General features: G+C 42.8%; 3 protein-coding genes across 9 annotated transcripts in view; 2 read left to right on the top strand and 1 right to left on the bottom strand.

The window, feature by feature from the left end:
* Positions 1-293: 293 nt before the first annotated feature.
* On the top strand, positions 294-38,931 carry LOC134532125 (ATP-binding cassette sub-family C member 4-like). Its single transcript, XM_063368445.1, has 26 exons — positions 294-714; positions 3,696-3,824; positions 3,947-4,057; positions 6,512-6,634; positions 7,960-8,164; positions 9,906-10,128; positions 10,623-10,779; positions 11,229-11,367; positions 11,482-11,592; positions 12,362-12,628; positions 13,579-13,865; positions 15,021-15,204; positions 16,587-16,766; positions 17,303-17,511; positions 18,256-18,530; positions 19,272-19,351; positions 19,459-19,609; positions 20,149-20,255; positions 21,440-21,563; positions 22,980-23,150; positions 23,805-23,932; positions 25,577-25,822; positions 27,428-27,600; positions 28,181-28,310; positions 29,816-29,926; positions 37,878-38,931. The coding sequence occupies exons 2-26, from the start codon at positions 3,745-3,747 to the stop codon at positions 37,911-37,913; spliced, it is 4,008 nt and encodes a 1,335-aa protein (XP_063224515.1). The 5' UTR covers positions 294-714; positions 3,696-3,744; the 3' UTR covers positions 37,914-38,931.
* Positions 38,932-39,160: 229 nt separating this feature from the next.
* On the top strand, positions 39,161-48,600 carry LOC134532396 (uncharacterized). Its single transcript, XM_063368836.1, has 7 exons — positions 39,161-39,327; positions 40,401-40,706; positions 43,647-43,831; positions 45,201-45,467; positions 46,685-46,843; positions 47,634-47,798; positions 48,312-48,600. The coding sequence occupies exons 1-7, from the start codon at positions 39,317-39,319 to the stop codon at positions 48,458-48,460; spliced, it is 1,242 nt and encodes a 413-aa protein (XP_063224906.1). The 5' UTR covers positions 39,161-39,316; the 3' UTR covers positions 48,461-48,600.
* Positions 48,601-52,468: 3,868 nt separating this feature from the next.
* LOC134532126 (serine/arginine repetitive matrix protein 2) overlaps positions 52,469-60,948 on the bottom strand; it is a 279,404-nt gene continuing 270,924 nt past the window's right edge. For 5 of the 7 annotated variants that reach the window (XM_063368446.1, XM_063368450.1, XM_063368451.1 and 2 more), the window contains 2 exons: positions 56,447-56,535; positions 52,469-55,310 (listed from right to left, as the gene is read on the bottom strand). In XM_063368446.1, the coding sequence (XP_063224516.1) occupies positions 54,116-55,310; positions 56,447-56,535 (1,284 nt within the window). In that variant the 3' untranslated portion in view covers positions 52,469-54,115. The remainder of the gene's footprint in view (positions 55,311-56,446; positions 56,536-60,948) is intronic. The other 2 variants (XM_063368447.1, XM_063368453.1) reach the window with 1 other exon arrangement.

The raw sequence follows: 60,948 nt of genomic DNA, 5'->3' as shown, positions 1-60,948 counted from the left end.
AAAAATAATATACGAAATAGTTTGAAAAGCGACGGATGTTCAACGGATTGTGGGTTTACCTAAAATAATATCAAACGTATAGCATCTCGGATAGCATCTCGGCAGATTCCAGAGAGAGAAAGAGAGAAAAGGAAAGAAGCTGGTCTCTCTCTTTCTCTCTCTCCCCCCCCCCCCCCCACGGGTAAAAAACTTACCGCCACACACTCTTTCTCTCTCTCTCTCTCTCCCCCCCCCCCCCCCCCCCCCCGCGTGTAAAAAACTTACCGCCACACACTTTCGTCAACCATCGCAGTTTGCACGGCTCGAGGTCACAAACCAATTACTAACCAAAATGTGATTTACATGTGAAAATGTGGACTTATGGCGCGAACCATCACGCAGCACCATGAATCTTAAGTGCAACACGTAACGCTATTCATTGGAATAACTATTTTACAAATTACGGTACGTATGACGTGACGTTATCCACAGCACAATGAATGACGATAGCCTTCAGCAAATATGAAGATGTTTCCTTGATTCGAGTGTCGGTATCTTATTTTTGACGTACTTCGTACTGAGTTGATAGCAGGGCGCGTTGCGCAATGTTTGAACACTCACTCTGGAAAGCATTGTTCCGCGTGGCTGACGCAGGTCAGTCATCCAGCCGGTAGCGCTGGGCTGGGAGGCAGTGAAGCCGTCATCTGGAGCAGCCGCGCCGTTATCCAGTGGAAGGTAAACATCAGCGAAAGTGCATTACATCTTGAAAACCTTTCCCGATTGATCCTGTGAAGTATAACAAACGCATGGTTATAAATGTACTTGTTGCAAGAAGTCTACGCATAGCGCACAATGTTTGTCTGCAGCACAGACCATGCGTTGGCACGTTGTTATTGGTACCTAAGTTGTCCGCTTGGGTGCGGGCGAGTTGCGCCGTCTGGTTCCGAGCTTTCGCGACAGAATGCGCTGACTGCTCAATCACGAGCACAACTGGACGCTTGCCAAATAGTTAAACACTTGGAATTGCAATTCAGCTTTTTAAAGCCTTTTATGAAATAAATAAAGTGCTCACTCTCACTCTACGTTCTCTCTGGTGCACTCTGGTGCACTCTGCAGTGAATTTGGATGTCTACTATTTAACGCATTCTTGCGAAGAAAAAAATAAATAAACTCCATGCTACACGTGCTGCATTCTAACATACAATCTGGAAAAGTAATTAAAAATGTTAATGTAATAACCATTATAATCTTTGGACAGTGTCTGTAGTTCCATCTGAGTAATAAAAGAACTTTTTTTTTCCCTTGCAATTTCTTGAATGTTATTGAAGATTCGGTCACTGTTTTCCCACACACGTAAAAACTAGTATTTTTTTTTAACTATAGGATTTTTTTTGCAGTGATCCTGTATATATATATTTTCAAGTTAACAAAATAATTAAATGTGTATGATTTTTTTAAAAACCGAAAATAACTAATTGAAATCAAATCGTAACATTTTATGCCATAAGCACGAAACCGTTAAACAACCTTAGGTATCTAAAAAAAAAAAAAAAAAGATATTTCATGACGTTGAATGTTATTCAGTTTGCAAAACTAATGGGTAGCTTCATGCCAGACTCCGCCCAGTTAATGCATTATTTTGAACGTTTCGCGCTCAAACCACATTGACCTTGAACTCACGGGAGCACAACGCTCTTCAGACACAGGCCGGGCGGCAGCGAGCTATCTCTGGCGGCCACTGACTCTCACTTCTCACAACACTGAGCGTGCTCACAACGCTCGTTGTGATGGCAACCGGTAGCTGGCGGCAATCTTTAACACTGGGATGTGTTTAGTTGTGATCTCACTGAAATATATAATTGGCAAAGATTAAGAACAGTCACAGATTGTTGTAGCTGCAGTACATATGTAATAAATTAAAGAGGTTTAGTTGTGGTTTTGAGATAATTATGATCGGAACATGACTTAACTTTCTAACCGACGGCCTTGAGTGTTCAGATATAAATTAAAAAAAAAAAAATAGGTGTTTGTACTTAGGTACGCGCGTGAAAAGTTATACTTCTTTGGAATCATTAAAAAATAGCTTTTAATTGAATGAAAATAATTAATTACAATAAAATAATAAAAGGGCTGGAAAAAGATAGTCAACACAGTCAATAAAGTTCAGTTTAAATTTGAAAAATTAAATAAATAAAATTTAGAGAATAATAAATATATGAAATAATTTGTACTAAATATTATAAAATTCTTAAATATAAATATTATTGATTATTTAATATTTTAAAAGAAAGTAAATAAAAATAATAATAAATTCAAAAATTTAATTTAAGTATATTCATTTTTTTAAGTATTTATTATTTTCTTAATTTTATATTCCATTTTCATTTTTATCAAAAAATTTTTCATTAAATTTTTTCATTTAGTTTTATAAATATTTATTATTTTTTAAATTTAATAATAAATATTAAATATTAATATTTTAATTTGATGTTCGATTTTAATTGTTATCACAATTTTTTTATTAAATGTTTTATTAAATTTATTTATCTTGTAAATATTAAATAACCAATAATAAATATTTAACATAAATAATTTAATAATATTTAGTATTAATTATATTAAATAGGTAATAATATTTTAATTTATATCAATAAATAATACATACGGATAGTTAACATCAATTATATTGGAGCACTTAAAAAAGTATAAAGGCACAATTTGTTTACTAATATTTACGAATAGTAAATAATATTAATCAAAATATTCAATTTAAATCACTACTGAATATAATTTATTAGCACATATATAATTCGCACTTGTATGAAACTAAACACGTGTTGTGAATGTAGAAACTAGAAACATGTGGATAAATATTACAAATATGAAAACAGTGATCAGAGGCGACGAGCGTGCCAACATGCGCGACTAATAGAGGTTCCATTTCTATTTTGTTGGTAGCTTTTTTCGAGACTTAATGTGCGGTTTAGCGGGCAGCTTCAACCTGTTAATTTTGTGTTACAGTGATGCGCGCGCATCTTAAAATTTCTCTCTCATCCTTTTTTCATAACGCGCCTAAAGAAGTATAACTTAAAAAATATATATATATGCATATAATCGAAAAAATTTGTAACAAAATGGCAAAATGAATTCAAGTGTTGTTTATTATTTTATTTTTATTATTGTGTTCATATAATTGTTATTTTATTATTTGAGCTAAATTATGTTGTATAATCAAGGTTATTTCTGCGTCATTTGCAAATATCACGACATAATGTTTGTACTATAACTTTAAAAGTAAAAAAAAAAACACTATCTGGGCGACCTTATAATATTTTTTTTAAAATTAATAATTAAAGTATATTTATTTGCAACTGTACGCACCGGAAACCATCGCCCGAGATCCGCCAGGAGAGGTGTCCTCGGGTGTCGATGGACAGTCAGCTGCTTCGAGCGCCCTCTGTTCGCTTCTTTCGACTGTTCACAACAAAGTACAGGAATTCTAAAACAATAATAAGTAAATTGAATGAATGAGTAAATGATAATGTAATGAAAAATTAAATTTCCCACAAAGTTGACACAAAATGTAGAATATTTTATGCAGTCAGAATCCTGTTTTGTAATTTAATTTACCATTCAGTCATTATATATGTATATAATCTTTTATTTTTCACATAGGTACGAAACACAAGAGAATTATTATGTTCCTGTTGTTTCAGACTCGTTATTATCCGGTTGTTTCTTGGTGCGCGACGCACGGAATAAAACATGGACTCCGGCAAGAACAAGGCAGAGAGACCACCCCATCCGAGAGAAACTGCGAATCCTCTCTCGGCATTGTTTTTCGTGTAAGTGAAGCTCTTTGCTCGGCTAACCGCCGTGTCTGTCACAAAGACCGCCTTTGTACGTTGTGTGTGGTAGTAGCAACTTGAAACAGGCGGCTGCTGTGACTCAGCTGGTGTTGTTTCAGCTGGGTGCTGAAGATATTCAGAAAGGGCATGAAGAAGGAGTTGGAGGTCGAAGACTTGTTCCAGCCGCTGAAGGAGCACAGATCCGAGTCGCTGGGAGACCGTCTGGAGAGGTGAGACTTGTCTTTGAAAGATTAGTGCAATGTGAGTGCATGACTTGATGTAAGCTTTTGGACATACGCCATCGCTAAGCACATGTAGGCTATGTCTGTAGAAGAAAACTACAAAAAACAAAAACACAAATTAAGCAAAAAATTGCTGTTTTCAACAGGATATAAACATCACATAATATTCCATAACAGGAATATGGTCAACAAACAAAGAAAAACAAAGACAAATGGACTAACAGAACGAAAAAAAAACCCACAAATGATGACAGAACAAAAATATTGAACAAAAAAAAATTCAGCACAACAGTTGAAATGAGACAGAAACACAACAAAACGAAAAGACGAAACAAACACAATAGTTTTCTAAAACAGAAACAACAACAGACATACATGTGTTTAGCAATGGCGTATGTCCAAAAGCTTACATCAAGTCAGGTGAAACTTGGCGCAGACTTCAGCTCGGTGCTGAAGCCGCAGACAGCGCTGTTCCCTGCAGAGATCATGGCCTCGCATCCCGCCTGAAGCCTCGTTCACACGGGCGCGACATCGTCCAGAGACGGCGCTGGTGTGAAGCAGGCGGGAGACCGCCGCCAATAGTTCTGTTCTCACGGCCAGGGGCGACAGTTCATCCCGCGTCGCTCTGCTTACTTACATGATCCTTCACGGATCTTGTGTGGCGTGTTGTCTGTATCAGCGTGGCTCTACAGAGCTGTGCTTGTGTCATGGCGCTGCCGTGAGCTGATTGGTGCGATGGTGCGTCTGTATTGTCGTGGCACTACGTGTCACCGCCCTGGTGGGTTATTGAAATGGCTTTTTGACGTGATAACGTCTTATAAACGATGAACGCCGGCTGCACGCACGAACAAAGCATGACTCATTGTCACGTTCCGCCTGAGCCGAGCGTGCAAGAACCGGCCAACCACCGTGCGAGAAAATCTTCTATAATATCAAACAGCTTGAGGCGGGCTTTTTAAAAAATTTGATTTATTTATCCAATTTCGTCATTTCAAACTAACAATTTATTGACATTTATTTGATTTAAGTTTATTTCTAAAACTAATTGTTCGTGATTATATTTAAACAAATTATTTAAATTAAATTTGCAAAAACTGTAAATATATTTTGAAAATTAAAAACCTATGCAATTTTTCATCAATGTTTTCTTATGACGTTATCACGTAAAATTATCGTCCGTAAACCGACTTTACAGACAACCAACAATTTTTTTGTGTAGAAAACACATCAGAAACAGCGCAATAAAATACCAATTTTTAATGTTTTGGAAAGAATGATATGACTTACAAAGATTAGTTTATATTTCCAAGCATATTTCGGAACTGGTTGTACAGGTTTCGTACACCGTCTTTTCAAGCTGAAATCGCAACTGCTGTTATGAATACGCCGTACTGTTAGAGTGACCTTTGGAAAAAAAAGTATGGGCGAGTGTTTCAGTATTTGCCAGGATGTGTACCATCTAATACATATGTTCTCATGTTGCAAATACACTTATAATACGAAAATCGTACACGAAATTTAACGTAGAATTCTTAAAAATAATGCGAGCTTGTTAGCTATACGCAATTAGTGTTATAAACTACACTTCTGGACGTGAAGCACACGTAGTTTCCACACCCGCCACTAGACTTCGCTGCCGGAGCAGCTACGTCGACTATTGAATCATTCCATTGGCATAGCAAAATTTAAAACTATTTAATGAAACTGCTCTGATAAAAACGAAAAAGAATAGAAAAACACTAACACTACTATAAAACACCAAGAACGCTTAAACACTCTAAACATGCAAAGTCGAGCTCCTTACTTGGACTGTTAAATCTTTAAGTTGACAAATATATACACTGTCACACATAGTTGTTCTGTACAAGACTATCAATATTAATGTTACACTATTACTGTACCTATAATACGACTCGAACGTATTACAAATACCACCGAAACTTTTACAAGTGCTCTTATCTTCTAAAGTATTCGAGAAAAGATTTTTCCCTTTCTAAATCGAACTATATTTCTGTTTAACTATTGCACTGGAGTGATTCATTGGTTCGTTGACGTTAATATTCTTGAATGTACTTATACCCTTTTTTCTTTAGTGTCTACTTTAGATAAGGAGTTATTTTAAAATATTTAAATTGCTGTAACTTGTTAAGTATTAATTTTAGGAAAAAAAATGGCAAAACAATTTTTTTTTTTACTTTTTAAAACCAAACTGCAATTATGTTTAACAATGGTACTCTTGATTTCTCAAAGTAAAATTTAATGGCGCGCGGTTCTCCCTACTTCCTGTTACACATTTCCGTTCCTTAGACTTCCGCCGCATCCACGAAATCAGTCCAACCAAGTGCCGTGCACCGGTGTTGCACATCAGAAAGAAGCTGAGCAGTTTCAAAGCGAACAGCGCGTATCGCAGCTGTCGGTCGACACTGTTCTGTCGTGTTCCAGAACTTGGAAGCACGAGGTGAAGAACAACAGGAGTCCAAGTCTGCTGAGAACCATCTCGAAGAACTTCTTCTGGACGTATGTGTGGTTCAACATTCCCCTTGCTGTCGGCGAGCTGGTGACAAGGTAGGCATGGATCTTCTTCGGCTTTATTTTTTTGTCATATTTTAAGTGTGACCATAAATCAGGTGTAGTTATTTAACGTATTCGCGTCTTTAAAATGGTAGAATCTAAAACTGCAGACTCCTACTTGCGTGACTGTTGTGTCCTTCCCCAAACATGCGGCGATTGTGCAACATGCCTCGCGTGGGGGTGGGGGGGGGGGGGGGGCGAAAAGATGTATCACACTTACCTCAGTACTAGGCCTCCCCCGGAAAAATTTGGAATTTTAGATGCAAAATTGTGCTATTTAATGAGTTTCCGAGCCAAAATATTAAATATACTATTCCAAATATTTGATGACGTAGTATGTATTAAATATGGATTAAAATATCGTTGGTAGTGGGTGACAAATAACCTAACACATGTGATCTACCCCTTAGCTTCGGTCTTGGAATTTAATGTCAAGATATATGATTTTCTAATCAATGTGATCACCAACGCAACGTTTGTAACTACTGGTTGAGAAAAATACTACTAGGACCAAACGTTTATTCTGGGAAAAGGAGGGGGGCGAAATGCTACTCTCGCACCCCCCCTATGCCTAACAGCACGGGGGCTACTCGCCCCTGCTGCCCCCCTGTTCCGACGTCCCTGGGTGCCGTAACAGAATTTCAAACTGTAAGGGGTAAAATACAGGCGCAGTTCCATCAATGTGCCCTAAACTCAAATAGGAAAAAAGCTAGTAGAGGTGTGTTCAAAAAGAATACAGTGAACCATGTGTCGTAGCCATCAACAAACCACCTGTTACGCTGCAGGATAGCACAGCCCATGTCCCTGGTAACAGAATTTCAAACTGTAAGGGGTAAAATACAGTCGAATTTCCATCAATGTGTGACCTAAACTCAAATAGGAAAAAGCTAGTAGAGGTGTGTTCAAAAAGAATACAGTGAACCATGTGTCGTAGCCATTAACAAACCACCTGTTCTGCTACAGGATAGCACAGCCCATGTCCCTGGTAACAGAATTTCAAACTGTAAGGGGTAAAATACAGGCGAAGTTCCATCAATGTGTGCCCTAAACTCAAATAGGAAAAAGCTAGTATAGGTGTGTTCAAAAAGAATACAGTGAACCATGTGTCGTAGCAATTAACAAACCACCTGTTCCGCTGCAGGATAGCACAGCCCATGTTCCTGGTAACAGAATTTCAAACTGTAAGGGGTAAAATACAGGCGCAGTTCCATCAATGTGTGCCCTAAACTCAAATAGTAAAAAGCTAGTAGAGGTGTGTTCAAAAAGAATACAGTGAAACATGTGTCGTAGCAATTAACAAACCACCTGTTACGCTGCAGGATAGCACAGCCCATGTTCCTGGGGCTGTTCATCAGGTACTTCGAGCCAGGCAGCGGCCTGACCCTGGAAGACACGTGCCTGAGCGCTCTCGGGCTGATGGCCTGTATCGTGTTCTTCTCGCTGATTAAGCAGGTCAACCTCATGGCCTTGCTGCACATCGCCATGAAGATACGCGTCGGCACGTGCTCGCTCATCTACAGGAAGGTACGTGTTCGAGTCCTCGTGTCACTGAGTAGTCTTGCTTCCTCAGCTGCCCTCTGATTCGTCTTCCCAGGAACTCTGTGGTGAACACTATTATACTTCCACCTGCCGTAACGTTTGGCACTAACACTACCAATGCACGATGAAAAAAGTTGTTAAAACTAAAAACAATATATTACTGACACGTAGAAATAAATATCGACAGTCAAAAGTTTAAAAAGTGAAACATTATTCCAACGAATTCTTTTTTAAAAGTTTGATGGCACAGTAAGAGTTATTTACTGAACGGTAAAGAATATATGAAGTAATGTGAGAACAAATTCAGAGTTTAACTTGTTGGGTATGTTCCAAAAAAGAGAGAGAGCTACATCAGCAGAATGTGCATACCAGCACACCATGCCACTGATTAAACATATTTATTCAACAACAATTACAAGACTTAATCATCATCATACTGCACTCTCATGAGCGATGCATGACATACGAGTCCTGGAGCTCCAACTCACACCCCTGGTTACTGCCTTCTCGGCCTGCGACAGTTGCTCGACGCTGATGATGTCCCTGGGATCTCACCGCCCAGGTCTCTCTCTCTCTCCTCTTCCTGCTCGTCCGTTCGCCCGAGGGTTCCTCGCTTGGCAGACTCCAGACGGATCCGGTGCCCTGGGCCCTCCGGGGGCTCTGGCTAGATAGTCCATCTTCCCCTGCTATCTTGCACAAAATAAATTATAAATTATCTATAAAAAAATTTGCGACCTCCTTGGCGCGCAGGCACTCCTTCCTCGCACCCCATGCAACCAGAAACTGGCAACCACCCTCATTTTCCATAAAAACACGCCAAACCTGAACAGACTCAACTGAACACCAGAGGTTACGGGTAGCATTCCGCGGCCTGGGACTCTGGGCGAGCCCCCGGATCCGAGCCGCAACTGAGCTTCGGACACCTGGCTGGCTTGCATAGGCTGTGATGGTGTAATCAGTCCGCGGCACATGTGTCGTAGACTGTGTTGTCAGCGTAAGCACTGATCTGAGCAAGATGTGCAATGGTCAGCCATCCACTCGGCGCTACTCCCACGGTGGACAGTGACGGACTCATGCAGACTCTGGTGACTTGTTGAGAGCGCTGAGGCCAGCAGGGCCCTACCATGAGAAACTCTCTCGATCACAAGTCTGCTCGCTTTTGGTGGGCAGCCTGTATCTATACCAGTTTCACCTGGGTGATATCATAGCTATATTTCTTACTGCGCAGTTAGTGCATTTGACGCACTGGAACATGGTTTGTATTACACTAGGCGAGTTTTCAACCTCTTGTACTTGTCCTCATGATTATGGACTGATACAACCACAGGAATAGGCATTATGGACATACACTCGATTACAGACTGTTTGCTTCATAACGATTGAAGGTCAACCAAACATGAACAAATCTTTATTAATCATTGGCTTTATGCCCAGTCTTCAAAGAATATAATACTAATAATATTTAGAATATGAGATTAAGCTGTGCCTGTTTAAACAACAATCTGCAGCCAGTTCGTCACTATCTACACGGACAGAAATTTTCTCAACTTGTGATTTTTCTCGTAGTTTTCGACCATACATATTTTATGATAAAATAAATAAATATAAAGTTTGAAAAAATGTGAAATTCTCGTTACAATTCTATATGTATAGCTTGGCTTTCACACTTAGCTGTTGTGAAGTGAACTCTGGCAGTGAACCCTCTGCTTCCTTGTGGACCCTGCAGTCGCTGCGCCTGACGCAGACCTCGCTGGGGGAGACGACGGTAGGACAGGTGGTGAACCTGCTGTCCAACGACGTGAGCCGCTTCGACACGGGGCTCGGTCACATGCCGTACCTGGTGCTGGGGCCCCTCCAGGCCGTCGTAATCACCTTCTTCATGTGGCGCGCCATGGGCGTGTCGGCCGTAGTCGGCATGCTGGCCATTCTCAGCATGATCCCCCTGCAAGGTAGGATCCATCCTCCTGGTTCACTGTTCCGCCCATCTCGTGCTTCTCCGTGGCAACAATCGCGTTACTTTCCCATGGAATACCAGCTAAACCGTCTTAATCTCGGTCTTGCATTGTTCCCAAAATCATTCCAAGCAACAGTTGTGATGATCCCTCGCTATACGTGATGACCAATGTCTTGACCAGTTTAATTGTAGTGTGTTGCATGGGCCAGTCTCTTATGATAGCACTAGCGACAAAACATCTAACCCCAATAATTCATGTGTGTGTATGTCTGTTAAAACTATAAAGTTTACGACTAATTTCATTTTAATGTAAACCGACCTCGAATAGGGAAAATAATACCATTAACATGAGTATGATAAATGTGCTTGAAGTGAAGTTGCAGTATGTGCGAATGAATTTTCAAAGGATTTATTGGTGTCTAGTACTATGGAAGGTATTATAGATTATTGTGAAGTAGTCGACCTCGGTCATACAACATCTGTCAACAGCTTTGATCGGCAAGAAGATAGGCCCGCTGCGCCTGCGCAGTGCCATGCGGACGGATGAGAGAGTGCGCTTCATGAACGAGATCATCACGGGCATCCAGGTGATCAAGCTGTACACCTGGGAGATCCCCTTCTCCAAGCTGGTGGCCCGCGCCAGGCTGTGAGTACCAGCGTCGCCTCTGCTCATAGCGCTGACTTGTAGGAGGGTCCCAGCGGAGCGGTCTTCTGACCTGACACTGACCAGCACTATCAACTGAGCAGAGTTGTGGCCTTGAAGGTTTCTCGTAAAGAGTGTAAATAATTCTGCAATGTGCAGAGCCATAAATTCTCACCCAACAACGTTTTTAAGTCGCTATTCACATGCTTCTTTATGTTCCACTTGCTTGATTATAATTATATTTTGCTTGATAACCCAAAAATATAGATTCCATAATAAAATACCAAAAGAGTTTATGGCATTACTACTGTACATTGGTAAATTAAATTGGTAGATCGTCTGTCTTGCCACGGATAAATTCTGTTTGTGTTATCCAAAATAATTTTTTTCTCAAGTAACCAAGTAGTTCTCGCAATTGCAGTAGCAATATTTGTGGTTCTTTTTCCCCGCAGGAATGAGATCCGGCAGATCAAGCTGGTGTCATATCTGCGAGCGCTCATGACCACCTTCGAAGGCTTCACCACACGCATAACTCTCTTCATCACCATCTTGTGCTACGTCCTGCTGGGGAACACAGTGACGGCCGAGAAGGTACTCACTTACTGACGTCTCACCTCCAAGTGTTCACTGAATACTCCCAAAATACTTTTAGGAATAATCTTGCCAAGTGGCTCATGTTCATTTGAAAAAAAATTATGATTGCAGGTTTTTGTAGTGTCATCATACTTTAGCATCATGAGGATGTCAATGACGAAGAATTTCCCTCAGGCAATATCCGCGAGCGCAGAAATACTGGTCTCGATAAAACGCATCCAGGTAATGGAACAGCATCCACAAACAGTGTGTAGCAATAGGGGAGGTGAAAGACTTCTGAACATTGAATAAACATACAGATGACTAAGAATTTCCCAACAAAAACAAGTTATGATTTAAATGAATTGTTTAATAATCTAAGGTCAATTCAAATTATGTACAAATATGCTAATTATGCCCCTGAGGCCTAAATTTTGTTTGTTAAAATTAATGGAATTTACTGTTTCTCTTGTAGGTTAAATTTATTGGGCATTAGGAAAGCCCACAGTTTTATTTCTGATCATGATCTCTTTACATTAGTTCAAAAGTGTGCCATGTTTTCTTTTTTAGATTGTTGGTATCTTTATGGTCATGATCTTACAGTTTTGCTCCACATTGGTTGGGTTCCTCCTGTACACTACTACCCATTAACATTACTAGCCTTTTACCATAATTAAGACATCGTGGTCTGCCAGTGGGGCATTCAAGACACATTAAAGTGAAGGGCCCTCAATAATTGTGATTGTAGTTTTTTCTTCTCAACATTGATTGTGCTATTAAACTCACACAAAACTGCTCCAAATTACAGCATAGTGTTTTTGTAGTTTGCTGCAATATTTTCCCCATTAATTCGTTGCATGTTTGTCTATTTAACTACTCGTATAAAGTCCCAACCTGTTAGTAAATATGAAACTGTTAGAATACTAGTTTCCTTGTATTGGTTTGGTATGGTTTACTTGGGAAAGGGGGAGGGGTCCTTGAGGTCCACTGTATCGCCTCGCTGCTGTTGTAGACATTCCTGCTGTACGAGGAGCTGGCGACTGAGGGGGAGGTCTCGCGGCAGAACAGCAGGTACGGGTCGGTGACCTTGAACCAGACACCGCAGGCCAAGGTCGAGGGCAAGACGGCCAACTGCTCGGCCGAGGAGGTGGGGGTGCTGGTGACCGGCGCGACGGCCAGGTGGACGCCAGAGTCCAGCGACAACACCCTCACCGATGTCACCCTGAGGGCGTCCGCGGGCCAGCTGCTCGCCGTCATCGGCCCAGTCGGCTCCGGCAAGGTCAGCTGCTTCAGCGAGCCATGCCAGATCGATCTGCCGATGTCCATCTCACGGGGTAGAGGGGCTGAGGCGGTGACTATGCTGGGTTGGTGGCCCCAGCCGCTGGTCGGTGCCGAAGTTCTGATACCCTCCCGGTCAACAACAGGGAGCGATCCCTCACAGTTCTGTTTTCTTAAAAGCTCTGGAATGTTTATTAAAGCGAACTGGAATGTTATTCCACCCTACCCTATTAGGGCGCATATGTGGGAGGGGAACGTGAGAACGCTGGCCGTAAGGTCGGAATAATCTGTCCATCTCATGGCAACAATGCCACATGGGTGTATTTACACATGGCACTCCAACAGATCCAGGTCCCTTGAAAATTCCAGCAGTGATCGAGTGATTTGACGCCGAACATGTTCCAATCCACTATGCATGACTCATCGAACCCTTACTGCGTTTAAACTCTGCCATACAGACAGCTGTAACCTCAACTAAAAGCCCGTAGTTCTCGCCAAGACACACGGTCCAGTTGTGTTGGTAAACAAGTATTTCCATTGAGTTAGGAATTGTCAGGAGAAGGATGCTGTGATGTAGTTGAAGTCACTTTTTTTTTACCTCGCCATCGCCATATTGACATGCCCAAAACATTGCGGAGATGGTGCTTGACCACGTCTGATGATGGTTGGTAAGTATGAATAAAGACTCTTCGTCGTTAAATACGGTCACTAAAGTCATTTCAAACTTTTTCCACGATGCAAATATTACACTTCTGTCAGTGTTTTAGGCGTCTAACAAACATGGCGCAGCTGAACAAAAAATCTGCTTCACCCTGATACTATGTAATCATGCAGACGTGGCTACCCTACAAATATTCCAATGTTGGGCCTATTCCTTGCGCTGGTAAAGTATGTAAACTTGGAAAGCGAGTCTAGTGTGTTGCACTAGGCCACCTTGTGCACGTGTTGCAGACGTCGCTGCTGCAGATTCTCCTGGGTGAGCTGCCCCTCAGCGGTGGCGCTGTGGCCATCAAGGGCCGGGTGTCGTACGCCTCGCAGGAGCCCTGGCTGTTCTCCAGCTCGGTGCGGGACAACATCCTGTTCGGCGAGCCCTATGACAAGCAACGCTACCGCCTCGTGGTGCGCGCCTGCGCACTGACCCGCGACTTGGAGCTGCTGCCGTACGGTGACAAGACCATGGTGGGCGAGCGCGGCGTGTCCTTCAGCGGCGGCCAGAGAGCGCGCATCAGCCTGGCCAGGTCAGCACTAGTTCTACATGTTCACTGTTCACTGTTCACTGTTCACTGGTTAGTCAGGCTTATCTGAACACGGCCCACGACTTGGAGCTGCTACCGTACGGTGACAGGACCGTTGTGGGCGAGTGCGGCTTGTCCTTCAGCGGCGGCCAGAGAGCGCGCATCAGCCTGGCCTGGACAGTGCTAGTTCTACATATTTTACATGTTCAATGTTCACTGTTCACTGGTTAGTAGGGCTTATCTGAACACGGCCCACGACTTGGAGCTGCTGCCGATCGGCGACAGGACCGTGGTGGGCGAGCGCGGTGTGTTTTTCAGCGGCGGCCAGAGAGCGCGCATCATCCTGGCCGGGTCAGCGCTAGTCCCACATGTTCACTGGTCAGTCAGGCTTATCTGATCACGCCCCACGACGCAAAAGTTGCCAGGTTACACTGCGTCTAAGTTAGCAGCAATTTTAGAAAATATGTATATTGTATAAAGTTTTTTTGAAAGTGTTATGTTAAAAAGGTGTGGCCACTGATATGTTTATTTTTGTTTGTAGACAAGGAATAAGCAGCACATTCATGTTTAAGACAATTCCACAGTTTCATTGGAGCGAAGCATAGGCCTACATGTAAGTCACTAGGTTCATGACCACATTGAATTTGCGATGTACCTGAAGGATATGGAAAATATACTTTCCCGGGGCCGAAAGATAAAGATGAACCAACAGCAAGTGAGGCTTTCTACCCATAGGGGTTCGTTTAAAGCACTGAGCTTTATCTATTGTACATATCATTTTCTGTCCAGCCAGTGGCTTTGAGAGGACTCCTGTCTAGTGGACCAAGGTTCCTAGGTTTGATTCCCAGTCGGGGATATCTCACGTATGGAGAATTTTCTTTTCTACACCTCCGTGCTGCAAAAATGGAAAACTATTGCATAATCACCCACAAATGAGAAACTCAGATGCATTGCAACTTCCATCGCCACAATGTTTTTGTGAGTCTATGTACTTTAGAATTGAGCAATCAGGACAGTGCATTATTCGTTTTGTCCGCAGAATGTTTGCCATGCCATTCTTCAATATTGGTCAAACATTGTTTCATGTCTAGCTCGACCCATGATCACTGAAAGCACAGGACACACTTTGTGAGCCAAGTAGTTGTGTTGTTGCTTCAGGGCTGTGTACAAGCAGGCAGACGTGTACATCCTGGACGATCCGCTGTCCGCCGTGGACGCCCACGTGGGGAGACACTTGTTCGAGAGCTGCATCTGCGGCTTCCTGGCGGGCAAGGTCCGTGTCCTGGTCACTCACCAGCTGCAGTTCCTCAGCCACGTCGACCACATCGTCATCCTGAACGAGGTGCGTCCTGTAGTCCACGTGTGTTCGCTGGGTGATTGAGGAGTCCCAGTGTGAGGCAGGAGACCGGGGTAGGCGCCAGAAGTGATGACAACTCCAGAGGGCTCAGGGAGCATCCAACTTGCTGGTGAGCTGAGTGAAGTAGGGGGCCGGAGGTGGTACATAAGCTGGGATGGGTAGCCTCAGCCTCTTTGTATAGCCAAAAGCTCAAATGCTCCTCCTGGCTGCGTATGCGGCGTATCCGCATCCATGCTCATGGGGCCCCCAGGGCGGAAGGTCCACAAGGCTAGGAGCGCTGGGTTATGAAAGAAAAGGGGGGAAAACCCCTGTGACAGTCTATGTAGTCCGCGTGTCCTCACTCTGTCATGTTTGTAACAGATCGGGAAAATAGTTCTTCGGCTTGAAAAAACCGTGTAAATAGCTCTGATGTTTTATTTTTATTTATGTACATCATTACGTACAAGAATCAGCATGATATTTCCAACAGTGTGAAAGTCCAACCTTCCTTGACGCGTACCTGCAAGTCACTAGACTAGTGTAAGTGCTGTTCAAAAAATTTTGGACGGATACTACTGATTTTTAGTAAGGGATCCTGAAAATGTTTTGCATGGCCCAGCTGTGCGTACTTCCGCTGACGAGGACAGGTACACCCAGAGACCCCACTGGGACCTGGCTGGTGTTCTTGATGACAGTACAAGGTATGACTGCTCACTTCCCGGAGTCATGCAAGTCTATTGGCCACTCGTATATCGTGGCTGGTGATGGAGTAAAATGTTCGCCTTGTAACTGGAAGTGGCCAACCTCTTCTTAGTCATGTATACTGAAAGAGCTGTAAAAAAAATTATCCACCATATCTGTATATTATTATCCCTCTCCTTACTTTGGTTTTAATGTTTATTCAAACCCTATTTCAACACTGTATTTTTATAAATTTAATGTTTCATGTTTTCATAAATTTTTGAGGAGTTTTTTGTACTTATTTAGCAGTTGTATGGTCATTCTCATACGTTTGTCCAAGCCAATGGCTTTAAGTGGGTTGTGGGTTGCTGACCAAAGCTTGATAGACCAATGTCAGCATCATAATGAACTGACATGAACACTTTGTATACATAGATATCATAGAATAGTTGTTATGTGCACTGAATTTTATTTTCTTCTTTAGATGGAGGTAACAGCATGATCAGTTGTGCATTCACTCTAGGAAACTAGAAACAGTTGGGTATTCTAGGTGGTTGAAGAGTACCAGGATATGGTCAGAGATTCATGGTGGGGGCTGCTTTGAGCCTGGGACAGCGGGGTGGTGGCGAGGCCCTGTCCTTCATGCTCGTTGGAGAGCAAGGGACGGCCTGGTCTCGGAGACACAGCATGGGCTGTCCTGTGTCCAGGGCCGTGTCGAGGCGCACGGCACGTACGGACAGCTGCAGGAGAGCGGACTGGACTTCGCCAAGCTGCTGGGGGACCAGGAGGGGGACGTGTCCGATGACGAGAGTGTCTGGGGCGAGAAGAGAGGCTCCCTCCGTCACTCACCGTTATCTCGCCGGCGACACGGAGACTCGTCCATCGGGGTGCGTGGCTTCTGCTACCTGGCGCGTCCATTCTTTGGGACGAGGGCCATGGTTGAGGTTTCAATCTGAGCAGATCACTTTTGGAAAAGTTTCCGACCAAGCAGAGACCGATTGATTCAGCATTAAAAAGATCATATTTCGTTTGTATTTCTAGAAAAAAAAAATGTTTAATCTGCCACTTCCTTAAATAACCCTAAACATCTTAATGCAGGAACAAATAGTCGATCCGTCGCTGAGATGAATAGCTAATGTGATGAGTCAAGGTCAATAAATAGACCTGAACCGTGGTTAAACTCATATTAATGAGCGACGATGCTCAAAGACCACTTAAATCTGAGACATCCTGTAGTCTGAAGCCATTGTTTGCATAATAATATGAGTGAAACCTTTCTTTCACCTTAATCCGACTTTTCTTTATTGAACATCGCTAGCAAACTTCCGCCCTCACAAAAGGTTGCAAGACGTTATGCTGTGTGGATGCTGTGTGGATGCTGCTCCTCTGAGGGAACTAACAGCAGGGGGTGGCGGTGTTGCAGAGCAGCATCTCCTCCATAGAGCTCGCCTCGGTGGAGGAGCAGTCCCCGGCAGATGTGCGGGAGATGCGCACCCGGGGCAAGATCTCCATGGCCACCTACGTGTCGTACTTGTTCGCGAGCGGCAGCTACGCCCTCGTGGCCGCCATGGTGTGCAGCGAGTTGGCCGCCCAACTGCTCTCCAGCTCCGCCGACTACTGGCTGTCCTTCTGGTCGGTGCCCCGTTGATGCGTTTATCTGAACTATTCTTGTGAACGTTCGTACAGAAAAAAAGGGAGTTATCTGTAAAGTCGGTTTACAGACGATAATTTTACGTGATAACATATAATTGTATACTTTTTAATTTTCAAATATTATTATACAGTTTTTGCAAATTCAATTTGAAATAATTGGTTTAAATACAATAACGAAAAATTAGTTAAAAAGCCTGCCTTAACCTGTTTGATATTATAGAAGATTTCTCGCACAGTAGTTGGCCGGTTCTTGCACACTCGCTCGGCTTAGGCGGAACGTGAAAATTTTTCGTGCGTGCAGTCGGCGTTCATCGATTTATAAGATGTTATCACGTCAATAACATTATATGCATTATGAACATATTTCATTGAAGGGAGTCACAAGAATAGACTGAAGTAAATATTTCTTCAACACTTAGGCTTGGTCTTCAGTACACCACATGCAAAAAAGTAAATAAGTATGGGCTTCAATGAAACGAGAACTAGTTCACAGTTTAAAATTCACACCTGTAGTATTGCTTGAATTGTGTTTTGACACAGAATTTCAAAAGGAGGTATACAAAATATCCCAAAACTTATTTGTTGGGGAGGTTTTTTTAAAATTTTAAATCCAAATTTCTCCCAGACGATTGTTGTAGAACTACGTACAGCTCTCTGGCAGGACCACAGGGAGCCTCTTGACGGCTCGTGTCTGCCCAGCAGTGCACTGTGGTGTGCTTGCAGGACAAACACGGAGAGCCAGAGGGCGACGGACAGCCCGGGTAACACCACGGCCTCCAACTACACGGACGTGGCTGCTCCAAGAAGCGACTCGCTCATGACCAGGGAGCTGTGCTCGTACATATTCGCCGGCCTCACGCTTGCGGCCATCGTCTTCCTCGTCTACAAGAGCTTCCTATTCTTCTTCCTCTGCATGAAGTCCTCGGTCACCCTCCACAACAGGATGTTCGCCAGCATCATCCGCCTGCCCATGAGGTTCTTCAACGTCAATCCCTCTGGTGGGCTGGTATTTTTTCCCCTAACCTAAGTTTAAAACAAAGTGTGTTTGGGAGTGGTCTATGTAGGGAAGACTAAATGGGTCTCAGACCGAAGCCTATAAACTCTAATCACACATGGTTTAAGCAATTCAGGAGGAGTAACATATACCATGTACTGGGAGGGGTTTGGCGAGCCATGACTATTTCCTTTCACTCTTAACTCTAGACTAAATCTAGATAAGTTGTTCCAAGGTAAAACCTGCATAGACAGAGGGAAAATCCTGGGCTCTTTTATGCAGGGTGCAAAAATCATGCATTTAGCAAACAGGTTGGTTATAGGAAACAGAAGGATGGTTAAGGAAGAAGAGTTGGACAGAGTAGTAAAGAGTCTACCATGCGAAGGTTTGGGCATGCCCGCTTTGTAGATGCATAAAAAGATATAGAATTGATTAATTATGGTTTTACACTGCAAGGTGCTAAGGATTTTATAACAACCAGGGTCATCCAGTCTGCAAGCTACACTAATACAGTGGCATGTAAATCTACCCATCGATAGTTTTCCAAGGTATTAAAAGGGACATTTTCTTGGCGAAAGTTGAATAACAATGCATGAACAGGATTGAAATAATTGGGTAAATAATACTAAGAAATGTATTGTCAGTGTTTATTTATATATGCTGAGATTTTACTTTGTTGTGTTTAAGTTTTATTGTAAAACGTGCTGATGATGCATGTACCCATTTTGGAATATTTGTTTTGCAGGTCAAATTCTGAACAGGTTCTCGAAAGACATGGGAGCAATCGATGAACAACTTCCTCTCGTGTTGCTAGACTGTCTTTCAGTAAGTTGACATATTTATTAATTATTAAGGACATGACTTATAAAATACTTCAATTACTTAGGCTAGAATGTAGTACGAGCTGACGTGACGATTGCGCGTGTGCTCAGATCGGCATCATGCTGGTGGGCATCGTGACTCTGATTGCGAGCGTCAACTACTGGATCCTCATACCCACGGCATTCGTGGGCGTCATCTTCTACCTGAGCCGGTCCGTCTACGTGCGCACGTCCCGCTGCGTCAAGAGACTGGAGGGCATCAGTAAGTTTAATGTCCGAAATATCTCTCTGATGAACGCAACTATAGTCAGCTCTTCCCAATTGTGGGACCTGATATCTGATATTTCACTATGTCGAACCAGCAGGCTAAAAAATACAGACTTGTTCATATTCTAAGCATTGTCGGCTCTTAATCACCTGGAACTTTCGCAAGAAAACCAATTTCCCTTTTGGTGTCGGTTAGGTGATGTGCAGCATCTCAACTGCTTGGTGTTTTCAATTGGTGTAGAGTCTTTCGGTAATTTGATGATAAGCCAACCACACATGCAGGGGAAATTTAAAAGTTGTTCATGCCCAATCTGCTGGCTAAATACGGGGAAGAGGAACCGGATATACCCGGCTCATAGGCACGTGAGTGAGTGTCTGAAACCTTCGAACACATTGGTATGTTGCTGGATTTTTAATCGTCCTGAATAGTTGCCGGTACTGTCTGTACACATGTTTGTCAGCGATCAGCCACTTGTTTGCTTCTAACTTTGCAGCACTGGACACTCTACTAACGGGCATTGCTGTGTTTTCCAGCTCGCAGCCCTGTATTCTCCCACCTGAACGCTTCGCTCCAAGGACTGTCCACCATACGAGCCTTCAAGGCGCAGAAAATTCTACAAAAGGAGTTCGACCACCATCAGGTACTTACCTTCTGTTAATGTGGCTATGATATACTTGGCTGTCCACCTCAGTGAAGCTGATGAGCACTCATAGAGAGCTTTCCATGATAAGATCTGGAATCCTTAGTAATGCATAGTCGTTCGTTGGGAGATACAGTTTTTTTAAGAAATAATATTACAGTTGAGAATTACATATGAGAAGAATTCCAGATCACATTTACCATTGTAAAATTTATAAAAATTCGAATTTAAATTTTTCATTTTTGTAAATAGGATTGTGTCCAGTTCACGATGTTCTTGTCACAGTTAATATCTAAGTATTAGCAGATTTATTCCTGTTGGCAACATTTTATTTTTTACCTAGGGTATTTGACGTGAATACTCTTTACTGTATTTTAAAATTCGAAAGTACCTATATTCAAAATCCAAACAGATGCATCCGAAAAAGCGAAATCACTTTTAAAAACAGTGTGCGTGCAACTCAGTACACATGATAGAAGTGAAACTTCTTTGGCAATTCATAATTCGACTAGTAAGTATATCGTAAGGTGTAAAACAGCAGAGAGGGAAAAAGACAAAGAAGGCTATTTTCTAATAACGATTAACTAACAATAAATATTACTCAGTGTTGAAATACTCACACCTTAAAGAAAACCTGTTAGTGTTACTGTTTCTTCAAATAATCCTGCAATTTGGAACATGCCAAATCTCTGAACGAAGTATTAAATTAATAACCCTATCTAGGCGGTAAATGTAGAGACTGTTCATAGCACTCTCTACGCTGCTGGTCGAACAAGGAGGAAAGTGAGCATGCTAGTAGAAAATATGAAATTCAATGCATTCACAGAAGGCTGTGTAGGATATCTATATCTATTTTTGAAACAAGCATATGCGCATCCTCTCTGTCTTATTCTTTCATCCTCTATATCTCTCGGTTCTACTTTTTTTTTGGTCGGGGGACGATTCATGGCACATATAGGAGAACGTAAATGAGCCCAGAAACGTATATAGCTTAGTGCTCTTTTTATATCTCTTTGGCCAAGTAACTATTGTCTGTCCTTTTCACTTCAGAATCGTTTCACAACAATGATTCACGAAAATGCATAAAAATTCGGCCTTGTAATTGTACTCTCATTGTTGCGCCCAAAGAAGTTTCACTTGTTTGTAGAATGGCAGGTAATAAACTGTAAGGAAACTGTTCCCAGGACCTGCACTCGTCGGCCTTCTTCCTGTTCCTGGCGTCCAGCCGAGCCTTCGGCCTGTACCTGGACTTCGTGTGCCACGTGTTCATCGCGTGCGTGGTCGTCAGTCTGCTGATCCTGGGCCGAGGTAGTGGACTGCTCTGGAGCACACTGCTTCGTGCCAACATGCGCGCGGAGTTACTAGAGTTTTATAAAGAAATCTGCTTAATGTTTCCAACAGCACTAATTTCGATCGCTTACTTTGTTTTGAACATATAGTCCATTGTAAATGATGAACTATGGTGTTCCAAAGCGATTGGCCATCTTGGTTTCTAGCAGCAGACAAATACCTTCCAGTAGCTTATGTACACAATCCCACACAGAGTTTTTTTTCCCCTTTTGCAAAAAAAAAAAAAACCTTCAAACAACTGACATCGTACCTTCTGGCAGACCTGGAAGCTCAGTCTCGATGCCAGCAGTAGCCGGCCTCGATGGCGGAAAGCACCCGCCGTCCGCTCGCGGTAGACAAATCAGCAACCACCAAAATATGAGAAACAGTCGCTGGCCCGACGCATTTATTTTCAAACAATGTATTAATAACTATTGAAATAAATTGTAAAAGAACCTTGAGTCATAACATTAATTAACTGTTTTATAAGGCAAATGTGCCACATAATATTACTTATATTAAATATAATTTAAGATGATTGTATTTACCGTTATTCTGGCATGAGTCTGGCGAGAAGGGCATTCCAATTCCGGCAGTCTTCTTCGGACCGCGATCAGGGCGGGCACCGTCAACTTTAGTATCCATTTATTCTTCATTATGGCAATCATATTTCATCGACCCTAAACATTTTTATTAACAACTCCCCACGCTTCCCTGGGTCATTTTGCGGTGCAGGGCTTAACCCGGCCGCTATAGCTTCACTCCGCTACGCCGGGAAGTGTATTCATGTACGGGATTGGCCGACTCAAGGAAAACGATTTTGTTGATAGCATCACTAGGCCCACCCCGGGGTCTGACACCCAAACCACCATAGTTTGTGCAAGTACTGAAAAGGGAGAAAGAAGTGCGTGTCCTCAGTAGTGTCTTTGAATATATATACTGTATAGAAGTCACCAGCCCAGGTTAAAATTTCTAATACGGTTTTGAGGTAGTTGGTTAATTCACCGCCGCAATCGCCACCATCTCTAGGGCATCAACTTGTGGTGGTCCCTAGCGGACAAGTGTCGAACTTTCAAACACCCCTTCCCCCTCCCGTTGAACGAACTTGAGCTGCAGTGAATGATGAGTGGGGGGTGCGGGAATGACAGCGGGCGACAGTGCTGCGCTCTAACGTGTAAATAACAACTAAGACGATACAGGGCGTTACGGCAGCGCACTGCAGCGGTGAAGTTCCCAAGCTGCTTATCATACACTTCTGAAAAACGTAGAGTAAATCCTATCCACTCGCGACTTCTATACAGTATATATATTCAAAGGTAGTGTTCAGTTCCTGACCGCCGTGAACGAGGCCCTAACACGGATGACTACGGCACAGACTCCCCCCGTATCTCGCAGGCACCCTGGGAGGCAGCGTGGGGCTGGCCATCTCGCAGTCGCTGGGGCTGACAGGGATGTTCCAGTGGTTCATGCGGCAGTCCGCCGAGCTGGAGAACCAGATGACGTCAGTGGAGCGAGTCATGGAGTACGGCGGTCTGGAGGACGAGGGCCCACTGGAGTCGGCACCAGGTACGTGCCATGTGTAGTTCTGGACCCGTCCGCTAGATAGTAGCTTTCATAATGTGTTACTAGCACAGCTACATAGATTGTGCATAGCTGTTATCAGGCAAACAAACCAGTTTAAATTTATTCACCTAAAAATGTAGGTAATTGTGCCAATTTTCTAAAGTTAATGCAATAAATACATTCTTAGAGAAGTAATAGATATAATCCAGTTGCATTTGATTGCTTATTTTTTTTTAGTTCACATTTAGGCGTGCAGTATCATGATCTTTGTGGAAACTATCCTGTTTGGTTTCCAAGCCAGAGATTAAATTAATTTACAACTAATAGCTTGTTAAGTACCGGTACTTTAATTCGTACACTTTGAGTTAGTTATCGTCGGGTGGTCACCAAATTCATACACACAAAAACCGATCACTCGTTGTTCCGGAGACCTGGCTTCGCTCGGTCTATGGATCGATAAAATAACTGTTATGGCATAACAACTATTGAAACCAGTATGGTGGTTTTCGTTTCCTGGCTCTCCAATATTTATCTATTGTTGACAGTTACGGTTGTCAGAAGTGAATTATAAAATGTTTGTTTTTAGCTGGAATTTTATTTGTTCCGGCGAATCATTCTTCTGCAAAGGTTTGAAACGTTTTTTTTTCTCCCTCGCAGACAAGAAACCGCCGACGGAATGGCCGTCGCGAGGCAGGATAGAGTTCAGGAACGTCTGTTTGTCCTACGCTGCCGAGGAACCGCCGGTGCTGAAGAACCTGAACTTCGTAGTCAATGCGTCAGAGAAGGTGCGTGGCGAGATGCTCGGCGTGACAGAGGAAACCGAGTTTATGAGATCTGCAGTCCATTCCTAACCTCAATCCATCCAAACCCATGGAATACCGTTTTTTTTTTGGTTAGAAGACAGTTTTTACTCAACTGTTAAAGTTGCTAACACTTTGAAGTGAAGATGGCCAGATGAAAGAACGAAAACAATCTGATATATGCCCCTTATCTTATTTTTACGACAATTATTATTCGTTTTATAGCATTAAAACTTCTGCTCTTTAAATCTTTCAGTAGAATATTTAAGGGTTTTGCTATTTTTTTTTAAATATGGGAAGGTTCGGTAAAGTGGCCACCTTCGATTAGAATCAACCAAGAAGCGCCATCTGTCAACGGCTTAAGAAAATTATTCATTGGCAGATTTTATGACAAAACAAGGGTGGTTTTTGTGGTCTCTGATATAAGGTAAGTTGTTTAAACATTATAATAATTTACTGTTTTCAATACAAATAAAAAATCAATGTAATATTTTATCAGTAAATCCCTCTAATGAACTGTTTTTCACAGTAAAGGAGGGCAATATAACCTCATTTGACATTTGAGTATATTTTGTAGTGTTCTGTTTCAGGTAAAGTGGCATTATCTGTAGATAGGTAAAGTGACCTAGTAGGACACTTTACCTGCCTTAGTGCTAATTTTTCCTGAAAATATAAATAATATTTTGTATTGTTTAGATATGCCAAATATATATAAACAGACGTCACAGCAGCAGACATGGGATCCGGTTGCGATGGAAAAAAAACTATAAGAGCTGTAAGAAACAAATAAATAATCTTCCATAAGGCTAGCAAAGAAATCAAAGTTCTTCGATCGAAGCTCAACACAGCAACAAAAATACCTTGTATGACAGCCTTCGCCCGCATGTGTCCTTTTACTAGTTTCTCTTGAAAAACATAATTATTTTTAAAGCCGAAAAAGCACAAAGGTTAGTTTGGCGAAGACTTAACCTTCGTCCTTTTTTTTTAGGCGTCAACTAACAGGGATCGCCATAACTTCTGACCCTTTAGACATCCATATTGTCCCAAAAGGTCCAAGGAATAAGCTAAAAGAAAAGTGTTCCAAAGGAACACAATGTCCCCCAATAAGACAATACCAAACGTCTCCCCCAAAAATTACTAGGCGTTTGAAGGGAGAGATCCAAGTTATGCCACCACCAAAGGAAAAAAAAACACTTCCAAAGTTCGCTAGCTGTTCGGGTGTCATGACCCATTCCGGCAGTGCTGTCTCGTTCGACACTAACAGTGACAAATGATCCCTCGTGGTCGGCGCGCGCACCACAGCACTGCCACGTGGCGTTCCCTCGAAACAGTTCATCATCTTGCGTGGTACACTTGGCTACACTGATTTAACTTTTATCATTAAACCAAAGAACTGTAATAAATTCTTCGCCTTTAATTGTTTCGGACATTACTTAAAAAACTAACACAGTAAAAGTCGCTAGTAGGATCATCTGAACCAAAAATATACCCGAAAATTTTCAAAAGTTACCAAAACTGGCCTCTCATCAAATCTAGAGAAAAGCTAATACCTATATGCATATACTAACATGTGACCTGGAGGCCATATGAGCGAGCTACCATGCAGCAGGGGACGGAACTTGCGCACAGGTGGGCATCGTGGGCCGGACGGGCGCCGGCAAGTCCTCCCTCATCGCGGCGCTGTTCCGGCTGACTCGGGTGGAGGGCGAGGTGCTCATAGACGGCCTGGACACCGGCGTGATCGGCCTGCACGACCTGCGCAGCAAGCTGTCCATCATCCCCCAGGAGCCGGTGCTGTTCTCCGGGTCGCTGCGCAAGAACCTCGACCCCTTCGACCAGTTCTCCGACGACGTCATCTGGAACGCGCTGGAGGAGGTGCGTGCTGACTCCCCGCGGTTCCACCACCGCCACCACCGTACAATCATCACTATCACCACCATCATCATGCCATCTATGCCATCACCACTACCATACAATCATCACTATTACCACCATCATCATGTCATTTATGCCATCACCACTATAATCATGCCATCTATGCCGTTACCACTACCACAATAATCATCACAATCATCACCATATAAACATCACTATCACCATTATCATTACAATCACCACCATCATAATATCTATGCCCTCATCACCGCACCATCATACTATCATTGCCAATAACACTACTACAGTCATCATCACCATCATCACCACCATATAATCTTCACTATCGTCACAATCACCAACATCACCATACCATCTTTGCCACCATCATGACCACAATAATTACCATCATTATCATATTTAATTATCAATGTTTGTTCTATCTGTTGGGAAGTTTACTCACTGTATACATCCATACTTTGCCAAACTGGAAAGCTATATTTGGTTTCCTTATCTTTTCCCAGGGACTCCATTAAGTCAATGACAGTCCGTTTCTATTTTGCTGTAATTTGTATTTTTGACATACATTTTATTTAGTTCCATCATGATTTTTTCCTCATACAATGAATGAAGTTCAGATATATTTATTTTCAACTCTCTTGAAACTCACTGGAGTAAAGTAGTGGACCTTGTTTGGTTTGGCGACCACAAGGAGGTGCATTGGTCCGAGACTGGCCAATCCAGTGCCGCGTCTCTCCAGCCTTCTGTGGAGGCACTGCACTTCGCACCAAGTGCCGGGAGTCTTCACATGTGCAAACAGGCGAACAAGGTTATTTACCGAATCTTTGGAATTCCTTAAACAACTCCTTATCGCGCATGACACCGGATCAAAGATGTTATTCCAAATCGACTACCCACCTACTGCAGTGCTGCGGGTTGGCGTTAATGGGACATGTGTCCATAGCAGCCACAGCAAGCTGGTAGCCAAACTCGCTACCACAAATCAAAGTGCCCTTTTTCAAGTGTCACTGTCATGATCATCCCGACTATTTTACAGAAGAAACAAAAAGTTATTACAGATGAAAATTCACAAACTCTCCAAAAAGGTTAATGAATAACCCTGACCTCAGGAGGGAGCATGTTGGTGTCTCAGGTGGAGACTCACAACGAGGTGTGTGCTGGTGTCTCAGGTGGAGACACACCAGGAGGGAGCATGTTGGTGTCTCAGGTGGAGACACACCAGGAGGGAGCATGTTGGTGTCTCAGGTAGAGACATGCCAGGAGGGAGCATGTTGGTGTCTCAGGTGGAGACACACCAGGAGGGAGCATGTTGGTGTCTCAGGTAGAGACATGCCAGGAGGGAGCATGTTGGTGTCTCAGGTGGTGTCTCAGGTGGAGACTCACCAGGAGGGCGCATGCTGGTGTCTCATGTGGTGTCTCAGGTAGAGACACGCCAGGAGGGTGCATGCTGGTGTCTCATGTGGTGTCTCAGGTGGAGACTCACCAGGAGGGAGCATGTTGGTGTCTCAGGTGGAGACACGCCAGGAGGGAGCATGTTGGTGTCTCAGGTGGAGACTCACAACGAGGTGTGTGCTGGTGTCTCAGGTGGAGTTGAAGGGTGTAGTGGCTGAGCTGGCGGCTGGTCTCAGCCACAGGATGCTGGAGGGAGGCGCCAACTTCAGCGTGGGCCAGCGGCAGCTCGTGTGTTTGGCCCGGGCCATCATCAGGAACAACAAGATACTGGTCATGGACGAGGCAACCGCCAACATCGACCCTCGGTACGTAACCTGACTGGCTGGCCTTGTGTCTTAAGTGTGCCTGATAAATGATAATATGGGTTTACCGCTCATCAGAGAAGTGTGAGGGTTGAAACACTAAGGTGGATTAGTGTAGGATTCAAATGGCACTCGGCAACGTCCACCATGTTCCCAATTTAATAGAAATTTGGATGTGACTATTGTCAAAAAGCAGGGGCAAAGCGGGAGCATGCGTATAACTTAATTTTGAGGGTGGGAGGGGTTAGAAACATTTTCCTACTGTCTGCTTTTAAATAATTTTCATTTGTTTGAGATAATGATCTTTTTCACCCCTAAAGAAAAGTAAAGTTATTTATAAGAATACTTTTTTTTTCATGAAAATATCGTCTCCCAAAAAGTCCACAAAAGCAGTGGTTTCATGTAAATGTTCAAAATAAGCTGTTGAGGTGTCATCTTGAATGGATTTAAGCCACGACTAATCAAACACTTGCTGTATTCGAGCCGAGAGATGTACAGTGAAGTAATGGCATGAACACTGTGTCCACTGTCGGCCAGCGAGCCGGGAGCTGGGCGTGACAGAACTGTGAGAGTCTGTGTGCAGAACCGACGCGCTGATCCAGGAGACGGTGCGGCGCAAGTTCGCCGGCTGCACCGTGCTCACCATCGCCCATCGCCTGCTCACCGTCATGGACAGCCACCGCATCCTCGTCATGGATGCCGGCAGGGTCGTGGTGAGTCCTTGGACTTGTAAATATTGTGTGTTAATTTAGTGTAGAGTGTTAGATACGTTTGGATTTCGAACTTCCTGCGCTGCTTGCTAGCAGTGCCAAGTCTTTCAAGTTGGCTGCCTGCCAAGGTAGGTAGCCCTACAGCTTCCGGCAACGAAGCAACAGCTGTTGTTCAACCATCATGGCGGTAAGTCGTGCCATCGTGCACGCCTGCTGCCAATCGAGTCGTTTGCGAGTGAATCGTTATTAATTGTTTCGTTTTTGTATGGATTTTACAGTCTCTTACATCTCTAGACTAAACACGCTTCTTGGGCGATGTCGCCACTGAGCGGTAGCCACTATGTTCTAGTGACCGTTGGTCACTTGGCTGTCTAAGACCATCTGCTCCAGCACAGTGGGTGTGTTCGTCGCAGTATGTTTATGGTGTGTTTCTGGAACCGCTGTGCTATGCATGGTATGTAGGAGCGTGTTAGTTGGGGCAGAGGACCTCTACTCGGACGGTCGCCCAGAATGGTTTGTGGCGGGGAATTTCAGTTCCTTGAGTACTTTCAAGAATCTACATCGGGTACTTCATGCCTAAAGAGTATTCTGAAAACACGCGTATTAGCCATTTTCACCCTTACAAAAAATTAAGTTCAAAAACGATATGCGGGAAACAAAACCACTCATCTGCCCTCAGCACATTATTAAATCATTCTCGTAAACAGACACCACGCTGATGTCTCGAGCAGTTTTCAAGTCGCGTGGTTGTTTCTGAAGCTCTGCACACCGTGAGTGTGCCCGGGTGGGCGGGGGCCTTAACAGTCAGTGGGTGCCCCCGAGGCCATACCATCAGGTTTTTATCATTTTATATTAATTACTGCTTTAGTTATCCTACCAGATGCTTTCAAAACGATAGAAAACTTTTCAATTACTTGAACATAAATTAGGGTCTTATTGGTATGTGATACCTAAAACAAAATATGGCTTAGTTTCGAAAACTTAAAGGCACTGCAGCACTTAAATTTGTTTTTAATTACTCCTTAATGCTGCTATTAATAACGTTTATGCAAAACATTATATATGATATATAAATATTTTTCTGTAATAAAAAATTAAAATAATATTCAATGAAATAATTATCTGGAATATACTTTATGAGACTTAAGCTTAAAAGTCTCTTATTGCACTCCTAAGTCAGACATGATTAAATTACAATTATAGGCAGTGCGTAGCAACCAGAAAGTTTCCTTTTCTGATATGACTAAAGACTCTTTTTTTTTTAATGAGTTTGGTACCGATTCAAGGATAGTACCACGCTCTGGAGATGTCCTAGCCTATGATAAAACTGTGGCAAAAAATATCCAGTCACGTGCAATGCATGTAAAGTTGGAAAGTTTCCGAAAAGCTTATATTCCAGTGAATAGTCAGTTGACGGTAAAGCACGGAGAGGTGAATGACGTAAAGCTGCCTGTCCCTCGCCGCTCGGACCCGGGCAGGCGTCACAGTGACCTGTGCTCTGTCCCCAGGAGTTCGACCAGCCCCACACGTTGCTGCAGAACAAGTCCGGCTTCCTGTGGCGCATGGTGCAGGAGACGGGCAGGAACATGGCCGACACCCTGCTCAAGATGGCCGAGAAGGTGAGCAACTCCACATCCTGTTCTGCGCCAATCCTTCCGTCGCCCAACCACCAGCTCATCCTCGGATCCTCGTCCGTTGCGACATCCTCCATTGGGACTACCGTTGCAACATCCTCTACTGGGACCACCGTTGGAACATCCTCCACTGGGACCACCGTTGCAACATCCTCCACTGGGACCACCGTTGCAACATCCTCCACTGGGACCACCGTTGCAACATCCTCCACTGGGACCACCGTTGCAACATCCTCCACTGGGACCACCGTTGCAACATTATCCACTGGGACCACCGTTGCAACATCCTCCATTGGGACCACCGTTGCAACATCCTCCATTGGGACCACCGTTACAACATCCTCCCACAGTTACTGGAACTAACCACGGATACCTGACAAGTCCAACCCCTGCATGGTTGAATCTTTCTTCCCCGCCCAACTATTCTTACCTGGACCTATTCCTCCCTGTTCCAGTAGTTATTTTCTTGCTTTATTGCATGACTGATTGATCCCTACATGATCCGGCCCAGGGTTTTCCTGTGTCTATGCAGGTTTTACCTGGGTCACTTTGGTTAGCTTTTAGGCTAGACTTGAGGCGTTTGCCACGCCTCCATTAACTTCACTTTTATTATTTGTTTGTTTTAACGTCCTTTTAATTTGGTAATTATTTATATCATATGTTATGATAGATTGTTTGGCACTTGGTTCATTTTCGTCCTGAAGATTGATTAAAACAAAAGCATTACTGACATTCGCGGTGCTGCGCTTGTGTGTGTTTCCGCGAGCCAACACCGCGCGGCGCTGAGCCTTATGACGTCATGGTGACGCGTTAACCTGCGACGGTCTGCGGCTGGCGAGCGGCAGGGGGACGGTGCTGGCGGCTGGTGGAGTCGACTTCGGCTCGCGGGTGCAGGCGTGTTGCGCCGCTGCTAAAATGGAAAGGCTGTTCCTTTCACCTACGCATCGACGAGTGCCCAGCCCGGGTTATCGTCCATCATGCTGCGCAACTACAAGTAAGCCTCGACGCAACCGCTATTAACAGCCGGACACCGGGTTGGTTTTTCAAGGAAAAACAATGAGCAGAGAGACTTGACTGATCATAAACTCAAATTCATTATCTTGCTAGTTTCTTGAATCGTAATGTGGCGAAATAAACTCTACTTCTCCTTTTTACGCTACGTGAGAATTTACGTAAACTGCAAGCCAGACTTAACACATTGCTGTGGTGCGGGATGTGAGACTCGCATAATTACGTCGAAGCGAGAGTCCGGTTTGACCAAAACGTTGGGAATTGTGCCTAAACAACAGTTATAGACAATTACGTCATCCAGGATTGTAATCAACGGACCTGTTAGGGAAAAACTAATGCTTTCTAAATATTTGTATAATTACCCGTAATATAGTGTTTATAATATGTGATTACTTTAGATGTCCTTTTCTTTAATGCGAGATCTAGATCTTCTGCAGATTTGTGTAAATGGTTCTGTATTTCAATGTACCAAGCCGATGCCAAGCGGAAATATTAAATAGTAAACAGGCAGTGATGTTTTCAGTTATTATCCAGGTCATTCTTTTTTGCCTAGGGACCGTACTTCTCACTGCATTTAGTTGGTACTCCCTTCTGCGATCTCCGACTTTAAACTCGAGCGCCTTAAGTAAGGCCTCAAAACTGCGCAACTCTGCTAGTCAGAGTCGCAGACGCGGTAGTTTTCGGTGTTTAAGATACTTATTGATTTTTTATATCACCAGTATGGCATTGGCTTGGATATATAAATTACATAAAGAGGAGATAATGACTAATTTAAGAGCTGCGTCAGTCGAGCACAGTGCGGACGAAAGCATAGATGTTTTAAGACAGAAGTTTGTGGCGCATTTGAAAGGAGAAAGAGTTTCGTGGCAAACGGAACAGGTAGAAGCGAGTGGGTCTGGCTCGCTTAGTACAAATTTTCTAAAAAATAAGTTTGCTTTGCGATCATTAGAAAATGTTCCGAAACTGCAGTCAGCAAATGTAGAGGATATATTAAAGTTTTGCATGGCCGTAGACAAGCTAGCTAACGCAAATTATTTTTCCAATGAGAGCGATTTAATTTTAGCTGTTGCTTCGCGTTGCACAGGCTTAGCTTACGATATACTCATTGCGCGTTATAAGAGTCATATGTCCTGGGTTGATTGCAAGGAGGCGTTATGGGAAAATTTATGTCCTTGTAGAGTTAGAGAGGAACTTATAATAGAGAAAACCCGTCGTTTTCAAAGAAAAGGGGAAAAAACTTTGAGTTATGTACATGACATTTTGGACCATGGTTCGGCCCTTAATGTCCAAATGAGGGAAATGGAGTGGATACGGTTAGTCTTAGAAAACTTGCATCCCCACATTAGGAGGGAGTGTAGCTTTGTGGAGAGGCCCACCAGCTTGTTCGATATTAGTACTTGGGCGGTGGAGGTGGATAATGTGTGTTGGGTTTCCGATTTATGCGAAGAGGAGGAAAAATCAAACATTTTAAAAGAGGGTGAAAGTAGCGTGGGGATAAATGGGGAAGCGGACTTGAATGTCACGAGAGTGGATAGGTGCAGTGAAGTTGATAAGGTGGGTGTAAAGTCCGAAATTTCAGCATATGATCAAAGTAATAAATATAACATTAGAAAGAAGTGCTATGCATGTGGCAGTGAGAGGCATCTCATCGCTAAATGCGCAGAGAAGAAGCAGAGTAAAGGTCAGGGGAATAACGTTAGACGAGTGTGTGGGTTTTGTGGCAAGTGGGGGCATTTGTCTCGCAATTGTTTACAAAAAAAAGGGTTAGCGGGTTTCGTTTTGAAAATAAGCATCGTCTGGCGGTATTGAAAGCTAGAAGTAATATGTGTGTCAGGGTAAGTTTTTATGAGGAGATAGTCTCGGGTTTAATTGATACCGGGGCTAGCAATTCATTTGTACAGCAGGCGTTTTTGAGTAGGTTAATAACGAGACATCCCGAACTAAAAAAAAAATTTAAAAACGGAGCCAGGGTTTGAGGTACATTTGGCTGACGGGAAAAGCCGGAAAATCTCCTTGAAAGTACGTTTGCATTTTAAAATAGGAAATTTTGCCTGGACACGTGATTTTTGGGTAATGCCTGGACTACTCGAAGAATTGATTTTAGGATGGGATTTCTTAAAGGGCACGGGAGCTATAGTGGATTGTAAGAATAGGAGGTTATGCTTCGCGTTTGATAAAAAAGTCAAAATTAGTCTTGAGGCACCCAAGAATAAATTTGAAGTTTGTTGCGGAGGTTTAAAGGGGGTGGAGGAACACTTAACAGAAAAACAAAAGGACGAAATCAGGGATATTTGTTTTCGTTATCCCGATGTAATTACGGAAAAGGTGGGAAAATGTGAATTGATGCCGTACCGGATTGAATTAATTGATCAACGTCCGGTGAGGTGTGTGCCCTATCAATGTGCACCTCCCAAAATGCTAGTTTTTCGGGAAATCATAGATGATTTACTTAAGCAAAATGTTATAGAAGAAGCGAGTTCAGAGTACGCTTCACCCGCCTTTTTAGTAAAAAAAAAAACACCGGGGAAGTATCGCTTAGTCTTGGACTACCGAATCTTGAATGATCGCATAAAACTAGATGGTTTCCCGCTGCCCAAGGTGGAAACTGTGCTGCAATATTTGGGGCAAGCGAAATATTTTACGGTGTTAGACCTTAATGCTGCTTTTCACCAATGCATTTTGGAGGAGAGTAGCAAGAAGTTCACGGCTTTTGTTACCCCGTGGGGACAGTACCAATGGAAAAGAGTGCCTTTCGGGGTAAATTTTGGCTCACAATGCTTATCGCGTATCTTATCTTACATTCTGAAAGAATATCAATTTAAAAATGTCCTTAGTTTTCTGGATGACATCTGTATATTTTCTAATTCTTTCGAGGAACACTTGGAACATGTGGAAGGGGTTTTGCAAAAATTACGAGGTGCAGGGTTAACAGTCAATCCTGAAAAAGTTTGTTGGGCCAGAAAGAAAATTCGGTTCCTGGGTTTCATTGTTGGGGAAGGAAAAATTGTAATGGACCCTGACAAAATTGAGGCCATTGTAAATTTCGCGAGACCTCGTAATGTTAAAGGCATCATGAGATTTTTGGGCATGATGGGCTATTTTAGCCGCTTTATTGAGAACTATGCGGATTTGTGCTACCCTTTAAATAATTTAAGAAAAAAAGGGGTTATTTTTAATTGGGGTGAGGTAGAGGAGGCCGCTTTTCTCGGTTTGAAAAAAGCCATTTCCCACCCACCGGTGTTAGCGTTACCAGATTTCCAGAGGCGATTTGTAGTGCAGGTTGACGCTTCGAGTGTCGCGTTAGGCGCGGTTCTCTTGCAAGATTTTGGCAAGGGTCTACAACCCATTATGTTTGCTGGAAGAACACTTAATAGACATGAAAAAGGTTATAGCACATATGAAAAGGAAGCCCTTGGTTGCGTGTATGCTTTGGAACGTTTTGACACTTATCTAGAGCATGACGAATTTGACCTTTACATGGACAATCAGGCTTTGACCTGGTTGTTTTCGCATCCGAGACAACTAGGGAAAATAGGGCGGTGGGTAATGAGGCTCACTCGGTTTCGGTTCAAAATAATTCATGTAAAGGGAAAGGACAATGTGGTCGCGGATGCCCTTTCGCGGATGTTTGAGGAGGAAGGCGGTGAACAGGATTTGGAAGACGAGAGTGAAGTAATCAGGTGTGGGCGTTTTACTGTGGAGCCAGAACTATTCAACAAAGTAGAGGAGGTGTTAGAACAAGATTTGGAAGGGCAAAATATAATGCGAGATTTACTGCAGGGCAAGAATAAGAATTTCGTGTTAGTGAAGCACAGATTATATTATCAACAAAGTGGGAAAGAGAAAAGACTTTATATTCCTAAGCTCTTAAGGCCTATGGTGCTAAAATATTATCACGATAGTGCGTTTGGGGGTCATGGAGGAGTGGACAAGACATATCATAAATTGAGAGATGAAGTCTATTGGGCGGATATGAAAAGAGATGTGCAAAATCATGTTAACACGTGTGAAAGTTGCCTGTTAAGTAAACAAACCGTAAATTCGAAATTGGGTAAATACTCCGTTTCTCTGCCCACGCGTCCCTGGGAGAAGGTTTTCATAGATATTTTTGGTCCTTTGCCTCGATCTCGAGAGGGAAATAATTGTCTTTTGATTATTGTGGATGGTTTCACTAAATTTAATTTTTTTTACCTTTATCTGACATGAAAGCGGCAAGAATTGTCAAGGCTCTTACGCAAAGAATATGGCAAATTTTTGGAGCACCTGAGAATGTGGTTTCTGACAATGCGGCCTATTTCAATAGTCAAATATTTGGGAACATGTGTTTTCGTTGGGGAATTTGCCACATTAACACCAGCCCGCATTATCCTTGCCCTAACCTGGTGGAAAGAGTGAATAAAAATATCAAGATTGCACTTACTATTTATCATCATCAAGACCATCGCCAGTGGGATGAAAATTTGGATATGCTGAGTTTAGGATTTAACATGGCTAAACATGACGCCACTCATTTCACTCCCGCCGAATTATTTCTGGGGCGGAAAATACCACACCCTCTTTTAAATGTTTGGGGTATAGGAGAGGAATTATGGGCGATCAGTAGTCCACGGTTATTAGAAGGTAAATGGGTAGAAGCTATAAAAAATCTCCAGAATGCTCAGAATAAGGTTGCGAAACAATATAATAAGGGGCGCTTGGAAAATCCTTTTAAGGTGGGAGACTGGGTGCTCTGCAAAAGTTTTCCCATCAGTAACAAAGCGCTGCACAAAACCGCTAAATTAGAGTTTTCTTACCAGGGGCCTTACAAGGTGATAAGGCATTTAGGGGGAGTAACCGTTCTTTTGCAGCGTGTGGACAAAAGTTTTGAGACACGTAAGGCGCATATTAGTCATCTTAAGAGGTTCACACCCGATCAAAGTAAATGATTGTTTTTGCCCTTTTTAGTCATGTGAATAGAGATTTTTTTTGAAGTATGTTGTTGTTTGTTAACGAGTAAACGGGAAAGTGGCACAAAGCCTTGTTTGGTCTTAATTATTGTTTTACTTTGTCTTTCTCATGTGTTTTTCTTCGCGTGTTTTTTCTCACTGTGTGCTTTTTTCTTCTTGCTTTTCTTTGAGGTCTGTTGCTTGAATGGCGTGTTTTGAGTGCTTCCCCGTTTTCTCGCCTTATAGTGGCTTGAAGCTACCTAAATTTTTTTTTGTTTTAGGTGTTAAATTTAGTTTTTTTTAAGGGGGGGATATTGAGGCGTTTGCCACGCCTCCATTAACTTCACTTTTATTATTTGTTTGTTTTAACGTCCTTTTAATTTGGTAATTATTTATATCATATGTTATGATAGATTGTTTGGCACTTGGTTCATTTTCGTCCTGAAGATTGATTAAAACAAAAGCATTACTGACATTCGCGGCGCTGCGCTTGTGTGTGTTTCCGCGAGCCAACACCGCGCGGCGCTGAGCCTTATGACGTCATGGTGACGCGTTAACCTGCGACGGTCTGCGGCTGGCGAGCGGCAGGGGGACGGTGCTGGCGGCTGGTGGAGTCGACTTCGGCTCGCGGGTGCAGGCGTGTTGCGCCGCTGCTAAAATGGAAAGGCTGTTCCTTTCACCTACGCATCGACGAGTGCCCAGCCCGGGTTATCGTCCATCATGCTGCGCAACTACAAGTAAGCCTCGACGCAACCGCTATTAACAGCCGGACACCGGGTTGGTTTTTCAAGGAAAAACAATGAGCAGAGAGACTTGACTGATCATAAACTCAAATTCATTATCTTGCTAGTTTCTTGAATCGTAATGTGGCGAAATAAACTCTACTTCTCCTTTTTACGCTACGTGAGAATTTACGTAAACTGCAAGCCAGACTTAACACATTGCTGTGGTGCGGGATGTGAGACTCGCATAATTACGTCGAAGCGAGAGTCCGGTTTGACCAAAACGTTGGGAATTGTGCCTAAACAACAGTTATAGACAATTACGTCATCCAGGATTGTAATCAACGGACCTGTTAGGGAAAAACTAATGCTTTCTAAATATTTGTATAATTACCCGTAATATAGTGTTTATAATATGTGATTACTTTAGATGTCCTTTTCTTTAATGCGAGATCTAGATCTTCTGCAGATTTGTGTAAATGGTTCTGTATTTCAATGTACCAAGCCGATGCCAAGCGGAAATATTAAATAGTAAACAGGCAGTGATGTTTTCAATTATTATCCAGGTCATTCTTTTTTGCCTAGGGACCGTACTTCTCACTGCATTTAGTTGGTACTCCCTTCTGCGATCTCCGACTTTAAACTCGAGCGCCTTAAGTAAGGCCTCAGACTATCAAAGGGGCGTCAGCCATGGTGCCAATCGCTGCCATGGCTGGCCAATAAACCCCAAATAGCACATGATGAACGCGCCTTTGTTCTGCATGGGAAATACCCCGCATGGTAGAGTGTATAGGCTTCGGCCTGAGACACACTTAGATCCTCCTTTTAACCTGGACCCTCCCCTTAAACACTTAGATTAACTTAGGCTAGGAAAAAAAATAATATTTGATTCCTTGTTTACTGCTCTTCTGTGACAACAAAGTATACCTTTCTGGAATACGGAATAGCTTCGCTCCCTTAAACAGGAAATGAATCGTTACCCTTTTACTATGTTGAGCGTTGGAAACAAGTGGGTGAAAAAAAAATCTGGGGAAATAAGGGTAAACGAGTTTAGCGTTTTTTTAAATATTGACATTTAAATATTTGTATTTACTAAGAGTAGATCATAATCAAAACAATAATTATTGTAAACACTGAGATTCGCAAATAAAAACGTAACTTTGCCTCTGGTATCTTGAGAGAGTAGGCGAGTTATCGTAGCTTCGTCGACGAAGCGCTGTAAGTGAGGCTGCAACTTTCTTGCAGCGCTTGGCTGATCAGGACTGATCTGTGTTCCAGGCCTACCACGACACCAAACACGAGAAGACGAGCTAGGGGCACACCGCCAGTGTGAAGACAGCGCCAGCACAGTGTCAGTAGTCAGTTCGTACCGACGTGTGCTCGTGCTGGAAGCTGTCCAGCTGTCCAAGTTGAATGTCTTCCAGGTCTTCCTACAGAAAGATGACGAACCACTGAAACAATCTACAACGTTTCACTATCCAAGGAAGGGACATTTTGAAATGAAGTAGCAAGTGTTGAGTTCGTATTTAGGAAGATTAGTTGGAGGTCGGTCTGTTATAAACGTCGAAAGAGGCTAGAAGCTGAGCTGTCTCAAGAAGCAAGCAAGCTCGAACAACATGAAGCGAACAAGTCGTTAGCAGCTCATGTGCTTCATTCTAAGTCCGACAATTGTCTTGGCATTTCAGGTGAAGTTGTTTATGAGCTTTTGTCAACAAAATGATAACAGTGAATTTTCAAGTCACAAACCATACACATTTTCATATAATTTAATTTCAAACATTATGTAACTCAAGATATTACTCAATTTTCAGTGGTCAAGTGGCTTCTGTATTTGCTTAAATTTCAAATAAATAAATATTATATAACAATTGAAAATGAATCCCATAATTTCATGACAGACTACAAACTCAAATAATCATATTCATTGTTTGCTAATAGACTCTCTTATTGATTTTAATTCTAAGGCAACTGTTAACACTTTGGTTGTAAATTATGGGAATGTCTTCACAACTTTAACGGATGTCATAGAACATAACATGGATTTGAATGCTTTAGAGATTTATTTTCTTTGCCAAAATCAATTCTTCCCTTCCTTCATGTTTTTATGAACAGTGTATGAAATTAGTCTGGATTACCTTAAAGAATTGCTAACACACATAGTCATTCAAAACAGTCCAAACATTATCTTCATATCCTGGTAATATGTTTTACACCTACCTCAGATTTTCTCTAACACTGTAAAGAATGTAGATATATGATTGTAATGTAATGATGTTCATGTGTACATAAAATATGTACACATATTTTAATTAAACCGACATTTACATACGCATTATATTATCAGCAATTATAATTCAACCTGAATTATCAAACAACATATTACCCTGGCCTTTATTTGTCCCTACGCACTTTTCTCTCCACGACATTGTTCTGCTGGTGTGCAATTAGCTTGGCACTCACAATGATCTTGGACGTCGTGTCCTCGTAAACTTCGGCCTAACACCATAACTTAACGGCGTTTTCCAAACACAGAACACCGAGAACAATCGCGACGTTGCAACAGTGTGACGAACCTCAGGAGATGTTTCCCTGGCTACCCGAGCCCAAATCTTTCTGTCTCTGAAGTGTGACCTCGACCACTCTCCAATTGGCTTTCAGCGCCTCTCTCGGCATATCTGCACACTCGCCGCGGCAGTGCACACCGACACCTGGACGCCATGACTGCAAGGTGACTATCTGATCACTCTGTCACTGTCGTTGCCACCATGGTGGGCTCGTGGTAACCCAAGCACTGCGTGTTGTACACCCAGCCAAATAATCAATTTTAGCAAAACGTGAAACACGCCACAAGAAACAGGGAAGTGCGTTCACCCATCACAAATATTGTGATCAAGACACGAAACAAATTGCTGCTTAGTTTCAACAGCGATTTCAGCACTTAAGTAGCTGCAATATGTACAAACATTTTATATACAGTCAATAACTCATAATCTATGCCATACAGCTGTCCAGCGAACAGCTGAATGTGTGTCGGGGGTTAACCAGACAGTAGCAACCTGCCAGCAAACAGTACAGATGAAACAGCAACTATCTCTGCAGCCAAGAGCAAGTGAGTAGGGAACCCCGTCTCAGTGACAGTCAGACAGACACAGTGAAAAAGGGGGGGGGGGGGGGGGGTGACAGCAGCACACTCGAGGATCACAGGTCCTCTGGTGACTGGATGTGTCCCAGAGAGCATTGCTCCCTGAAGGTTGTGCTCGTCGCCATCGCTGTAGCAGGCCGCGTGTTCCTGGGCCTCAGTCACTCGGTCAGCCTGACCGGGGGTCGCGCTGATAGGGTCGTGGGGACAAAGAAGGGGGGGTGGTGAGGCGTGCGGTGAAGACGCTGCATTAAAGCACAGGACATCAGTACGAAGACAGTCGCTCTTTGGTTATGGCTAGAGACCCGGACAAGCTGTACACTCGCTTGTCCTGTAGTCCATGCCCCCACAACGAACACATTTCAATTTCCTACAGTTTCTCGCAATATGGCACAATTCATCAAATTTGAAACACCTCCGGTTATCTTCCCCTCCATTGTTTACTGGATAAACTTGCTCAGGTTTCATTGAATTGTTCCTCCAGCTGTTGTTTTCATTTTCTCGGTAACCTCTTCCTTCCACCCTAACCTTTATTGCCGAGTGATTGTTTTGTTACAAATGCCCCACTTGCGTGTTTCTGCACCACGGTTGTTTCGACGCACCAGCAGCAAGTGTCTTCTCTCGAGGACGACAGCTAGCAGGCGGCTGGTGGTTGTCGGCAGCGAACCCCGGGGACACTGGGTGCTGAGGTCGCACTGCGAGTGCCTGGTGTTCCCGAGCCCGCACGCCAGCCTCGCCCTGCCGACCAGACACGGCCGCCTGCAGTGGCACCTGCGCGGGGTGTCCGGGCGACATGGGGACGGCTACCAGAGGCAGGTCGCGGCGGCCCTGCTGACCACCGTGCGCGCCTGGACCGCCCGAGGCGCCTGCTTCTCCCGCCTCGTGCTCGACGACCTGCTGGTCAAGGCTGGCCACTTGGCGCCGGCGAGCCGGTCAGCGCTAGTCCGCGGGCTGGAGCAGGTGCTCAGGTACCCCCTACCACGCCTGCCAGCAGCACTGACCAGCCGTGAAGCAGTTCCCCCCTGTTGAGTGCCTTCCAGAGACCCTTTGCAGTTTGCTTTGGAGTACCTGGTCCACTGGACCTTCACCTCCTGCCTAGGGGATAGATTTTAGTTCCTATTCTTTTTTGTGGCTTTTGCCCTGTTTATTGAAGTGAAACTTCTAATTCGACTTCCAACCAGGTTGCGTTAAACGTTTAACACTACCATGGAGAAAGCACGGTTGCGTTAAACGTTCAACGCTCCTGGGGAGGGGGAATAGAAAGAGACCATGCGAGAGTGAATGCGTGGCACTCGAATGCATGTGCGTAGTATACCGGTTACAAGCCAGCGCGAGCGTTAGCAAAGAGTAGCGTCCAATATTCCAATGCAAGAGGGAGAAAGAAAGAAAGATACACAAAGGTAGAAAGTAGGAGAGAGAAAGAGAGTCGGTAGATCCCAAGCACATGCGCGTGGTATTCTTGCTATGCAGCGAAGTAAACAGTGAAGTTTCACTTCTTCCGCGCGGAGGGACTCCACGCACTATTTTTATTATTATTATTATTATTATTAGTTTGTCTGCCCCACCAACCCCCTCCATAAGTATGGTGGTCAGTCAGTGCGGCGCAGTTCCCCCTCCCCCACCCGGGTCATCATTTACCGGTATGGCGAACTTTCGTCTATATTTGTATCAGCTGTTCTAGTCTGCTTTCATTAACGACTGTAGTTAAGCTGATCGGCAGAAAATTAAGATCAATATATTGCTGCTTAATATGTTTATATATATTATAAGTCCCAAAAGAATCTTCAAAATACAAATGCAATGATATGCTGATACATTTGCAAACAAACGGCTGCCTACTTCTCAATATGGTTCACCTCGCTCGTCTAGATCGGATCTTATGCTACATCTGTATATTTTCCTAATATCCGGCTGGCAACACATCGAATTCTCCAGCGAGGCTCCAGAGGCGCTCCTAAAGGAGGGGCCTCCTTCACCATAAACCAAAAACTAAAACAAAAGACTGGAGTGATAACAAAAAAATTCTACTACATATAACCTTAATTCAGTATTTTTTTGTGAAAATTTAATTTTTCTTAAATAATTTTAGTGCTACTTGTTAATTAAATAATGTTTACATGATGCCAGAATGTGTTATATTCGCCTTATAAAAAGCTATTATTTAAACATTTTCGGACTCCTCATTAAACTGGGAGATATTCCATACCACCTCGGACCATTCGATCGCTAGCCACTTCAAAAACTCGTATAGCTGGGTCCGGTGATGGGGGAGAGGGGGTAGGGCTGACATCCCCTCCCAAGACGGAATTTTAAGTTCTTTTTAGTTCAAATTGTAAATTTATGTTAACTTTAATACCAAAAGTTGTTCGTTACAAACAGTTTTCAAAAAATAATATGAATGAACTATAGCGAAAATTTTGAAACCATAAATTAGCACATGTTCCAAAGCAAATGTCTGAATTATTTGATGTCATGATTTTCAACTGCAGTACTCACAATCCTTTTCAGATCCATATTAACATAAAATATTTGAAATGGGAACACTTGATAACAAGATATAATATCAAATTTTGAAACAGTTGCATGCTTGCATGTTGCACAAGACTACACGATAAAATGGTAAAATACTTTAACGAAGAACTTGGACCGAATGGCGAACTAATGGTTTGGGATGCAACGAAGTGAAAGTTTATATCTGGACTGCCCGGAAGCCAAATTCTTGGTGAGTCTCCCAGAGGTATAAATAGGTTAGTTAAACATTCACCTTGCGGCCTTCCGATTATTTTGAACACCCGCCAATTTTAGAATCGAGGAAACAGAAAAAAGCTCGGACTGAGAGCTAACAATAAGATATCAGACCCATAGTAACCATAATGACTAGGTTTTAAGGTAGCGAATATAAGGCGAGGCATCAGCCAAAGAGAGCAAGCTTCTGACCTGATGGCCAAAGTGGTACTGACTTATGGAGCATTGTCAGTATGCTTTGACAAGAAAAAGGGCAGAGAGGCTCACATCAAGCAAGCCCACCGACCCAACTGCATTCCGCCGCCAGGATTGGTCAGCTGGAGTCATGCGTGGTTGGGGCGGAGGGAGTCGCCGTGATTTATAGTCACACAAAAATGTGTAAACACCAAGTTAATACATGGTAAATTCAAAACAACTTCCATCATTCACTTTACCTTCGCCTAAGCACATGCCATGGGCGAGTCATCAATAATAAATTCAACACGCTATTCACAGCCCCAGTATCCTTTTACACAATATCAACAACTAGCAATAATTTCCACACTAAAGGTTAGTGGCCCCAGTCTGGCATCGGCCTCGAGGGTCCGCAGTGGCCATGGCGACATCCCAATGGCAAGCCCCGGACTGCTCCAGTAAGTAATTTTTCTGAATTACACAGGGTGTGCCCGAGTAGCAAGGCGTGTCCGATTCAAACAAAACTATCTAGAATTTACACCCACCCAGTGCATGGTATGTCCACTGCATCGCACTATCATTTACTGTTCATGTCCCGCCTGTTCTGCAGAGAAGATATATTGTGTCAAGTCACTCATCGCTTGATCAACAGCATCTTTGCACCATTTCATTCCACATCAGCACCAAGAAGGAGTAAATCCAAATCAAAGCTTGCATTTCGCCGATTTGTTACATGCACTCCCTATACCCTTGCGGGCCGGCATAAACTCCCTTGAAGGGAAGAGTCCGACAGGAAAATGGCGTGGCCCCCATATAGCGAGGGAAACGGATATGCCGTTTTCGCGGTCTGGAGGCGTTGGAGAAGAGCTGTGTCAAGAGGTTGAGGCCACCCATTCCAGCATCGATACCAATCAACCCCTATTCCATTCAGCAACCAATATCTTCCCTCCGGTAGGCAAACAGGACTGTGCCATCACACCGCTGCGCAGGTTCCAATATGGGCTGACCGCCGTGTCTCTGGAGAACTGCAGGCTGGACCGCGGCGAGGGCACGCGACTGCTGCGCGCTCTGGCGGTCAGCTCGGCACACACGCTGCAGCAGCTCCACCTGCAGGGGGCCTTCGCCGCCGGCCAGAACCCTCTGCTCGAGGACTCCACGCCGGAGCCGTTCAGAGGTGCGCCGCAATCCTCCCCTCCCCGGGTGTCCTCGGCTAGGAGACAACTCCCGAGTGTGGCTTCTCACATCACAGCCACCCAGATGAGTGGACCTCCAGGATTAAAGTGGTTTACAGAGCAGTAAGTCATGCCCGAGGATGGGTACAAACGAACGACCAGCGATCCTCTGACTAAAGGCCCGCTGGCCTGAATGTATCATCACTCAACATCACAGAGATGCCATTTCCATTCGTTCGGAATATGCTGTAAAAATGAAGACATCATCGTATATATTTTTAAGTTTTTATGAGCAAATATTTGAGATGTTAAACCCAACCTAATCCTTGTATCCCAATGTATGTGATGAAGAAGTGCTAGAAGATGACTGTATTACATCATAGCTAACATTAATCCAGAACTCTAGAGAAAAAAAGGAGGAATTATCTTGCAGTTTAGTTCTACCTACATCAAAAATAAATTGAAACAATTTTTGCTTGTCTCAGATTATAAGGTACTACATATTTTAAAATATTTTAATAACTTGATAGCTTAAAGTTGTAAACAATAATAGTTGGACTCTTCATTAATTTATTTTAATCAGGTTTAGTCTTCTAAGGAAAGTCATATATTCTTGATCTTTTGGACTCTAGCCATTAGTTTACAATCATGGACAAATTAACTTGCAACAAATTTCAAATAATTGAGCAGCTGAAGCATAAAGATAAAGCACCTCCAGATAAAAGGTTTACAGATGAGGTACCTACACACTCCTAACTATGGAGATAGGAACACTTTCTAAGACTTAGCTAAGTCTAATCGGTTATACACAGGTGAACAAAAATAAATGCAGAGGAAAAAATTGGCTACTTAGTCAAGTTGCTCTAATTCCATTTTTAAGAACCATAAGTACAAGCCACAGCTATTTGAAGAAGAATATTTCCACATAAGAGTGAATACAGAGGTAGTAGTATGTGGGCTAGGCCACACAGTATTTTCTACAGTGCTCTTACAAACACTTAACATGTTCGCTACACCAATCAGAATCATCGATTACATACTGAAAAGGGAAACAGGCCATTCCCTCCCCCCTTCCAAAAAACGACTATTGCATAACAATTATTCAACTTATACACTAAAACTGCTTTAAAAGTTATTAATTCATCTTATATTCCATAGAAAAAATATACATACAAACACAAAATATCAAGAATCGTGTGTTACAAGCATGGAATATGCCTCAATACTTGGGCTCAAATTGTATGGTTGCCAAAATAACGAAAACCTATGTTATTCCTACACAGAGACGTGTATGCAGTTCGCAAAGGTCTGAAATTACTCAATATCCATATTCATTACACGATCTGCCAGGTGTTCCCACGGCCCGTGCAGGTGCCCCGGCATTCCGCTCGAAGATGGCGTGCCGCGGGGACTACGAGCAGGCCCTGAGTGCCTTCTCGGCACTGCGCTTCCTCGCCCTGGACCACGGGCAGCTGAGCTCCGAGGTGCTGGTGTGGCTGGTGTCCAGGCGGCCCGCCAGCCTGAGCTTCCTCCAGCTGCTGTGCCTGGAGCGCGAGCTGGAGTCCCCCGCCGTGCCGGACGGCGTCTGGAGGCTGGCGGCGGCCCTGCAGCCGCAGCTCTCGGTCTGCATCGTCATCGGTGAGATCTCCACGCATCTCTTCTTGGAGAGCATTCAGCTCCACAGCTGCACACTTGCTATACGCCCATGCTGGTAGACAGAGTTCACCGCTTTGGTCCCCCACCAGGCATGGGTGGGAATTGAAACTACCCAATTATGAGACCTGGGCATATATTGAAACTACCCAGCCATGAGACCCGGGAAGGAATTGAAACAACCAACCATGAGACCCAAGGCAGGAATTGAAACTACCCAATCATGAGATTCGGGCAGATATTGAAACTACCCAATCATGAGATTCGTGCAGATATTGAAACTACCCAACCATGAGACCCGGGCAGATATTGAAACTACCCAACCAAGAGACCCGGACAGGAATTGAAACTACCCAATCATGAGACTCGGGCAGATATTGAAACTACCCAACCATGAGACCCCAAAGCTGTTACCACAGTTGGGTTGCACAAATTTCCAGATGATCACTCTGATGCACCCAGTATCCCTATAAGTCTATAATCCTCCACTCACGGTAGCTTTTCTGGTCGGAGTGCTATACACACCCTTGCTTCTTTTTTCGGATACTATCAACGAGGCAAGTACGTAACCATCGCGTCAGCTCTTCATCGGGAGGGATCGCCCTTCAGTGCCTCCTCAGGCAATATTCGATTCGTCACAAAATTCGCTGGTTTTCAAGGAGATCGTCTTAATTAGCCAGGCTTATGGATTTTAGAACTTCCAAAGTTGATAAAAATAATCCCAGACTTTCGGATGATATTGCAGTAGCAATCTTCAGATTAAGTTATGCTTAAATTGTGCACAATAAATTTCAAAATAGCCTCAGGACAAGTAGAAGATTATATACAAGATTCATTCATTTTTTTTCTTTCCAACCGTGAGTTTTCTTCCAGCAGTCAAAACCACAAGAAATACAACGTGTCTTAGGTGCTCATATTGAATTGTAGTAGTCATGACAATTTCATCATGGGGATATTTTTTGACCGATTTTTCGGAGAGCATCAATCATTAATCATGAGCAGTAATAAGTAATTTTAGTGTGTTAATTACAATACATTGTAGACTTTCATCGACATAAATTTAAAAAAAAACTTAGAATTCAGATGATCCTAGCATTTTCCTGGAGCGATTGGGGAGAAATAATGACAACCGAGATACGGATGGCCGAAGCTGAGGTCGGAGCCACACATCGAGGGCTGAGGGCTGCTCCATGCTGCCGCAGAGGGCGTGGCCGAGGACAAGAGGACGAAGCGGTTCCTGAGTCCGTTCATGCCGCTGCGCCACTTCAGCGTCTCGTCAGGGCTCCAGGCATGGCGGCGCGCGCCCTGGGACTTCCACGTGACCCTGCGCAGGCTCGCTCACACGCACGGCCGCCAACTAGGTCAGAGTCTCACCAGCTCCACAACACGCTTCTCTATCCATCTACACTCTTTCAAAACTGTCACTTGTCTGTTTGTTTGGTCGTGGTTGATGCAAAACCTACTGGACCAATTTTGTTGAACCTTTTTTGTGTTTAAAAGCTTACGATCTGACTTATAAACTGGCGTATACTTTATCTCACTAGGATGGCGGAAGCTGGAGATACAATAATAAAACCACGGAATTGTGTGTTCCTCTGTTTGAGCATCAAGCAAAAACTACTGGACCTTATTTTATGAAACCATTTTAGTTTTACAGCTTATGATTAGACGTAAAAACTGGTGTATACTTGATCTTTTACGATGACCGAAATGAATGTGTCCCTTCTAGATCTCCGGATGTCCTAGTTCTCTGAATGAGTCCTAGTTCGCTGGATGTCCTAGTTCTCTTAATGTGTCCTTCCTTCTAGTTCTCCGGATGTCCTAGTTCTCCGGATGTCCTAGTTCTCCGGATGTCCTAGTTCTCCGGATGTCCTAGTTCTCCGGATGTCCTAGTTCTCCGGATGTCCTAGTTCTCCGGATGTCCTAGTTCTCCGGATGTCCTAGTTCTCCGGATGTCCTAGTTCTCTGGATGTGCCATAGTTCTCCGGATGTCCTTGTTCTCTGAATGAGTCATTCCTTCTAGATCTCCGGATCTGTCCTAGTTCTCCGAATGTGTCCTTCCTTCTAGATCTCCGGATGTCCTAGTTCTCGGGGTGTGTCCTTCCTTCTAGTTCTCCGGATCTGTCCTAGTTATCTGGTGTGTCCTTCCAGAGAGCATCTACATCCACCTGCACCGCAGCAGGGAGGACCTGGACTCCATGTTGGCCGAGATGTTCGACTTGTTCCCGCGGCTGGAGAGCCTGGAGTTCACTGGCCTCGTCCAGGACACGCGGACCATAGAGGGCATTTGCAGCATTCTGGCGACCGCTCCACGCTGTGAGTAGCTTACCTCGTCGGTTCCGCAACCACCATCGACGATTGGTTGATCGGCCCGAGGGCTGGGAGGTGCCCTAGTCGTCGCTACTGGGGCCACTCCGTAGTGTGGAGGCGAAGAGACAACACAGTAACTGGTCCTGAACCCAGAACTGAAAAAATTCCCAAGCCGACCACGATTCCAAACCCTGGCCTTCTGGCCTATTTTGCTCGAGTTCTGACTTACGATCCAACGTGAATTGTACAAAAACTTATGTCGCTGCATAACACGGGGTAAAATATTTTTAAATTTGATGGTGCATAACAACGCACGATGCTTTCACAATTTGAATTGCAAGATCGATCACTCAACATTCTCAAATGTCAAACATTTTGGGAAATTTCCTTGCTCTTCTAGGTTTTCAATATTTACCCGATCAATTTTTCATAGCGGATCTTTGTTTTTATTAATTTGCCTGCACGGGTACACGTGTGGAACGAGTGCTGTAGAGTGCAGACCGCCAACTGGGACCGCAGGTGCGCGCCACCTGAGGATCCGTGCACAGGAGTCCTCCACGGGGGACCGCCGGCGGATGCGGGAGATCATCGCCAGCCTCCAGGAGGAGTACCAGGAGCGTCTGGAGCAGGTCGGCGTGGTCCTTGACCTCGCCACGTACAGGGCATAGTTCACCGCACCCGCTGTGACGGGCACAGTTCAAACCCCCAGTGTTGTTACTGCTACGTCACCCAAACAGCATTAAAACTATCATCGTCAGAGGAAAAATAAATCAGTGTGTGAATTTATAATAAACGACTAACACACATATATATATATATTTATTTTTGCAATACGAAAGCAGACAAAAGTTTCATCCTGCACAATGATGTAAACATAATGTAAATGGCACAACAGCATCGATGCAGTATTACCTTAAAGTTTCCAGCAAAAACTGCAAATGAGACAGTCGGTAATGAAAATGAGAAAAATAAATTTGTAACTTCACATGAAACACAAAAGTCACGTGGTCTAGGGCTTGGAAGAAGCACCGTCTTGCTCACCCAAAATGCAATTTTAAAAATTGTTGGGTGCCATTTTATGAGGAAATTATGCAGGCGCAAAGAAGTTAAGATAGATACACAAGATGACTTGTTTTGCTAACTCTCGGATAAGACTCACGGGCTTGCGAGGCGTGAAGAAAAGGGGGGAAGGATCAAGAGGGCATAAGAGGTTGTCTGCCCAAGCACCATAGCAGCTGGAGCTTATTGACCAGCAATTTGTTACACAAAGATGGGGAGATCAGTTTTAATTGCCTTGCCTTTTAAATTATGCAGCACTTAGGAGTTCATGTCGTAAAACAAAGCATTAAAACTACGGAACAAAACTTGTAGGTTGTTAGTGCGGATACATGGGTAACAACAGGCTTAAGCTAGTCTGTTCTCTCCGAATTCTCATCAAGTTAATATATAGTCAAAAATATGTACCTTTACATTAAAGATTATTTCTATTACATGTATCTAAAAATGAACACATTTTGCAAACTATTTTAAATTTTTATTTACATGCAAAACTTTACGAAATTTGTCTTAACCTTTTCCTCTTGACTAGAAAATGCCACATACAACCACGCATTACAACCAATGTTTTAGGTCCACGCCAACCAACTCAAAATTTGGCCCTGCACTTTGTGCACTGTGATAGCAAATGCAGGTCCGATTGTAAATTGACACCGCAGCATGGTACATCCGATATCACCTCCAGGGGAGTCGGAGATATTCTAGGGACATGCATGTTTTTGCCAAATTGGTCAACAGTGACAATTTTTGCTTTATTATGTTATTACACAGGCTTGTCACAATTAGTATTTTTCCACTGCATTAACCATCCCATGTATCGAAATTACACAATATTATTATTATTGCATTTTGCCATTGGAGTCGTTGCAGCTAGTCAGCATCTGCTGGCAAGTCTGAAATGTTGACCCATTAGGGAATTCAGTTGTAAATTCAAGTGCTCTTGAAGTTTGTTCTTTTATTGAATTGTAGCTGTGATAAATTCTAATTGAAACTCTCCAGAAGTTGAAGCCATAATATTGTTAATTCAAAAGATTTTTTTTGTGTGAGAGTATCGCTCTCTCTTTCATTGCCTCATAATTTTTGTTGGCAAAACAGTCTCAAAACACTTCATCTGTATGTTATACACTATATGTTTACACACACACACAAACAAACAAACAAACCAACACACACACACACACACACACACACACACACACACATAAAAGGTGCTGCAAACAAATTTCAGTCAATTCATTACCATTACTGCACTATTGACGGGATACTTACTGTAGGGCCGCGACGTCTTGGCGTGTCGTTTTGCGGGGAAGCGGGGAAGAGTAAATGAGAGGGGAAGCAGCTGCGCGCGCACATCAGCCGCTATGCGGTTCATAGCAAAAACATCAGGCGCCACGCTCTCAGTCTGAAGTGAACAATGGAGCCCGACGCAGGACGTTCAAGATACAATAAAGTAATACATAGTGGGGAGAGGGAAATTAGAAGTAGTGTAATCCAGTGTTGTGATGAAGAAGCTGCCAACATATGTCTGCTAGTACCTCTAACAAATGCAACCGAAAGAGCTGCGCGATATACAGGTATAAGCCAAAGATCAGTTTCGCGCATCCGAAAACACAACAGAGAGACGCCAAATAAAAAACAAACAACAACATTATAAGTTTTTCAACGCATTCCCCGTAATTTCACCCGCGGTTTGTTTGTTTTGCATTTGGCAATTTTCCAAACTTTCTGCACAGCTTGTTAGAATATTTTTTATCTACAAGTGTAGCCGATATTGCTACACATTATATTGCATTATATTACATAATATTATATTACATTATATACATCCTATATATTGCATTATATATTTTATGATATATATGATTTTATGATATATATTAATGTATATTATATTAATACATTATTTATTTACAATTTATATGTTTATATTTACATATATATATCACTCCTTTATTTGACCGTTAAACAGCCTCTCATGTTTAATTATTCATTTCAAACCAAAAAAAAAAACTGGGAAACGTTTGTTGTCAGTTGATGACTTTGATAGAAGAGTGATCAGAGACACTAGCCACGAATTTTATGCAGTAAAAAAACGACAAGGAAACTACTGCCAGTTTTGAAAGAAAAAATTCGGATGGAGTTAGGGAAAGACATCGCTGCGTAAAATACTCAAAGAAATGGGTTTTGTGTGGAGAAGAAGCCAAAATAAGCGAATGCTTCTTCTCGAAAGATCTGACGTTGTTGCTTGGCGATAGCGGTAGCTGACTCAGATGAAACAGTGCAGGGAGACTGGGAAGAATATATTTGACATGGATGAATCCTGGGTTGACACTAATTTAACCTTTCAGAAATGTTGGCAAAAGAAAGGTGACGAAGGTGTAGGTAATGGCAACAGGAAATGCAGCGCACAGGCTGATAGTTTTAAGCGTTGGTTCTAGGCAGGGTTTCCTTCCTGGAGCCTCTCTTGTTTATAAAGCAAGCACAACAACAGGAGACTATAAAATACGCGAGGATGGTTTGTTATAAATATGGTTTTCGGACCCCTCGAAATTACTAAAATGGTTCTTTCAGAGTGCTGTTATGGAAAAAATACCAACCCGTGTGCATAAAAGTGGTAAGGTTCTTGAAGTGCGTGAAAGTGTCATGTCGATCGTCTTCACATTTCAGCCAAACCAAATGGAAAAGTAAGCATCAGCGAGGGAGTTACATGCAAGTCTTAATTAATTGTGTTTCCTACAGCAACCCACAATTACAAATTTAGTTCTTAACTTTAAAGAATTGTATAGCTATGTTTAACTATGTTTAACTAAGCTGCCCAGTCGAGCAAATGGTGCACTACCTTTAAATAATAAATTACCGTAAAGCATTATCGCATCTCTGTATCATTAAGATCTGCGCTGTGTTGCACCGTACGTGAGATTGTTCTCGACCAATGTTTTCGGAACGGCATGGAGACTTCCAGGCCGTTGCTATCTGCGGGGCAGACAAGGCGGGACGTGTCGATTACAAGGTCGCTGAGCTCTAGGGAGTCGACCCGCCAAGACGTCGCGGCCCTACTATACACTGGCAGTCATTTCGAACAACAGAAAGTCAGTGGTCTTCTGGTGCTCAAAAGAGGAAAGACGCATTCACGCACTGTGAGATCTATCAACCTTTGTCTACCCAGATCCAATTCAAAACTGTTTGTCCAAAGTAAGTTTTAGTAAATAACTAAATATAATTCCTTGGCTTCCCTAGGTCTCATTTTTCACTGAACAAACCATGTAATATTTCAATAGAACCCAACCAAAAGGTTTGTCTGTGATTGTTCATTAATTTTATGACAAAACTGTTTACACAGGAACAAAGCCTGTACAGAAGTATGTTTCTTACATCATGCTTTTTTTTAAAATAAAAATAATAATAAAAAAACCATTTAATATTCACAGCACAGTATTGTAAGCAAGAGAGAATAGACCTTTATCTAACCATTACATTTAAATTCCCCGAAATAATTTTTTTTTTGCTTCTAAGTAGTAAAAACATACATGAAAATGGTACACAAAGTTTTCTATGCTATGGTTTCAACCACAAGCCAAGGATAAAAAATTATTTTTAAAGGTTTGCAAAAAAAATAATAATTTGATTTCTTTAGAATATATTACATATTGTATTGCCTATAAACCTTTTTATACATGGTACACATACACAAAAGTTTTATCTTTAACAGTTTGATTTAAATGTTATCATACATGTTATACAAGCGCTTGAATCTTGAGCCATTTCAGTTTTTACAACAAAATAATACAAAATAAATTACATACTTACAAATGCATATATTTATTATACCATAATATATTTATCCCACATGAAAAGTTAGCAAAACTTTCCTTGAAGAGTAAAACGAGGGAAGAAACTTAACATTTTATTAGACAGTAAAAATGAACACACGTATATTGTCAAAAAAAATATTTTCCAAAAAAAGTAATGGAAAACAAAATAAGCAAACAGATACACACAGATATTAATTTATTTTTTAAATTTTATCTGACATTAGAGAAAAGAACCAAGTCTGTTGCAAGTATTTAGATGAACATTATAAAACTTTACGTAGATGGTTTAGGAAAGGTGCATTTGCATAATGATCACGTGATCAAGTTGGAAAAAAAAGTATGACTGATGATGTAGCGCTGCAAACTGCCAAATAAAAATCACCACCCGCACACCAAATGTTTCAGTCTAAACTAAGTTCCATTTCTATGAACATTTCACAAGTATTTACACGTTGCAATGATATGTATACTTCGATAAACAACTAAACAAGAGTTACGGCAGGTAGTTACATTTCACATGAATACCACCACTCAAATGTGGATTTTATATAAAATGACTTACAATTCTCCCAGTATGAAACTTAGTTACAAATAATGCATTTATGGTTTATACTTATAAATATTGGTTACTGCATGAAACATATATCGTTGCTCTGGTTAAAATAAATAGTAACTATAGAAAGTGACTAAATACGTGAGCACATTGTACATTATGCCTAGACAAGAAGGGGACTACCTATATACAATGTTGATGGGGTTTTCGCTAGTAACTACAATACTCCCAATTCTCAAAACAGACTTTGATCAAATACAGGAAAATTCCTCCAATAAATTACCATTAAAATGACTATGAAAGTTTAAGAAGACTACTGCTATGCACAGCAGCACATTACTGACCAAATTACTTGCATATTGCAGCTTCAGAACAGAACTGAATGTCCCAAAGAGACAATGCCTCATATTACTGAATAAAAAAAAATTGTAAAGAAACACAGGTGATTAATTTTATCCCTAGATTATGCACTACTCTGCATTTTACACTAATTTCATTTGGTTCCGTGCAATGCTGATAACATACCAAGTTATTGTTTCTTCAAACATACCCGCATTCTGGAACTTTACTTAGGCGCTTGTAAAAAAAAATGAAAATAAAAAGAACAATTGATTAAAAACTCATTTTGGTGTTGTGATTTCCAAACTTGATAATGAACACATCTACCTTAAGAAGCTCAAAAGTTTTGTAGTTACTTCAACAAACATGCACATTAAGGCACAAAAAATAAACAAAATCAAAGTTAATTCTGTATCATAATCAATCCAGTGCAATTCATACATATATGCTACTGTTTAGCTTCGGAAGACACTTTAAAAAAAAAGTACAATTGTGCTTCACAAAATCTTTGAACTTTATAGCTATTGCAACAAAACTACATCAAAATAAGACGTTGAATATAATCAGAACCTAAATATCACATTTGGCGCAGTCACATCAGTCGCGTGGGTCTTGTTGAGCGCGTCGCGCCCGCCGTGACTCCGGATGGCCTCCATCAGCTGCCCCCGGAAGTCTCCGGCGGCCACGGCAGAGTTCTTTGGTCGGGGAGGGTCCGCTGGCGGGGGGGGAGCCTCGGGGCCGGGGAGGGAGCGAGTCTTGGCCAGGGACTGCTTCTCGTGCACCCTGACGACCGCCGGGAGCGGGTCCCTCGCCAGGGTCGAGCCCTTGACGAGGGCGGACTCCGACCGCTGGACCCTCGCCTCCGCCCGGTGCTCGATCCTGACCGACGCCGGCGGCTGCGACGCCAGCCGGAAGCCCTTCACCACCGGCGCCCCCGAGAAGCCGTTCACCTTGACGACCGAGGAGCCCGGCCCCGGCTTGTTGACGCCGACCACGGACGTGTACTTCCTGGGCGCGCTGCTCTCCGAGGAGTTGACCGTGACGCTCGGGCTCAGGTTGGTCACGCTGGAACTCCTGTCGAGACCGCCGGCCAGCTCTTCCCGCCTCCTGGCACCGCCGTCACCGGGCTCATAGGCGGACGTGGGCCTGGGGCTCTTGTAGGGCCTGAGGGTGCCCGCGGAGAACATCCTGGCCAGGGAGTTGACCCCGGCGAAGACGCCGTCCTTCGCGGGCCCGTCCACTCGCTCGCCTCCCACCAGTACCTCCTCGTCCCGACGGACTATGCTGATGGACACCCCGCCACCCCGGCTCTGCAGCTGCTGCTGGAACGGCTTCTTCAGCTCCACGGCGCGCACGATCGGGATCCGGGACGGGTCGGCGTGCGTCCGGCCCACGAGCACGGAGGTCCTGGCCGGCGGAGGGGGGAGCCCGAAGGAGGGGTCCGGGTGCGAGATGGACTGCAGGATCTGGCTGGTCGAGAGGCCCTTCCTGACGGGCGCGTCCGAGACCAGCCTCATGCTGAGGGGCGTCTGCTCCACCTTGGGCGGCGGCGTCTGCTTCACCTCCGCATCCGGCTCCTCCTTCGCTCCGGCGCCCGCCTCCCGGCCGATGCGGTAGTCGCTGTCCTGCCGGATGCCCACCTTCACCTTGGGGCGCTCGCTCCAGCTGGACAGCTTGACGGCCGGCGGGCCCTGGTACCTGTAGCGCCTCTCCGGGCCCTCGGCAGCCGCGCTCTCCGACACCGGCTCCGCTCTCCTGCTGGAGGAACGCACCTCGCTACAGTTACTGGAGGTAGGAAGAGCAGATGACGTGGAAGGACCAGGCCAGAAGAGGATGGCTAAGAGTCAAGAGGATTGATGCCCCAACACTTTGAAATCAGAATTTTATGTCTAAGCATAACACTTAAGTACCATGTCTACTGATACTGTACACTCAAATTTCCATAATTTATGGGTGATGATTTAATAAGGCCAATTTCATTTTTAAAGCAGGAGATTTTGGTGTCATTGTTTTTATTTTTTTATGAAATTGGTCCTATCATAAATATAGCACATTAAAAAACAAATAAGATACTTAAATGTTCCATTATATGTACTATTTTCTCCAAAAATGTGTCTTGACTGATACTTAATGAACTTTATTTAGAAAAAGATTTTAATAAGCATGTCCAACTTATTTGGAACAAATGAAATAAAACTGTATGTGTGTTTGAAAAAAGTTCTAAGGTCGTAATGTAAAAGTGAGTCACTAGTAACAGTTGTAAGATTTAAAAACGTGAACTTTTTAAAAAAATTTTTTTTATTAAATTGTAGTTAAATTGTGAATAAATTATTTTAATTTAATCAAAAAGTTGTCATTTATATTTAAGTTTTTATCAAAAATACTGATTAGCTTCAAGATTTTAATTTAATTTCAGTGCTTTATGTCTATTAACTTCAATTTATATGGTGTATTGACATGTTTTTGGCATTACTTTAGTTTTATCACATTTCACCATATAATCTTGTCCCTAGTAATAACTTAATGTGAAAATCATTTTTTCTCTGTATTCACTAACTTCCAACAAAGACATTTTTGAAACAGACACAATGAGCATACCTACAACAAATTTCGAAAAGGATAATAATTTTACCAATAGTATGGACTAGAAACAATTGTGATTAATAAGCAAACAGGGCCGCAGAGAATACTAGGAAAGTCAAAATACACTGAACGGTACACTACTTTCAACCAAACTGGCCTTAAAAAATTAATTATTTAGTTCACAGAAGTACAAATAACTTTCTAAAGCACTACAAAAAAAAATTAAAACTGATTTGATTGTACAACTACCCTAGTCAGTTAAAAAATAAGTATCAGGAAATTAAATATGAACAAAAGAATAACAATTTTACCTTTCACTTTCTTGGTTGGTAGAACTGCTAATGTTCACATCTTCTGCAACTTGACTATGTATCATGTGAGGTAGAATGGTGCGCAAAACCTACAAACATAGTTACAAAAATGTGGCTTCCATTTTCATGTTTCATAAAACTATAGACAAATACTATTTAAATAACACTTAAAACTGGCATGCACACATTTATTGTTAATTCTCCATTTCACAAACTCATTGTTCTCAAAAACTAGTCTGTATGAACTAGTACAATATCCACTATACAGATCCAACTGTGCCTGCATATAGGTCCTTATGAAAGAGTTTACCACATTCTTCTTCAAAAAATATCAGATAAGCAGAGACTCAAGTTCTTGAACTGAGCCGAGAAAGTAGCTTTAGCTCAACTCTGCTCTCAAGTATGGGAAGCCTACAGCTCATGTAGTTTTGATTCCCTGCAAGAATTTCAGAAGATTTCCGAAGTTTTGCGTTTTGGTATTAACGCCACTTCAGCCGCTAAATCAGAAGTTTCCTATGAAAACAACCATGTTGTGACTAACCTAACCTAACCCTTCGATTTTTTTAATTTCAATTTTTTAGAGAAATCCGGAGTTGCACGAACGTGGTAGGGAACCGAAACTACGTGAGTTGTAGGCTTCCCCTCAAGTATAGCTATAGCTATAGTACTAGACTGACCAGACGAGACAAGACAGTATTTTTGAAACTTTATACATATTTGACATGTACAATGAGCATGAAATAATGTACCACTATTTTTTAGTCACTTTACAGTGAAACCTTTACTGTTTATTGGTATGGTTTATTTTACATATTTACTTACACTGCTCGGAAAAAGGAAATCTCACTACGTGTGTCTCAACACACAAAAAATCTAAACCATTTAGTAATGAAAGGCCTGCTGTACACCACAGATTTTAAAATAGCTAAAAAAATTAGAAAGGAAAATAATTTTAATGTCTCCAATGTACAGTTTTTTTTTCTCTACTACAGTGTCAATCGATATAATGAATATTTGGCAAGAATGTAGCAAAATTCCAAGTGATATGGCTTTTAATTTTATCCCCCTATTTTAAGATTATTTATCCAAAATGTGAGATACAGTAAACCCTCGATAAGTCGGACTAAAAGGGGGGATAAGTTGTCCGAGTTATGATTTGTCCGAGTTATCGAGTGGATAATTTTAAGTTACACCCAAAGATAACTACATACCAGTGTTACGAAATAAAAGTATACAAAGTGGTATCAGTTTAAAGACAGTTGCAATGTAATACATAATTTATTATTCAGCGTCTTTTAAGTAAAGCACGGCAAACATTCTGCAGCGAAACACAAGTCCGTAGCTGCGTATGGCCGCTAGCAAGGTCAACTGCGAGCAACGAGATCGAGACGGCCAGGCAAGGTCGCGCGCAAGGTCACAGTAGTCTGCCGGCGCGCTGTGCGTATCTATCAACTCAGCTGTTGTTGCGTTGCCGCCGCATGTACCTCGTACACAACACCAGGCATAAAAAATTTAAAGTTTTTCCAATTTTGAAGGCTCAAAATATCGGCGCTGCTTATACATACCAATATACGGTATAAAAACTGTGAATTTTAGGCTACCACAAACTTTCGGACCTTCATTTAATACGAGTAGCAATTTAATCACTGTCTGAATCAGTAACACTTTTCGGGATCGGGAACATGATGGAAACTCGTCTACACTTTGTGGCACTGGGGTGGGAGCTGTCAGAGTCGACAGAGGTGTTGCCTGGAAGAAACTGTCAATCTTCAGCTGCGTGGTCTTGTGGTGCTGCTTTCGAATCACAATTTCTCGTGCTGACCGGAAATGATGATAGAATGGCTGCAGTTCAGTGTCAGTGGTTGAATCAATAATGCTAATTAGAGTATCTAACACATCTCTGGCACTTGATAATTTTGATTTTGAGAGGGGTTCTAATTCCTCTTCATCTGTGCTATGTTCTGTGTTAGGATACATAACCTCTCGAACAATTTCTTCGTCAGGCAGTATCTGACAACGAAGTTCTGCCTCGTCAGCATCCAACCACTCGCGGATATCTGCTTCTGTGGGGCCAGTTTCGCCACATGCCAAAAATGTCTCCTGGTAATCAGTGGCCTCGAACCCCTTAAAGTCGTGCTCTACATCTTTGTCGAAGAGAAGCTTATTCCATCCATTGACTAGCGTGGACGTTTTTATTTCCCTCCAAGCCGAGGCCCAATTGAAAATGGCTGACTTTATGTTGTAGGCCCAAAGTTTTTGCAGTGTTCTCTGGCCCCGTGTGTCCTCTTTTTCATCTTGTGGTTCCTCCAATACAACCATCACCAAAAAAGAAATTTTTTTTTGTACAATCTCTTCGAGGCCAAGATAATTCCCTGATCCATAGGCTGAATCAGAGATGTTGTGTTTGGAGGCAGTGCCATACACTTAATTTTGCCGTCACTACTACACATCTTCTCACTTTGGGGGTGGGAAGGGGCATTATCGACGAACAACAAAGCTTTGACTTCATCGGGAGAAATCTTCAAAACATCCTCCTGGAATCGACGCACTTCAGGTAAAAAGTGGTTTTGAAACCAGTCATTTGTGATTTCTTGTGTGAACCACGCATTCTTTGAGTTGTAATAGTGAACAGGCAGGTTATTCATAATGTCCTTGAGGACACGCGGCTTGCGAGATTTTCCCACAACAACCGATTTAAGGCGGTGACTTCCATTAGCGTTTGCACACAGTAAAGCCGAAAGTCTCTCCTTACTAAGTTTTCGTCCAGGTGCAGTACCCTCATGCTTGTAAGCCTGTGTGTTTCTGGTAGTGATCTCCAAAACAGCCCTGTCTCGTCAGCATTGTATAGTTGTGCACGAGATAGGTTTTCTTCTTCAAGTAGATCATTAAGCCGCTTTCTAAATGGCTCAACACTAGCAGTATCAGCACTTAGGGATTCGCCAAACATTCTCTTGTTGATTATGCCGTGTCTGTTGCGAAAACACCACAACCAGCCATCACTTGCTCGGAACTCTATGTTCAGGTGCATCGCTAGTCTTTCAGCAGCTGCTTGCAGCTCTACACCACGCACTGCGACGCCACTTGATCGTTGCTGTACATACCATTTGTAAACTGCTTCTTCAAGATCTGTTTCTGTAGGCTGCTTAAGCCGTTTTCTGCTGGAAACAATTTTTTCCGAGTCACACTTGAACACAAACTGCTTAAACTTGTCTTTATTTTTTTTTATGTCCGACACTGTTTGTTTCGCGATACCGTACTCGAGACATAGATTCGCCACAGAAACACCAGACTCAAGTTTTTTTATCAATTTTAATTTTTCAGCAACAGTCAAAGTCACGCACTTACTTTTAGGCCCCATTGTGAAATGTGAATGTTCATAACACGAAAAAATCGCGGCGTGCGGAACTGGGTAAGTGCAACGAGTGAATAAGCTAGATGAAAGAGGGGAAGAGAATGACGTGTTCTAGCTAGCAGCCGGCCGGCTATGACGCCACGTCTCCGCCGGCAAGGCAGCGTTGTCAAGTCTCTGACATCCGAATTGCCACTTTTTTCCCCTTCAAAGAATCGGCCCATACCACGCTGTACATACTTTGTTGTTTTGCACATTATTGAACACTGCCATTGCTATTGTGGTGTCTTATACGTTAAAGAAATTAATATTGTATGTTGCAAATTTTTTAAATTTATTTATTTATTTTTAATGGTTGTCCGACTTATCCGATGTCCGGAATATCAAGGTCCGACTAATCGAGGGTTAACTGTGGTTTAATTTTTGTTTATAAAAAAAGGATTATTACCCATTTTGCATCCAGTTTATTTATTTATATATTTATTTATTTATTTATTTATTTAATGCTTGAAAACTGCGTTTGAAAATGCCTAGTATTGACATTTTTGAATTAAGGAAAATCGTAGTTAATCACAAAATTATGAAAGAACTAGCTGCAATACCCGGCATTGCCCAGGCTGAACACAGGGTGAAGGGGACCTTTTTTGAAATCAGATGTAGTTAGTAATTGTCTTCTTAATTTGAATGTCGTGTGAAAATTAATTTAGGTATATCACTTTCAGATCCCTACAGACGTTCTGCCAGTTTATAGTTATTTACCTGGTCTGTATGTAATTTAGACTTTATAAAGCAATATAGAAAAAAGCTGAAAAATAATAGATTACTAATATTGAAAGGATTCCATTATCTAGCTAATGCTCGGCCTGCATTGGAATGCCTCATTCAGTTTTGTTTTGTAATATGTTTGAAGTAATTACACACATACAAATCATCTATCTATCTCTATATATATTTATCTCTATCTACATCTATATACATCTATGTATCTATCTCTATTTATCTCTTTATATCTACATATATACTTCCACTATCTGTATATCTTCTATATATGTCTCTATATAGCTCTATAGATCTATAGCTATACCTCTTTATCTAACCCATTTCATTCTCTATACCTCGCTCTATCTCAACTTATCTCTCCGTCTCTATCTCA

This window comes from Bacillus rossius, chromosome 5 (genome assembly GCF_032445375.1).
Source record: "Bacillus rossius redtenbacheri isolate Brsri chromosome 5, Brsri_v3, whole genome shotgun sequence".
Lineage (NCBI taxonomy): Eukaryota > Metazoa > Arthropoda > Insecta > Phasmatodea > Bacillidae > Bacillus > Bacillus rossius.
This window is presented reverse-complemented; position numbering and strand designations above follow the sequence as displayed.

Bases quoted from the DNA above. Each gene is read 5' to 3' on its own strand.
- LOC134532125 (XM_063368445.1), top strand. From the start codon at position 3,745: ATGGACTCCGGCAAGAACAAGGCAGAGAGACCACCCCATCCGAGAGAA. The intron at 12,629-13,578 runs GTCAGCTGCTTC...CACGTGTTGCAG, and splicing joins GCCCAGTCGGCTCCGGCAAG to ACGTCGCTGCTGCAGATTCT. The intron at 28,311-29,815 runs GTGAGTCCTTGG...CTCTGTCCCCAG, and splicing joins TGGATGCCGGCAGGGTCGTG to GAGTTCGACCAGCCCCACAC.
- LOC134532396 (XM_063368836.1), top strand. The intron at 43,832-45,200 runs GTGCGCCGCAAT...CGGCCCGTGCAG, and splicing joins CACGCCGGAGCCGTTCAGAG to GTGCCCCGGCATTCCGCTCG. The intron at 45,468-46,684 runs GTGAGATCTCCA...ATGCTGCCGCAG, and splicing joins CTCGGTCTGCATCGTCATCG to AGGGCGTGGCCGAGGACAAG.